At 46.0% G+C, this 60,948-nt stretch overlaps 1 protein-coding gene across 1 annotated transcript; it reads left to right on the plus strand.

The window, feature by feature from the left end:
- Positions 1 to 20,845: 20,845 nt before the first annotated feature.
- PNPLA1 (patatin like phospholipase domain containing 1) lies at positions 20,846 to 58,849 on the plus strand. The gene is made up of 8 exons (XM_068558729.1): positions 20,846 to 21,050; positions 42,632 to 42,864; positions 44,364 to 44,429; positions 45,376 to 45,585; positions 46,462 to 46,522; positions 54,195 to 54,762; positions 57,432 to 57,518; positions 58,720 to 58,849. The coding sequence occupies exons 1-8, from the start codon at positions 20,846 to 20,848 to the stop codon at positions 58,847 to 58,849; spliced, it is 1,560 nt and encodes a 519-aa protein (XP_068414830.1).
- Positions 58,850 to 60,948: the final 2,099 nt, after the last annotated feature.

A 60,948-nucleotide genomic window follows, 5' to 3' on the forward strand; every position in this document is an offset into this window, starting at 1 on the left:
TCCTGTTACAGAAACTGGATTTGGATCCGCTTGCCTGACACACAGCAAAGCCAATCTACTGAACCCAGGTTGTGGTGAAGAAAAGTACAGCGTTTATTGAAGGCACTGAGCAAGGAGAGCGGGTAGCTCATGCTCAAAAGACCCAAACTCCCCAGTGGCTTTCAGGGAAGTGTTTTTAAAGGCAATATTAGGGATGTGGGTTGCATTCTTCTGGCTGGTTGGTAGTGAAGTAACAGGGTGGGGTTTTGGGAGTCAACATCATCAACCTTCTGGTCCCAACCGGCCTGGGGGTCTATGTGCTTGTGGTCAGCAGTTTTCCTGGTTGCAAGCGGGAGAGGTCTGGTTTGTGTAAAAACAGTTTAGGAATGTGTGTCAGACCTCGTTATCTATATCTTTCAGGGAACTGGGAATTCAGTGACTCTGCTATGTGCCTGATTTATAGTCTAAATTGTTAAGTTTCCGAGCCCAACAGCTATTCTTTGTTTCTGTGTGTTCGAATTTCCTAATCATTATCTCTTGAGCCAGACTTTTGAGACGGAGGAGGGGCCTGAAGCAAAGCCTTTTACCTCAAGAGATGGGGAACATGGGAGGGGTGGCTCGTACACCCAAGAGGTCCTAAAGTGTCGCACACAGTTTCACTCCCACCTCACTGTCCTCTGTCCCACTCGTCCTGCCATCACGCTCAGTGCTTTCACCATCCATTTGCCCGATCCACTGATGATTTGTCCTCCCTGTTCCATGGCCTCCTCTCCCCCATGGCCTCCTCTCCCCCAATGATCTTATCTTCCCTGGCTCACTACTCAGCCCCACACTCAAGCCCTAGGCCCTCTGAATATCCCATGTTCAAAGCTCTTTCTAGCTCTTCTCTTCAAGCCTTTACTCCCATGGGCCCCATAGTCCACTGATCTCACTACCTTTCACTGTCCCCTTCAAATCCCTTCTCCCCTCCTTTCCCTGCCTCAACTCCATCGTTAGTGATTGCAACTCTTCTCTTATCTACAGCCTCCCCTCCCGTACCTCAAGCTTTCTAGATTGTACTCACTTGGCAAAACTCCAGTCCAGTTAAATCCAGCTCTTGGCCAGCTCCACCTGCTCCACTGTATATTTTACTTGTTTACTTTGCTTGCCTCTGTCTGCCCCTGTAGTACGTCAGCCCCACGAGGGCAGGGACCGTGCCTCAGTCCACTGCTCTGTGTCTCAGTCCATACACAGAGCAGTGGACTGAGGCACGGTCCCTGCCCTCGTGGGGCTGACAAGGTAAATGTGCATGTTTGTTGAATGCATTTCTTTCAGAGTGTGGAGAAGGATCTGAGAACTCGTTTATGGTGGTATGTGGGGGCAAAGTGGAGGATGGCAGTCACATTGTGTCCAAGGAGGAACAGAGGAGGGGGAGCAGGATGAGGAGGACAAGCAGGGGACTCCTCAAGTTCGCCCAAGGAAAATGCTGCTATTCCTTCCTAACTGACTCTTCTTGTTCTGGGAGAAGATCTTGAAAGAGTTCTTCATTCTCGAGCCCAAATTACAGAATTCTAAACCTTTACCAAATTGTTGTTTCCTGCTAGTCTTGGTCACTTAAGGCTTCCAAGAAGACATTTGAATAGCCGTGATTAGCAGAGAATTGAAGCCCAGAGAACAGAAGGGACACATGGGCACTGGTGGCAGAGCCAGGACTCGAACCCGTATCCTGCCTGCAGTCCTGAGTTCTCTCCTACTGCCTGCTGTGCTGCCCTGCTGTGCTGTCATTTGCCCAATTGTCCTTATCCTTAAAAGAAGGAGAGAAAATGTTTTGTCTAACCCACACTGAACACTCATGAAAAATGCTGTGGAAGAGATTTGTTACCAGTTCGGGTCCTTGGACTCTTTAATCCATAGAAATTGATAAGAGGCCAGACGAGGAATTCAGGCAAGGCTTTATTGGGAGCAAAAACAAATAATGGGTTCCCTTGCTCGGTCTCCTAGGAGGGTGGGCTGGTTCCTTAAAGGGGGTGATGGTAGGGGCAGATTGGTGGGTCAGGCCAGAGGGGTAGCTTAGGTGGTCTGCCCACCCCCTCGGTGGTGCTGTGTGCAGGAGTCATGCACAGGACTCACCCTGTTTTTCTCCTAGTACCTCAGAAATAGCAGTAGGTTTACGGCCTTTTTATGTCTTATTCTTCATAATTGCCCCAACTGTGCATGTATATAGTTATTTTTAGTCCCTTATAGTTTCTTTGTACTGTGTCGCTCTGGTAGAGGGTCCTAGGTCCCAGCCTATCTTAGATTGAAGGATCCAACAAGGCTCCAGCAAACCCGTATGACATGCTTACGGAGTGACACACATTCCCTCATCTAATCCCCACAGCAGCCCCCTGAGGTTGGTACTGTTATTACCCCCATTGTATGGAGAAGGAAACGGAGACACAAGGAGGTTACACAACTACGCACACAGGAAGTGGCGGAGCCTCTGTGTGATTCAAGAGCCTATGCTTATAACCTTGATGCTCTAGGGTCGTAAATGCAACACAAAAATGACTTTTCAATTTAAGCAAATTTTTTCCCCTGAAAGGTTTGAGTCCTGTCAACAAAAGGGACTCTGACCCTCTGAAACAGGAAGCAGTGTGCGAAGGCAGGCACTCCTTGTTAAATTGTGTGCAAGAGGTGTTTCAGCCCCAAGTCTGAAGGGGAAGTGCCAGAGGACAGGGGAAGGGGAAATGACACTTGGTTTGTCCCATTTTGTGCCAGATGCTGTCTGTACGTTAGCTCCACTCAATTCTCACAGTGGGTCTAGGTCATGTGTTCCCGCAGCTAGTTGGTGGTAGAAGTGGAATTCAAAACGTACACATTTTACTCTATCAAGAGGCTTCCCAAGGCAGTGTTACATAGGACATGTTTAAACACCACAAATAAGGCATTTCTGGGTCATGAGCTTGGAATTTAAAGTAATCTTGGTAAGTCCCAGCTGAGGCTCTGACCATTGCATTCTTTCCTTCCTCTTTATCACTTGAGAACTGAAAAATTTTGTACAGACTAGACTTTCCACTGAGATGGGTAGAGGAGTTTGAACCAACTAATCGCTAAGTTTTGACTCCAAAAAAGGAAACAACTTGCTCTAGTTTGCCAAAACTTAGGTCAAATACATTTTTTTAAAAAACTGAATTGTCCACAGGATCCCATTTGGTATTTTCGTCTTTTTAAAGATCAGTGAACTAACTTGAGGTTTCTAAATAGAGGCAGCCCAGAGTGATAGAACCGTGGCCTGGGGGTCAGGACTCCTGGGTCCTGGGCCTGGCTCTGACTTGGGCTTGCTGTGTGACCTTGAGCAGGTTACCTCCCATCCTGGGCTTCAGCGCTATGAAATAAAGGGCTTGTGTCTGATGAGCTCTCTGTTCACCTCAAGACCTCAAGTTCTAGGATAGGCTCATGGGCTCTGGACTCAGACACTGGAATTCAAACCCCTGTGTCATCGTTTACTGGTTGGTAAGTGAGCATGTTGAACAAGCTGCTTAACTACTCTGGGATTCAGTTTCTTCATATGTAAAACAGATTGATAATACCTCTGTCACGGGGTTGCAAAGACTGAATGAGGAAATTCCATAGTTCCCAGCACGAACAGAGGATGCACTCAACACTGGTTAGACACAGCAGTGATGAGGGTTCTTTATATGTTATTAAAAATCAATAAAGAACCAGATCATAAAAATCTAAACTTCCACCAGTAAGTACTTATTGAGCACATATTCTTCATTTGTGGTGAAACTTCCGGTTGGCTACCCAAACCACTCCCAGCCCCTTCTTGGCCGTCTCCAACCACAGAGACTGGAAATCCCGATATTCTCTTTCCCAGCCTTGCTCGAAGCTTGGGGTGGCCGTGTGATCCATGTTTTGGCCATGAGACATAAACTACCAGGTGTCTTCTAGGAAAGTTTCTGTTCCCTGCTATAAGGGACAGTTACCAGTGGACAGCCCCCTGCTGCTGCCCCTTCTGTTTTTTTCCTGCCTTAAAAATATATTATGTGGGGCTTCCCTGGTGGCGCAGTGGTTGAGAGTCTGCCTGCTAATGCGGGGGACATGGGTTCGAGCCCTGGTCTGGGAGGATCCCACATGCCGCGGAGCAACTGGGCCCGTGAGCCACAACTACTGAGCCTGCACGTCTGGAGCCTGTGCTCCACAACAAGAGAGGCCACGATAGTGAGAGGCCCACGCACCGCGATGAAGAGTGGCCCCCGCTTGCCGCAACTAGAGAAAGCCCTAGCACAGAAACGAAGACCCAACATAGCAATCAATCAATCAATCAATCAATCAATCAATAAAAAATCTTTAAAAAAAAATATTATGTGGAGCAATGGCAGCAGTCTTGTGATCATGAAGCACAATCATGGGGAGGAAAAGCCAACAAGCCAAGTGTATCAAAGTGTAAGGCTGGAAAGAGTCTGGGTCCTGGATGACATTGTTGAACAGAGAAATCAGCCCCAGCAGCTGCTGGCTGTTAGACTTCTCACTAAATGTTAAAATACAAACCCTGTTTGTTTAAGCCACTGTCATCTGGGCTTCCTGTTCTGTAGCTGAGCCCATCCTATCTCATACATCATTCAACAAACATTAAGTTTCTACTAGTACTAGGCACAATTCTAGGTATGAGGTTTACAAGAAAGGATAAGACATCTTTGAGGTTTTACAGCCTATTCAGGAAGACAGCCAAGCTTTTTTTTTTTTAATGCAATGAAAATGTAAGTGGTGGTACAACTGAAGTCTCTAAATGTTAGCCTGAGCACATAAAGGAAGGGGTAGACTATTGCTTCTAGACTGTAAAAGCTTTCATAACAGATACTTTGTTTTTCTTACCAATACATCTCTAGCACGTCTCTGCATATAGCCAACACTCAATTAATATTTGTTGGATTTGGTAACTGTTCATGTGGCTTACCCTGCGTGAAGGATGATCTCACTTCTGTGCCCTTTTGAAGCTAAGTATGGCCACAGGACTTGCTTTAGCCAATGAAATGTAAGCAGAATCGAAAAGGGAACCCTCATGCACTGTTGGTGGGAATGTAAATTAATACAACCACTAAGGAAAAGAATACGGAGATTCCTCAAAAAATTAAAAATATAACTACCATATGAACGAGCAATTCTACTTCTGAGTGTTTATCCAAAGAAAACAAAACCACTAATTTAGAAAGATACATGCACCCCTGTGTTCACTGCAGCATAATTTACAACAGCCAAGATATGGAAGCAACCTAAGTGTCCATCAATAGATGAATGGATAAAAAAGAATGAAATCTTGCCATTTGTGATAACATATATGGACCTAGAGGGTATTATGCTAAATGAAGTAAGTCAAACAGAGAAAGACAAATACCATATGATTTCACTTATATGTGGACTCTAAAAACAAAACAAACATAATGAAACAGAAACAGATTCATAGATACAGAGAACAGACTAATGGTTGTGGGGAAGGGGGTTGGGGGATGATGGGTGAAACATAGGTCCATTTCAGGCGGAAGCAGGTAAAAGCTGGTGCCAATCTCTGTGCTCTCTCTTCCCCCTTGCTGTTTGTTGCTGGAACATAAACTAGCCAAACCTGACTAATACAATGAATGAATCATTAATTAAATGAATGAGTGAATTAATAGTGGCAGTGTTGGGAATGGATTAAAGGGGTGGGGACACCCAAGGCAGGAAGTTTGGGGCTGACACTATTGGTTCCCTACCCTAATAGAAACTGCCTCTTCACGCTCTTCTCATTCCTGCTGGCAGAGCCTGCATCCCACTATTGAGATTGAAACTGATAAATGATGGCTTTCCCAGCCTCCCCTGCAGCTAAGGCATGAATGTGTGACCCAGTGCTGGCTAGTGGACCCCGAGGGAGAGTCTTCTGGGGGGCTTTCTGGAAAGGGCTTTTCTCTCAAATAGAAAGAACAGGGGCTTCCCTGGTGGCGTAGTGGTTGAAAGTCTGCCTGCCAATGCAGGGGACACGGGTTCAAGCCCTGGTCGGGGAAGATCCCACAAGCTGCGGAGCAACTAGGCCCATGAGCCACAGCTACTGAGCCTGCGCGTCTGGAGCTTGTGCTCCGCCACAAGAGAGGCCGCGACAGTGAGAGGCCCGTGCACCACGATGAAGAGTGCCCCCGCTCGCTGCAACTAGAGGAAGCCCTCACAGAGAAAACGAAGACCCAACACAGCCAAAAATAAATAAATAAATAAATAAATAAATAAATAAATAAATAAAAGTTTAAAAAAAAAAAGGGAGAACAGACTTTCCTCATTGTGTAAGCAACTCCACATGGACTTTTCTGTTACTTGCAGCCTAAAGCACCATAACTGATACAGCATTGATTGCTACAATGTGGCAGGAGCCCATGTGAGAGATGAGGCTTAGTTGAAAGGATAGAGAGGAAAAGATAGAGCTGAGGAAAGCTTGGAAGTAAAATCAATAGGACTCATGACTGATTGGGTGCAGGGGTTGAGCTGTGTGCTGTGCGGAATAAAAGAGGTTTAAAACCCAGTCACTGATGTCAAGGATCCTAGTGAGAGAGATACATACTGAATGAAAACACCAACTGCACAAGGTAGCCTATCACGGGCCAATGTGTACTGTAGGAGCTGTGAGGAGGGAGGGATGAGGAGACAGCACAGGACTTGAAGAATGGCTGGACTTCGGGTTTGGATGGATAAAGAAGATGATGATAGTCTGGGCAGACCCTTCCTAATATATCTTAGACCAAATTTTATAGCTAGTACTTTACAAATAGTCTTTGTCTCACAACTTTCATTTTTAACTTTGTTTCAACCATTTTCACGTATTAGATGAAAGGCAATAGAGGGACAATCCAGTTCAATACCAAATGTACTTTAAATGTAAGCATCATTTAAAATATGGCTACTTAATAAATCATTAGGTAGATACGCTGTAGGTCATTTACCTATTTCCTTGCTCTCAGATGCTATGGGTTTTCAATGCTTGAATATCTAAAATAATGCTCTGGTGGGACTTACCTGGTGGTCCAGTGGTTAAGATGCTGTGCTTCCATTGCAGGAGGCGCAGGTTCGATCCCTGGTCAGGGAACTAAGATCCCGCATGCCGCCACACAGTGTGGCCAAAAAATAGAAAAAAAAAAATTAAAATAATGCTGTGGTGAGCTCTTTTGGCTAGAGTTTTTTCTATGCCTTAAATTAGTTCCTGAGGGTAAATTTTCAGGAATGGAATAACTCATTCAAAGAAATATTGAAAGCAGTGAGCCTTACCCAAGACACAGCTGCTATAATTCTTGATAAATAGCCAAATTGACTTCCAAAATGCTTCTATCATTGCACATGAGATTTTTGTTTAATATGAAAAGTGCAAACCTGGATCCACCTGACTCAGGAAGAACTTAGTATGTATTATGGCTATTTTCACCTTGTGAGCTTAGCCCTCAGGATTCTCTTTTTCATCTTAGGTTCCTAATAGTCAGGGTGGGCTGCTCCTGTTCTGAGCTCATATGGTCTGAATACATGGCTTAAGTTGGAGATATAGTTAACTGAGCTAGAAAGCAATATGCTTCCTCATCTTTTCTTGAAACAGAACTCCAACCCTTCATCAAAGAGCTAAACAAAGTAACCATTAAATAGCCAAGTAAATAATTCGACGTGGTGATTTGCTTTTAAAAAGTAAACTCTTGGGCTTCCCTGGTGGTGCAGTGGTTGAGAGTCTGCCTGCCAAGGCAGGGGACACGGGTTCGAGCCCTGGTCTGGGAGGATCCCGCATGCCGCGGAGCGGCTGGGCCCGTGAGCCACAATTGCTGAGCCTGCGCGTCTGGAGCCTGTGCCTCGAAACAAGAGAGGCCACGATAGTGAGAGGCCCGTGCACCGCGATGAAGAGTGGCCCCCACTTGCCGCAACTGGAGAAAGCCCTCGCACAGAAACGAAGACCCAGCACAGCCATAAATAAATAAATTAAAAAAAAAAAGTAAACTCTTAGGTTTAAATAATAATTAAGTTTCTTGAGAAATAAATATTTCTATTCTTTTCTCACTAATCCTGAATTATTTTCAAGCACAGCTTAATCTCATCCTGGTCTTGGTCCTCTGATTAGAATGGGCCATTCTAATTGGAGTTAGAATTAAAAAGTCCTTGCAGGGCTGATGTAAGGACCTATCTGGCTTCCCAGACGAGCAACCTGTTGTTATACTGGCTGTCAAGTCTACTTAACTCTCAGCCTTGGGCTCAGACCCCCTTACCCCCTTGCCCCCCACACACAGAGGCTGAGACCACTTTGGGCCCCAGATAAGCAGACAAGAGGGGCTAGCAACGTGAACTGGACTGTCATCTGTCTCCTCCTGAGGGAGAGGACGGTCCTGGGCATTGAGAGAGAAGCACAATCCTAGCAGAGACTGGAAAATGATGCTCAAAGGGATGGCAGGGGCCTACCTCCCATTTGTAGCCTTTTTTTTTAGACTCCACATATAAGCGATATCATATATGTCTTTCTCTGTCTGACTTCACTCAGTATGACAATCTCTAGGTCCATCCATGTTGCTGCAAATGGCATTATTTCATCCTTTTTTATGGCCGAGTAATATTCCATTGTATCTATGTACCACATCTTCTTTATCCATTCTTCTGTTGATGGACATTTAGGTTGCTTCCATGTCCTGGCTATTGTAAATAGTGCTTCAATGAACATTGGGGTGTATGTATCTTTTGGAATTATGGTTTTCTCTGGATATATGTCCAAGAGTGGGATTGCTGGATCATATGGTAGCTCTATTTTTAGTTTTTTAAGGACTCTCCATACTGTTCTCCATAGTAGCTGTACCAGTTTACATTTCCACCAACAGTGTGGGAGGGTTTCCTTTTCTCCACACCCTCTCCAGCATTTATTGTTTACCTCCCAGTTTGGCTAGACATCAAATGTCTGCATCATTGAAAAATCACGAGAGTACCTGAACAATGAATTGGCAACCTTTTTCCTAACTACAGGCCTAATCAAAACTCAATATAATAAGTTTCCCTTTACTTCTCTGAATCTCATTTCCTCTTCTATAAACTGGGGTTTAAAAACTCTAAAACTCTGGGGCTTCCCTGGTTGCCCAGTGGTTAAGAATCCTCCTGCCAAGAAAGGAGACACAGGTTCGAGCCCTGGTCCGGGAAGATCCCACATTCCGCGGAGCAACTAAGCCCATGCACCACAACTACTGAGCCTGCGCTCTAGAGCCCGCGAGCCACAACTACTGAAGCCGGCACTCCTAGAACCCGTGCTCGGCAACAAGAGAAGCCACCGCAATGAGAAGCACCCGCACCGCAACGAAGAGTAGCCCCTGCTCGCTGCAACTAGAGAAAGCCCCGCGCAGCAACAAAGACCCAATGTAGCCAAAAATAAAATAATAAATAAATTAAAAAAAAAAAACCTCTAACTCATAGTATTGCTATAAAAACCAAATGAGGTGATAATGTGAAGGTCTCTGAAAACAGATTAAGAAATTATTATTCGTTTTTTGTTTTCATTAATAATAATGCAGCTAACATCTATATTGCAATTTACAGTTTACAGTAGTTCTTCTCAAACTCTAATGTGCATATGAATCACTTGGGAGTCTTGTTAAAATGTGGATCTTAGGTTCAGTAGGCCTGGGACATGAGATTCTGCTGCTGCTTGTTCACACACACTTTGAGTAACAAGGGTTTGCAGCAATTTGCAAACATGAAATTTACTAATAGTCAGTTCCTGACAGACTTCAAGTCATCAGTTTGGACCGTTGTTAGTGTATCCCACATGTTATATGATCAAAGCTCAAGGTCTGAACCGATTGCTGATATAGACACCCATGGTGGCCAAGTAAGTGTTGTCTGGGGTTTGACAAACGTTCCTGGAACGTGAGTATCTCAGGAAAAATCCAAGGACAATGGGTCTCTCCTTGTAATCATAGCTTAAGTTAGGGCCCAGAGTTTTGCTCTGATAATTACTTAAACTAAGCTGAGGAAGTGGTGATTTTCATGGGTTTACTGCTTGGCAGGTGCTCTATACCCCGGTGCTGGGGGATGCTTCCCTCTAAAAACATTTATTATCTCCTGAAAACAGTTTAAAATATGTTTTTAAAAAACTATTGAAAAGATGATGTAAAATTACCAGTAAGCACCATTTTGAGAAAGGAAGATCCCCACAATCCCACCACACAATGGTTTTTATTGTTATAGTTCCTTTCTAGATGACACATCTTTCTGTACTATATTTCCTTGGTTCTAAAATACCATCAAATTTAAGCCTCAGCATTGATTTAGTAAAAGTTTTTAGGGGGAAAAAAACCCACCACAAGAACCTATTAAGAATGCCCATTGATTGAGATATATTCTGATAACGGAAACTTTAAAATGTGGGTTAGAATTGTGACTTAGAGTTGAGGAATACAGTAGGAAAAAAGATATTAATCTATTTTACTTTGCTACGTACCAGGAAGTGTTTTAAATTATTTGATTTTTTGAATCAGAAACACGCTCACCTGCTTCAACATTTAGAGGGTAGAAAAGTTGTCAGTCACTTGTTCCCAAATGTCCACCTCTCTGTCCCCTCCCTAGAGGCCCAGGTGTTTTCAGTCACTTGTTTGCTGGTCAGAGGTATTTTGTGCTTAGAGCTGCAAGTGAAGTCTTCAATTTTTTGCCCCCTTTTTTAATGAATGGCATCATCTCATACTCTTTTTCCAGGATCTTGCTTTTTCACTTAACAAAATATCAAGATTGATCCACATCATGCCAAGACCATTTTGATTTCTTTTGTTTTGCTAAGATTACATCACAAACATTTCTCTTTTTATACAATTGCTATAATTATCCTTCTCAATGACTGTTTGGTTTTGTGGGGTGACTGGGCCACAATTTAATAACAACTCCCTGTTGTTGGGCATTTAGTTTGTTTCCAGTGTTTGGCTATGACACGGAACATGTGATGACCATTTAGTCATTCAGCAAGTATTTATTTGACAACCATGAGTTGCCATCCTCCAGTGTACCAAAGTGCCCTCCCCGACGGGGCTGACAGTCACGCAGCGAGAGTAGCCAGGGAAATGAATAAGAGCACAGAAGGGTTCCCAGTCCCCCAAGGGGCCTCTGAGTATAGTCGGGGCTCCCACATGGGGAAAAGAGAGATCAAGGTGGTGACAGATCCGCCTACAAGCACTGGCCAGTGTGAATGAATGAGTTGGTTACAGCTTATTCATCGGGCTTCTGAGCTTGGTTAACGTGCATCCACCTCAGATACAGATCCAGCCCCCAGTGCTGAATATGTCACTGCCCAGGACACCAGTTATGTGAATTTACAGAGGTGGTAAATAAAGAATTACAATGGTTAATACTTTGTAAGCACTTACCATATACTAGGACAACCCTCTAGGAGATGAGTATTCTTTTTTTTTTTTTTTTTTTTTTTTAGCTCAGAGCTTGTTTTATTTTTTTATAAGTTGGCATTTGGTTTGTTGTCTTTTATTTTTTTTTATTTTTTTTTAAACATCTTTATTGAAGTATAATTGCCTTACAATAGTATGTTAGCTTCTGCTTTATAACAAAGTGAATCAGTTATACATATACAATATGTTCCCATTTCTCTTCCCTCTTGCATCTCCCTCCCTCCGACCCTCCCCATCCCACCCCTCTAGGTGGTCACAAAGCACCGAGCTGATCTCCCTGTGCTATGCGGCTGCTTCCCACTAGTTATCTATTTTACATTTGGTAGTGTATATATGTCCATGACACTCTCTTACCCTGTCACATCTCACCCCACCCCCTCCCCATATCCTCAAGTCCATTCTCTAGTAGGTCTGTGTCTTTATTCCCGTCTTGCCACTAGGTTCTTCATGGCTTTTTTTTTTTTTTTTTCCTTAGATTCCGTATATATGTGTTAGCATACTGTATTTGTTTTTCTCTTTCTGACTTACTTCACTCTGTATGACAGACTCTAACTCCATCCACCTCATTACAAATACCTCCATTTCATTTCTTTTTATGGCTGAGTAATATTCCATTGTATATATGTGCCACATTTTCTTTATCCATTCGAGATGAGTATTCTTTTCCCATACATATGAAAACTAAGGCACTGAGATGTTAAGTAACTTGGAATCAACGTAGCTATGATTTAAACCCAGACAGCCCAGGTCCCTGACCACCTACACTGTACTGTCCTGAGGAAGGTCACTGGACTCAACCCTGGGGTACAATTTGTCTTTGTTCTGTGAATGCTGGCCCAATCCCTCTCCCTTCTTAAATCTCAACAAGGATAAAGTCAGGGTGCCTTTAATTCCCATTTATTGGATGAGCATTTTCCTAGGTTGAGCCTGGCTTTTCTTCCTCTCCAGAGAATTGCCTACCAGTACCTTTGAGGTGGGAGCTCTCCTCCTCCACTGGGGGAGGGGGTGCAGAGCCTCTTCCTACCCTACAGCCGGACAGTGCAAGGGGACTCAGAGCCTACGGTGGCCCAGACTGCAAGACTCAGACAGCTGGTCTTGGGGCTGCAGGGACCTAGGCGAATCCAACTGGCTCAGACCTGCCCCAACCTTCCATCCCTCTTCCCTCTCATTTCCTGCTTCTCCCAACCACTTCCCCTTGGTTCCCAGACAACTCCCCGCTCCCCCAGACAAAGGCAAGCCTGGGTCTCATCAACCAGCACGTTGCTGCAAGCACTGCCGCTTATGCCTTCAGACCCAGCTGCAGAACACATGTAATCAAACTGTCCCAGTGATGCCCAGTCTCCTGTCCCGTTTCTAATAATTCAATTTCTTCTCCTCTTCACCTCAGAATATTTCAAATGCCAAAACAAATAGCAACTTACAGCAATGGGGACCACCTACAGCAATTCTTCTTTGTTTACTGTAACGGAAGTAACAAGGAGAACAGAAAAAACTGGCAATGAAAAATGCATTTCCCTCGCACCCTCAAACCCTGGTCCTCCTCCTCAGAAGTAGCCACCGTGAGTAGTTTTGTTTCTGAAATTTTACGTGCATACACATAGGGAATTTTTTTTCCGTTTTTGACATAAATGGTAGCATATTTATTCTTTGGATCCTTGGGGTTTTTTTTTTTAATTTTTATTTTTCTCATTTACCAATATATCTTGGAGAACTTCCCGTGTGAACACATCCAGATCTCCCTAATTCTTTTCTATGGCTGCAGAGAATTACATTATATGGTAAATGAATATATACCAGAATTAATTTAACTAGCTTTCCACTGAGAGATACTTAGGTTGCTTCTAGATTTTTGCTATTACAATTGGTGCTGTATTTAACAACCCTGTGCATATATTGGGGTTCTGGGGGGACTCCTGTGGGTATTTCTGCAGGATAAATTCCTACAAGCATTTATTTTAAAACAGATGGTGCCAAACAGCCCACCAGACTGCAGTTTTTCAATAGAGACTGAACAAATAGCTTAGGCTTGATGGTTAAATCATTTAAAATAACCAAGACTCTCTTTTATATGAGACGGCATCTTTATGACTTAAAGACACAAGCATATAAACCATAAAGGAAAAGAATGATATATTTTACTACATTAAAATTTTAAACTTCTGTACCATAGAGACATCATAAAAAAGTTAAAAGACAAGCCACAAACTGGGAGAGGATATTTGCAACGCATTCAATGGAGCTATTATTAGTATCAATGTCTACACATTAATAACAGAAGGCAAACGCTGTCCACACCCCAATGGGGAAAGGCTAAGAATAAGCAATTCAGAGAAGAAGAAGGACAATGAACATATGAAATGACGCCTAGCCTCGTAAATAATCAGGAAAATATCAGTGAAACAACAATAAGATAGTGTCCATACCCTTCCGATTGGCAACATTTTAAAAATCTGGTAATACCAAGAGAAGGGAAGCAATTAGATCTCTTATTGTCTGGGAGTGTAAAATGGCACAGCCACTCCAGAGAGCAATTTGGCAACAACTGGTCAAATGGAAGAAGTGCCCTATTTTCCTATTGTGTGTATTCTTGATGGTCTGGCATTTGGCCTCCCTGACTGGGGAGAGACCACCCCTCCCAGGGTTAACCAATTCTTAGTGATAGCAAAGGGCTCAAAGCACACCTTTCACAGCAAAGTAACCAGTCCAGAGCCCTTACTCTGAACCACCTCCTTTATCTGGCTGTTATACTCCAGGAAGCAATATTCCTCTGCCCTAGTCACCCAGGGCTAGGTTCCAGACAACTTGAGACCACCTCTATAGTCCAGAGCCTGCTGACACTATTTAAATCAGCCAATCCTAAGCTGTTTCTCTGCCCTGCCTTGCCTTTCTTGCAGAAAACACAAACAAGTTTCTGGGCCATGCTTTCCCCTCATCCCGTCTGCCTCCTGACCAAACCTGGTGCTTCCCCATATGGCCCGGCATGGCATGGCAAGCCCCCTTGAATCAGGGTGTAAATAATAAAAATTTTCTTTCATTGGCATTAGCTTCTCCATGTCACCACTCAGTTACCTCCATAAATTAAAATCCCATGGCTACAACTGGTATACCCACATTGTGACCTTGAGCATTTCCCATATGATATAAAGGGAGATGTATAAAAGGGTTCTCACTGTAGCATTGTTGGTTATAGTAAAACAATGGAAACAACCTGAATGTCCATCAGTAAGAGAATAATGAATATGTTGCCCCATGGTCTCATAATAGGTTACCAAAGCAGTAACATGGAAAAGACCAGAGCCATGTATCCCAATGCTGAATGAAAACAGCAAATTGCAGAATAAGTCAATGTGCTTGCTTATGTGAAATTTAAAATATTTATAAACCAATACTAGGGCTTCCCTGGTGGCGCAGTGGTTGAGAATCTGCCTGCCAATGCAGGGGACACGGGTTCAAGCCCTGGTCTGGGAAGATCCCACATGCCGTGGAGCAACTAGGCCCGTGAGCCACAACTACTGAGCCTGCGCGACTGGAGCCTGTGCTCCGCAACAAGAGACGCCGCGATAGTGAGAGGCCCGTGCACCGCGATGAAGAGTGGCCCCCGCTTGCCACAACTAGAGAAAGCCCTCGCACAGAAACGAAGACCCAACGCAGCCAAAAATAAATAACTAAATAAAAACAAAAAAACCCCAATACTATATATTGTTTATAAAACATATTCATGTAATAAAAATATAAAAACAGGGAAGGGAAAGACTCTCTCCAATCTGGGACATGGTTTTCCCATGGGAGGGAGAGTGGGGGTAAAATTAGGAAAGAGTTCAAAGGAGGTTTCACCTCTACCTATGATGTTTCATTTCTTTAAAACCAAGCAAGTATTTGTCCAAGATATGATGAAATGTTAAGATTAGTTCAATCTGTCAGGTAGGTACATGGTTGTTTGCTATTCTATTTTCAGCACTTTACTGTATGATTAAGCTGTTTCATAATGAGAATAAGATGTGATTTAGGCTGCATGAATGATCTCAAGGTCATGTAAAAGGACATGACAGGGTGCTAGCAAGCTCTGTCCCCATCTCAAGAGTGTCAAATTTTCTCCTCTCGCCTTGTCTTTTTTTTTTTTAATTACTGACTTTTTAGAAAAGGTGTAAAATTGTACCCCACAGAGAATATACATATATGTTGATCAAGTATTCAAAAATTAAGTCACAGACCTCAAAAGTCAAGTGCTATATTAGAGGGCTGTTCAATTAATTAGCAGAACCTCACTTGTTTTTCAGGAGGAATAAGGAAGAGAAAAATATTCTATTCTAACAAAGGTAATAGTTGGTAAACAATTTCTAAAAGATATAATAAAATTCTTCTGAAATTTTCAGATTGAATTTTTCAGAATTTTTATGAATCAGATTTCAGCTATAATAAACTATACCTTAAAGTATTTCTTTTATTTTTCCTAAAAACAAAGAACTAGTTTTTATTTGTTCTTCTCAAGATGATATTTCTACATTTTACTAGAAATACTGAATAGTCCTTGCATTAGTCCTGAGGTTTTCAGCAGCAAATATCAAATGCACATTGGCTTCAAAAGTAAAGGCATTCAATTATCTGATATAACAGGAAGGGTACAAATGGTTTGGGGGTTGGTACAGTCACTCAACAATCTCCTCAAGGACCCAGACTCTTTCTTTCTCTCTCTTCTGCTATCCTCAGTGAAGTAGCCAGCCTCCAAATTGTCCCTTAAGAATCCCCACTTTCTGGTCACATAGACCAACCCTGGCAAAATGTAGGAGGGGTGTGAATATGGCAGAAGGGATGGTTATCACTTCTCACAGTGTTATAAAAAGACTACGGCTTCCATTGGGGGTTCACACTCTCTATCCCTCTTATTCTCTCTCACTCCCTTGCACATCTCACTCTGGGAAAAGCAAGCTGTCATCTTGCGAGCAGCCCAGTGGAGAGGACCATGTGGCGAGGCACTGAAGCTTTCTATCAATAGCCAGCTAAGAAATGATGCCTACCAGCAACCATGAAAGTGTGTTTGGAAGTGGATTGTTCCACCCCAATGACCCTTGAGATGATTGCAACCCTAGCTATCAGCTTGACTACAACCTAATGAGAGACCCCAAGCCTGGAACTAATCCATTTCTGGGTTCCTAATGCTTGGAAACGGTGTAAGATCATAAACGTTTGTTATTTGAAGGAACTGAATTTTGAGGTAATTTGTGACACGGCCATAGATAACTAATACACTCAGTGTGGCTGTGGCTGCCTGTTTCCCCTGATGGGTACAAGATGGCTGCCATAGCTCCATCCTCCTTGTTCTCACAGGATAGCATCTCAGGCAGGAAGAAAGGGGGATGGGGTGAAAGGGGCTCTCCTTATGTACCTTTCTCCTTTTATCAAGGAGGAAAACCTTTGTTGGGAGCCACCCAGCAGATTCCCCCTTACTTCTCATTGGCCAAAACTGGGTCTTATGACGGACTCTAGCTGCAAGGGAGGCTTGGAAATCAAGTATCTAACCTTTCAGCTGCTCTGTAGGGAAGTGGGCAAGGAACAGTGGGCCAGGACTGCCTGCTGTGTAGCAACAAGTTATCTACCAGCCCTTCTCCCAGTTTCACTTTGTCTTTGCTTCCTTTTCTTTTTTTTTTGGCCACGTGGCACAGCATGCAGGATCCTGGTTTCCTGACCAGGGATCGACCCTGCACCCCTTGCTTTGGGAGTGCAGCGTCTTAACCACTGGACCGCCAGGAAAGTCCTGTCTTTGTTTTCACCTGGCATCATTTAACTTGTTCCTTCATACTCTGTATTCACAGTAACCAGAAGTTAGGCCTCCCTTAGATTCAGGTTAAACACTATTGGCAAGATTACTCATGGGCGATGCTGTGACCTTCATATTCTTTCACATCCAGAAACAACCACGTTCTTCACTCAATAAACATTTTACAAGATTTAAGTAAAGGGGGGTGCACCATCAATGAAAAGCTAACCCAGAATCTCAATGCCATCTTTTTCCCCAAGAGATGTGTCCTGGGTGGTTTCACATATTTTATATTTAGGGAAACTCTAGGTTCTTCTATAAGTTCCTTTTGGGTTGTCTTGTTGGAATTGTGTGTGATAAGCAGTCTCAGTTTCTTGCATGTGATTTCCTCAGAGGCTGATGAGTCATAAGAGCAGCATTAACTTAGTGTAAAACACCTGAGAGGATTATGAGCCGACTTTAAAAATCAAATGCAGAAATGTCGGAATGTGATCCTTTCTTGATGGCATCCACTTGGAGTTCTTAGGGCTTTGAGCATAATGTCAGGAACAATAGGAAATGAGACGAACCTTCTCAATCGCTTAACACCAAGGAACTGGATGGGCGAGTCCTGCGGCCCTCCCCCAGCCCTGGTCAGATGTATAGAATACTCTGCCAGGGACAGCGCGTGGGAACATGTTAACCGTTCCAATGGGGCCTTCCTAAGTGCAATCGTGAATTTCTAGTTTGCCTGTTTGCATAGAGGCTCTGCTGTACCTGCTGTGGTCTCCTGTCCCTATGGAACTGAAGACTATCCTTCCTCAGTGAGGACCGTGGCCTAATCCAACAGCCAGGCCTGAAGAGCAAGGTGCCAGGGACCGAGTCAGGACACAGTGCTGTCTTTGAAAGGGTGGTGGGCCCCCAGCCTTCTCGAGGCCCTGCAGTCCATGTAGAACAAGTGGCCTTGCCTCCTATTTCACTGGGAATAGCAAGATGACCGGGAAGGAGCATACCTGTCCAAGGTTGTCTTCCTTCAACATGACCCTGTGCCCACCTCCAACTGCTCACCCTTCTCTGCTACTCAATGGCAGGGATCTCTGCCCTGTCTCTGGAGCCTTCCCTGCCTCTCCTCCAAAGCTCCAGTGTCCTTCTGTCATCTCAGACATGTCCTAAAGTAAACTCATACTCTATCCAGTTTCCCCAGCTCTGTCCCATTTTTCCCAAGACTGCCAAAGGCAGCCCCACCCCTCCCAGCACCCAGGCTGAAAATGAGGAATCAGCCATGACTCATCCCGCCCATCCAACCAGTCCCCAGGTCCTGAGAGTCTCTGAGGCAATGGCTTCATTAACTTATCTTTTGTGAGCCGCCGCCTTGGCTTGGCCACCAACCTCCAAAGGAGGATGCAGCACTATCCTCCTTCCTTATCCTCCAGCCTGTCTCATTGCCCTTCCAAGACTCTCCTGCCTGAGAACTCTCCTAGCTCCTCCTGCATGTTGCAAGTGCAAATGCATCTGCTGACCCCATCTTTCTACTCCACCTTTTCTCCCAGGTCCATCTGTTCCAGAAGCCTTGGCCCTTTCTGACCTTTGATAATGAGACACACCACGTGCCAGGCATTTTACAGCTATATTTTAAATTTTACAGTTCCTGTACAGCATAGGCATTATTGTCCCTTTTACAGATGAGGAAAACTGAGGCCTGGAGCGGTTACCACACGTCACACTGCCTATAAATAGCAGAGATGGGCTTCAACCCACGTCTGTCTGTTCCAAGGCCCTTCATCCTGTGTAACTGCCTGCCATCACACCCCTTCCCTCTCTGTAAGGACCTCATGCTGCTCTTGCCACAATAGCCTCCCTCCTCCTTCCAGCTTCTTCAAACACCCCAACCCAGAGCTCTACCACATAGCTTCTCTGATGGTTCCAGCCCATGCCACTCACCCTCATCTCTTAACTTTTCTGGCAGGAATCTCAGCCCTGCACAATTTGGTACTTAATTATAGACTGCCTTGTATGGGTCTCTGGCTATTTCTCATTTGTCTATCTTGTTCCCAAGAAGTGTAGGCGTCTGACTTAAGGGATGGGGCTTCTACTCCCTCCCATTTCCCAGGACCCCCAGCGCAGAGCTGGACAGGCCAACCGGATTTCCCAGGAAGGAGGCAGGGTCTCAGTGTTGCAAAAGCTGATTGGACTCCACCCAGCCCCACCCCACCCTTCACCCCAGCCAGTCGGTTGCCTCAGATCTCTGTTTAACATACGTGAGCCTGCCCCGTGTGCGCATGCGCACACGTACACGCAAGCGCAGAGACACGGGCGAGCACGCGTTTTCTCTGTTGCAGACACATTTAGTTAGGAGTTCCCTTCTCAAACAGAGGTAATATACTTGGAACTACCTACCTGAGATAGAAAACCGCCTCCTGACCGATCACCGGGCGCTGCCCCCAATGTGAAATTCCAGTACAGATCAGTAAGGCGGACAGAGTTGGTGGGAGCTCCCCAGGGCGGGTTCAGTATGGCTATCGCATCCTAACAGAGTATGGAGCTGGACTGGGGATTGGGCAGGGGACTTTGTGTGTCGATTCCAATTCTGATCCTGCCTCTAGGTGGCCTGGGGGGATGTTGAAGGGGGAGACGTGATTTGCCACTTTGCTGCTTTGCGACCTCCTCAGGCAATGAAATCTGCCGGTTGTAAGGAAGGCCCTCCTTGCCAGGGCCACGTTGCACAGCTCCAGAGGGGCATGACCAGTGCTCCCTGGAGCTAACCCTGGTCCCCCCGCCACCTCCCTTTGGGCTCCAAATCATCTCTCTGCCCTGACCCAGATGCCCCCATACCTGGCGTCCCAAGTTGTTCATCCTTGGGGTTAAATACTGGCATCTCAGACTTCTCATTTCAAAGTGAGAACAGTGCACAGTATGAAGCCCAAACAGAATGATCGAGATTCCAGATTGATTTCTTCTGGGACATTTAGGATACAGCATAAAGATTCAGGGCTTGGAGAGAGGGCACTGACTAAGAGTTAGTGTGTCAGTAAAGGGCCAAGGAGAAAAGAAGGTGGGAGATGGAGAGGCGGTGGTGGGTGGTGCCCCTGAAGCCAAAACTCTTTTCCTTTCCAACTTTGCTGGTGGCCAGTCCTAACGTGAATAAAAAAGTGAATAAGCAAAGGGGCACTTATGTAAGAAGAACAAATAAAAATAATTGTGTAACACATCACACAAAGCCTGGAGAAGGATCCCAGGGAAGGGCATCGCTGTGGAGGCATGGGTGCTGTGAGCCGTGTTTCCCTCTAACACCAGAGCCAACTTGGCAGCCCTGCCCCTGCGGGAAGGGGATACCGTCCTCCTGGCGGGAGGTCAGTTCCTTTACTGTAGTGTGTTGGGGAGGGAGGCGCCATCCCATAACCATCGTTGGAGGTTTTGCAACCAGATGAGTGAACCCTTCGGGGCTGAAGGCTGAGCAGCGCGCGCGCAGGGCCAGGGCGCTGCTCACCCATCAGGGCTTCCTGCACCTCGTCCTGGGCCTGGGCCCTTTACCAGGCTTTGGGGCTGCCTACTGACGTAGCTCAACAGGCCCAGGCAGCTGCTGCCTGAGCCACCCATGGGTGTCCCAGCCGCCTGGGGAGAGACGGCCACATTCCAGGCTCCGGGCTGGCAGGGAGGCTTGGCAGTGAGTTCCGACAGGAGGGCAGCCTGCGCTTGAGCAGGCCAGCGCTGAGGGTTTTCTCCCTACCCCGGGAGGCCCCAGGCTGGAGAGATGGAAGAACAGGTGTTCAAGGGGGACCCAGATACCCCTCATTCCATCTCCTTCTCGGGCAGTGGATTCCTCTCCTTCTACCAGGCTGGGGTGGTGGATGCCTTTCGGGACCTGGCCCCCCGGATGCTGGAAACGGCCCATCGCTTTGCTGGGACGTCGGCAGGTGCGGTGATTGCAGCCTTGGCCATCTGTGGGATTGAAATGGGTAAGGCCTTTGTTCTAGGTTCCCCGGCGAGCCTCTGGAGGGATTCCACAAAGCAGAGCCTGAGGATGGCTTGGGGATGCTTTGGGGAACAAAGCCAGGCCTTCTGGGTGGCAGGAAAGGAAGAGGTGGGTCGAGTGGGACAGCATTTGAGGTTGGGGTCTGCTGGGTCCCAGTCTCTGACCCACTGGGTGAGCTTGGAACCCTTTCTCCCTCTCCCTCAACACCCTTACCTGCCATGCCCTTTCCCCCAAGGTCTGGGAGAGGGAAAAGCGGTATCTCTCTCAAACATCCTGGGCTTGGAAGTTACACCATGACACAGTCATACATTGGGGTGAAGAGCTTCTCCTGTGTGGCCTCGTTTAAAATGCAAATATCCTTGCGAAGGACAAATTGGCACGTTCATCATCTTGGTGGGGATGGATTCGTCAGACCAGCTTCCAGGTGGCCGGAGGTGCAAGCCCTGGGGCTGGAGGGATGGCCAGAGGGGCCGGCGGAGGAGGGAAACTGGGAAGGAATATGGGAGATCTCACTTTGCCTCCTGCCCCGCTAGTCCAGAGGGCCCAGAGGGAAGGATGGGACCACACACCCAGAGGCAGAAGCACCATCCCGTGGAAGGGGAGTGGGCACATTCCGAGCAGCCCCACACAGCAGGCCCAGACCTGGTCCCAGAGCAGCCCTGGGCTGCCTTGGCTTGGGGAGGGGGTGAGCATTTATTCATTGGCTGCACTGCCATTCTGTGCCAGCCTCTGTTCCAGGCCCTGGGGACAAGGTCCCTGCCCTCATGGAACAGAAATTCTAGAGAGAGGAGACACATAATAACCAACCAAAAAGTAGTCTCATAACGTCATATCAGGAAGTGGTAAGATCTATGAATAAAATTACAGCAGAAAAGGGTCAGAGAATGAAGTGAGGACTATTTTAGAAAGGGTGTCAGGGAGGCCATTTGGGAGGAGGTGACATTCAAGCAGAGACCTGAGTGAAACGAGAGAACAAGCCATTAGAAGATCAGTAAGGAAAGACTGTTCTAGGCAGAGGACCAGCTGGAGAGCCTGTGGGGTTGGGGAGTGGTGGATGAGGAGGAGAGAGGTGGTGGATAAGGCTGGAGGGGCAGGCAGGGGCTAGATCACGTGGGGCCTTGTAGCCGGAGTATGAGCTCTGATTTCACTCCGGGAGAGTGGGGAGCACAGGCTGCTGGGAGGGAGGCAAAGTGGGGAGGCAACTAAGAGCACGCGATCCACAGGGATTGGATCCCAGTGCTGGCACTTCATGATGTGGACCTGGCACAAATTACTGGATGCTCTGTGCCTCAGCTTCTGCTTCTCTCCAGCTGAGATTCTACTAGTATCTCATTCCCGGGGTTGTTAAAGGGTTAATGGAGCAAGTGAGTGACCTGCTTATCGCAGTGCCTGGCACATGGCAAGCGCTTGGTACATGTCAACTGCCTGGTTTGGGTTGTTAAGGAACCCCGGCCGCTGGGGGGAGTGAGATGGAGGGGGCAAGGGAGAAACAAGGAGAGCAGTAGGTGAAGGTTGTACGTTGAGACGAGGGATGGGCAGGGCAGGTGCCTGGGCAGTGAGGGTGGTGAGAAGCGGTTGGATTTAGGATACACTTTGAAGGTAGAGCCAGCGAGACTTGCTGAAGGGCCAGCTGCAGTGTGTGAAGAAGGGTGCGAGCAGGGCCCCTTCCTGCCTGGGGATCTGCGCTGGGTGGGAAGTCTTTGTTTTAAAGAATAATTGTAATGCCCATTTCTTGAGTACCTCTTTTGTGCAAGATATTTTTTTTGCTAATAATTCAGAGTAAATTCTTTCTTACTGTACAGAATTCTCAAACAATGCAAAAGTATCTAGAGTTTTTTAAAAAAGCCTCTACTCACCTCCCCCTTGTCCCCAGTCCCACTTTCCCTCTTGTAGCCAGTGGAAGGGCTCTGCTTGGATCCTTCTAGATCTTTTTTTTTTTTTTTGCCAAGACATCTGTGAATGTAGCAGTTGATGTTTCAGTCACACCATGGACCCCACTCTCTGGTCCTGGAGTCACAGAATCCTACCCTTGGAGACACCCTGCCTCTGGGAGTCTCTCTCTTTCCGGGTACCTGTGTCGCTCACCTGCTCCATTGCTGCCACCCTCCTCATGTCTTTAGTTCAACTTCTTAGAATACACCATCGTCTTCATCCTCAGGCATTCGAGGACTTTCAGAATTAATTCAAGTCAATCGATTCAATAAATACTGCCAAAAACTGACTTGGCCAGGCTGTGACCGATGTGGACAGCAGGGGAGAGGAACTCAGACCCATGAGAAGGACACCTGATGGCCGTGTAACCAAGGGCTGGTCCGTGTGCTGGACCGCATGCGTGCAATTGGGAGGGAAGGGTGACATGCGTGTGGGGCTTGCTCTTTTCACTCAGCAGCATGTTTATGAGATTGATCCATGTCATGTCAGTGTACTTCATTCCTTTTAACTGCCATGCAATTTACTATTAACCAGCACTTTCTCTGTATCAGGCACTGTTCTAACTCTTTGGTGTATTAATTCATTCAGTCCTCACAACAACCCTCTGAGGTGAAAACTATTATTATCTCCATTTACAGAGGAGGAAACTGAGTCAAAGAAAGCTTAAATAACTTGCCTAAGGTGATACAAACAGTACTTGGTAAACCTGGTGTTTGAACCTAGCCTGGCCTTTAAGCCACTCTGCTTCTTGACAAAGCAGTGTCAGGGGGCGTGGATGCTAGTTGTATGGATACCAGGGTCAGGGAAGCTTCTCTGAGCAGGTGGAATTTGCACACAGACCTGAAGGAGGGGAGGGAGTGAGCCACAAGAATATCTGGGGAGAGCATTCAATGAAGAGGGACACGTGACTTGTATAACATCCTGTCATCAGTTAGAAACAGAACAAGAACCAGGACTCGGTCTCCTGACTTTCTTCAATCCTCTTTACCTCTTTTACCTCTTTCAGTGTTTATTCCATTAAGACTGTATCACGGTTCATTTAGTCATTCTGTTGATGGACACGGGCAAGTTTTTGTTGTTATAAACAACACTACAATGAGCATCCTTGTTTGTGTCTCCCAGGCCCACATGGAATGTTTCCCTAGGGTACATGTCATATGAAATTAACCAGACTTGGCTAAATTACTCTCCAAAGTGGTTGTAACAATTTAACCACTAGCAGCATATATGAGTTCTAATTTCCCCACAATGTCATCAACCCTTGGTACTATCAGACTGCAGAGTTTTTTTGTTTTTGTTTTTTTAGCTGTGCTGCGCAGCTTACAGGATCTCAGTACCCCAACAAGGGATTGAGCCCAGGCCATGGCAGTGAAAGCCCAGAATCCTAACCACTAGGCCACCGGGGAACTCCCAAGACTGCAGGGTTTTAAGTCAATCTGATCAATGTGAAATTATATCTCATTTTATTTTGCTTATTTAATCTGAACCTCCTGATAACTAGTGATGTTAAGCATCTCTATGTATTTATCGACCACTTGTGTTTCCTCTTCTGTAACTTACCTGCTCATGACCTTTTCCTGTTTTTTCTACCATTATCCTTTTCTCTTCAACTTGTAGATGTTCTTTATATAGTCTGTACATGAATCATTTGTCAGTTATGGACATTGCAGATATCTTATCCCATTCCATGACTTGCCTTTTTATTTCACCATGTCTGTTGTTATTCAGAAAATTTCAATTTTGATGCAGTCAGATGTATCAATAAATCTTTTCCGCTTACAATTTGTGTTTTTTAATATCTTTCTTTGTTGCAATGACTTCTATATTTTCTTTCAAAAGTTTTAAAGTTTTGCTCTTTCATATTTAAGTTCATCCATCTGAAATTTATTTTGTGGCTAGTTTGAGGTAGAAATAGAAGTTTTTGATTGTGATAACCAATTACCCCACACTATTTATAGGCAGCCCTTTCCACACTTGTTTGAAAGGTTGCCTCTGGCTTATTCAAGTTCCTGGAGTCCCAAGAGTCTGTCTCTGGAGTCTCTCTTCTCTTCTTTTGGTGAATTTTGTCTATTTCTGCACCAAATCACACTGTTTTCATCACTATAGGCTTGTAATAAGGGGTACATCGTATATGGCAGTCGTCTTCTCCTTTTCCAGTTTCTTCTTCAAATATTGACTCTATTATTCTTAACCCTCTTTTTCCCCCATGTGAAAAGCTCTATTAGAATTTTGATTAAGATTATATCTTCCTGTTTATAATATAGTCTATCTATCTCTCTATTTCTTCTGGCCTTTTATTTTTTTTTGCCCTTCAATAAAGATTTTGTGTGTCTTTTCTTAGATTTATTAGTTTTTGTTGCTATGGGGAATGGGATTTTTTTTTTTTTTTTTTTTGGCTGCATTGGGTCTTTGTTGCTGCGTGCGGGCTTTCTCTAGTAGCGGCGAGCGGGGGCTTCTCTTCATGGCGGTGGCTCCTCTTGTTGTGGAGCATGGGTTCTAGGTGTGCGGGCTTCAGTAGTTGTGGCACGTGGGCTCAGTAGTTGTGGCGCATGGCCTTAGTTGCTCCACGGCATGTGGGATCTTCCTAGACCAGGGATCGAACCCTTGTCCCCTGCATTGGCAGGAGGTTTCTTAACCATTGCGCCACCAGGGAAGTCCCAGGATCTTTTTTTCTATGGCGTTTTCTAATCTAATTGACTATTGTTGATATAAAGGGATGTTGGTGGTTTTTGCTAAATGATATTGTTTTGAGCAACCTCATGAACATTCTTAATAGTTCTAAAAGTTTCTTGGTAGATTATCTCATACTTTATGTGTAAAGAATCATACTATCTGCATATAACTAGAGGTTTGTCTCTTTAAAAAAAAAAAATTCTTGGGCTTCCCTCGTGGTGCCGTGGTTAAGAATCCGCCTGCCAATGCAGGGGGCACGGGTTCGAGCCCTGGTCCGGGAAGATCCCACATGCCGCAGAGCAAATAAGCCCATGCGCCACAACTACTGAGCCTTCATGCCACAGCTACTGAAGCCTGCGCGCCTAGAACCCATGCTCCACAATAAGAGAAGCCACCGCAGTGAGAAGCCCACGCACCGCAACGAAGAGTAGCCTTTGCTCACCGCAACTAGAGAAAGCCCGAGCGCAGCAACGAAGACCCAACACAGACAAAAATAAATTAATAAAATTAATAAATTAAAAAAAAATTCTTCAACATGTGGCCCCCAGGCCTCTCTCCTCCAGGCCATGCCCCCTCTTCTTGTTCCCAGTCTGGGCTTTTCTGTCCTCAGATTGTGTTTTGTTCTGTGGAAACTTAGGCAGCAGTGGGTCCATCTTCATGCCATGTGTGCCTAGTTGTGTGATAGGGCCAATTTGGGGGCATGTGAAAATGTTTATAAAACACTTAACCCAGTGCCTGGTTTTCATTAAAGATGCATTAGAGAATGAATGTTTGTTCACTCATTTATTCAGCTGAGGAGAGTTGGTCTCCCTGACAACCAGCGCGGAGATTCATGATTTCCAATTTGGCGCTAGGAACTTGCCTCAAAACTGCATTTGCATAACTTTGAAAAATAATTTTGTCTTATCAGAGAATGGGCATTCGATGGACTTAAAACCCCATCCCCACTTAAGCTACTACTTGGCACCTTCCCCCCCTATAAAAACTTCATGGCAAGCCAATTATTCATTCATTCATTCATTCAACGAGTGTTTTTTGAGCATATACTGGGTCCTGCAGAGGATACAGAGATATAATACAAGGTGAAACTCCACCCATGCCCTCAAAGAGCTTACAGTCTACTCAAACCCCAAGGTAGTAACCAAGTCGTTACAATACAAAAAGTTCCAACTGAATGTTAGAAAATTAAAAGGCAGAGGAGTGCAGGGGGAGGGAGCAGACAGCTCCCATCGTGGAAGGCCTCGTGGAAGTGACATTTGAGCTAGTGCTTGAAAGGTGAGTAGAAATTTGACAGGTAGAGACAGTTTGGACAGGAGCCTTAGCTTCTAGCCAGGACGCTGCATAACGACAGGACAAAGTCACGTGGTGGGGAAATGTGATGTCTCCAGGGAGTGGTGAAGAGTGCAGGTCCCCTGGTGTCAGGGGTTGATGCAAAAGTTTCAGAAAGGCAGCTTTTGACTCGGCAAGGGTTGTCCAAGGTGGGAAAGGGCTATTTTGGAAGCAGGGGAGCACCTGCCCTCCAAGAGGCCCACGGAGAGGCTGGGAAGCACCTGATTGCTACTGGTGAGTCTCCTTCATTTAGCTCGGTGACTGACAGGACCTGTCAACCTGAGCTCTCCAGCCTCCCAGACTGAAACCTACAGTGAGAAATATTTTTTGTATTGAGACCCAGGGTGAACATAAATCTAAAAGAGAAGTTTCGTGATAGAAACTTTACCATACTCTATGCTACAATTTTGATATTTTCTTCTAGTCATTAAAGAATTCTTCACTTAGTCAATGGTTCTCAGTCTTGCACATCTGAATCACCTGGGAGCTTTTAAAACGTCCACTGCCCAAGCTTCTCCCCCAAACTAATTAAATCAGGATCTCTGGGGATGGAACCCAGCACCAGTGTTTATTCAACTCCCAGGTGATCCTGGTGTGCAGCCACAGTTAAGCCCCAGTGCACTTTGCAAAACTAAGAGGTACTACCTCCCTGAGACGCCAGGACTGTATGACCAGGCGGTGGAAACGGGTCAGGCATTGCTTATGGAAACCTGTAAAATGCCCACCACAGTACTGGACTAATGAAAATTCCGTATCTGATTATTAGTGGGATATGTATTTTTCCAGGATAGAGAGAAACAGTTTTCCTACAGTGGCTTTAGACTGGACTAGATTCTGTGAATTCCTCTGGCTGGGTCACAAATGAGGAACACGGACCTTGGTTCAGGGGCTGGTCCATCCCTTGCCCTTAGCCCAAGCCCACATCCAGTCTGCTTTTCTGAGAAGCCTGTGGAGACCCATGGCTCAGAGCTTCTACTGGCTGTTTTTCTTTTTCTATGGCTTTTAGTATTTTCACAAAGTTGTGCACCCAACATCACAATCAGTTATACAACATTTTAATTATCCCCCCGAAGAAACCCCATACCCCTTAGCTGTTAACATTCAATACCGCCATTCAAGTGCCTGACAGCCATTAATCTACTTTCTGTCTCTATAGATTTGCCTATTCTGGACATTTAATATACATGGAATCATACAATATTTGTCCTTTTGTGTCTGGCTTCTTTCACCTAACATAATGTTTTCTAAACTCATCCATTGTAGCATGGGTCAGTACTTCACTCCTTTTTATTGTCGAATAATATTCCCTTGTGTGGATATAATACATTTTTAAAATCCATTCATCAGGGAATGTACATTTGGGTTGTTTTTACTTTGGGCTATTATAAATAATGTCATTATGAACATTCATGTACATTTTAAAAACTTTAGATAACTTTTTTTTTTTTTGGCCATACCACACAGCCTGCGAGATATTAGTTCCCCAACCAGGGATTGAATCCATGCCCCCTACAGTGGAAGCGCAGAGTCCTAACCACTGGACCACCAGGGAAGTCCTTAAATAACTTTTGAAAACAGAAAAATTTCAAACATCTTGGAGAGAACAATATAATAAATCCTCAAGAACCCATCATCTAACTTCAACTATTATCAATACTTACCAACTGGGTTTCATCTGTATACTCCTAACCCTGCTTTGTTTTGTTTTTTTATATTATTTTGAAATAATTTAAAATCTGCATAGAAGTTGCATGTAACCTCACTAGGCTTTGTTTTCTTGCGGGAACATTTCGCAACATGTATCTCTGCAGGTAAGCACTGTGAGCCTGAGGAGAAGCCCAGGGGAGTGAGGCTGGTTGGTCTCACGGCACAGAATGGTGCTGGGAAGTACCAGCCTCAGTGGCTGTTCCCCTGCTGGATGCGGGTAGGACAGGAGACTGAGCTGACTTTTAGCTGAGCTCATCAGGTGACTTTGTTTTGGCCTCTAAAATTAACTCTTTTCCAATACCTCTTACGCTGCCTGCTCAAAAAAGCCACCCCACCAAACACCCAAACTGCTAAATAAAGTATTAAAAGGGTGGGCCTGATGATTAGGGCTGGGATTGAGAGCTCTTCACGTCCACGATAGTCTCAGGGTGTGTCATATCTCTGTGCCTTTGCTCACGCTGTTCCCTCTCCCTGGGATGCCATCCCCTTTCTTCTCCCCCTGTGTTGCATCTCCCCATCCTCCAAGGCCCACCGCAGATGTCACCTCCTCTGAGAGTCTCTCGTCATTCCCGTCAGGCACTAAGTCCTTGGTGCTCCCACAGCTCGCTCTCGGAGAGCACTTGACTCAGAGACCAGAATCCCCCTGGGAAAGAGCACTTGCCTAGGAAGCAGGCTCTCTGGATTCTGAGAACAAAAGTGTCTACAGTCAGACTGTGAGCCTAGCTTGCCACACACATTATTTTCACATGGTCTTTCAGAGTAGGGTTTAGTAAGCAGGGAGGTGGTCTTCAAACCAAAGTTGGTCTGACCCCAACGTCCAAACTCTGTCCACCTTCCCTTTCCTCTTGCCCCAGGAATCCATTCAGCAGTGAGTGGCCTTGGACAGCCCACCCTGAGCCTCAGCTCAGCTACTGAGCAGTGGGTGGGAATAATGCCTGCTGAGCCCTCCCCACAGCTGGCTCTGGGATCAGCAGTGGGGTTGGCAGTGGTCCCTGGGAACAAGCTTTGCAAACTCGGATTGATACTGCAGTTGCACTGGTTGGGATAGCAGTGGCTCAACAAGACCCGAGAGCATTGCTCGCTCACGTGGCCTTTGCGCTCCAGCCCTCCAAGCCTGGTGTGGTGGCTCCACAGAATTAGGACCCAGGTTCCTTCCGTCATGTTGCTCACAGTCCAAGAGGGCTCTGCACCATGTCTGCATCCCAGCTAGTTGGGGAAGGAAAAGGGGGGCACACTTCTTCCCTCTAAGGGCAGACCTTGAAGGTGACACACATCATGTCACCTCACATCCTATGGATCAGAACTTAGTTACATGACCACACCTGACTGCAAGGGAGGCTGGGAAATGTAGACTTTATTGTGGGAGGCCATGTGTCCAGCTAAAAATTGGAGTTTCAACTGCTAAGGAAGAAGGGGAGAATAGATACTGGGGACAATTAGCAGTCGTTGTCACAATAGCTGTAATTGGATATATGATGATGATGGAAAAACTCTGTCCCTGCCTGGGACCCAGACCTTGACTCCATAACCACCAGGTAAAGTCCAGTGTGTTGGCTGGGAAGGGGCTCAGCTATGAACCATCAGCAGACTGCCTTCCTGGCGGCTGGCATGTGAGTGCTCCAGTCTTGCTAGAGGTCCTGGGCAGTGCTTCACGGCACCCGCTGTGTCCCCTACCTAGAATGACCTTCTGTTTTTCTCTCCAGAGATAACACCTCTTCCCGACATATCCTCCCATTTTACCCCACTGGATCTCTTTCCATGATCTCGAGTTTACCTATAGAATCTGTCCACCTACTCTAGCACTTGACAGTATCCTGTCTTAATTGTTTCAGACGCTGTGTCTCATCCCATCAACTAAATTGGTTGAGCAATCTGACATCTTACGGGTTCCATGGCTCCCACAAACTGCTGGTCCAACAAGAACTGCCTGATAGACTCCTGACAATTGCTGGCTGTTGGGAAGTGTGACACTGAATGTGTCTTTGCAGTTTTTACTTTGGGGTTTACCTGATATGATGTATAATACTAGAATGTCATAGAAGGAAGGTCAGCGAGTCCAACTCCTCCACTTTATGGATGACTGTATTTAGACTTTGGAAGAGGAAGTGACTGGTTGGAAGTGGACCTCACTTAGGCCAGTGGTTTCCAAACTGTGTTCTGAGGAACCCCAGGGTTCTATGGGGGCCAAGGTGGGGTTAGGAAGGGTGGAGCAGGGGAGCAGGGAGAGGACACACATTGAAGCCCTGGGCCCTTACCCCAGCTTCAATGAGTACATCCCTGCTATTGTCCACTCTTTATAAAATTTCTCTTAAAGAAAGTGTTCCAATGATTTTTTTTTCTGAGCCTCTCCTGATCTCCAATGATTTTTTTTTTCTTTTTAAGTTTGAAAGCCACTGTTTGAGTCTAATCTACTTAGTGTGAAGACAGAGAAGTTGAGGACCGGATTCCGGCTGAATTTACAATGATAAAATAGACCATTTGTCCAGTCACTCATTCTAGGTCCTAGGGATCTAGCACCGAACAAAACACTCTGCCCTCATGAAGCTGACATGCTCTTTGTGAAATCAAGCCATAAATAACTAAACATCCAGAAAAATATCAGCATGCATGCTCAAAGAAGAAAATAAAGCAGGCGAAGGGCGTGATGAATGATCAAAGGGTAAAATTTCAGGTGGGCTGGGTGGGGAGGCCCACTCTGAGGTGGAAGGAAGAGTGGGAGAGCCACGCACTCTGAGAGGGGAGTGTTCCAGGCTGAGATCAGCAGGTGCAACAGCCCTGCACACAGATGTGCTTGCATTCTCAGAAGGAAGACAAGCTGTCTTTCCGGACAGGAGGTGAGTTCCAAAAGGACCTTGCAAAGGAGCTGAGCGGGCCAGAGGACTAGTGGGAGTCCCCACCCCACAAATGTGGGCACAGCAGGACCCGGCACAACTCCTCCCATGGAGGCAGGGGATGCTACAGGTGTTTTGGTCTGCCTCCCATGCCTGGTCCAGTGCTGCCTTGGGCAGCTCCTGCCACCCCTCCTGAGGCCCTGGAGCCAAGTGTGGCTGAAGTTATTGTCATTGGCAGGTGGCTCAGGTGTGTTCTGGGTAGTGGACCCACTGGGGCCTCAGGGGCGGATGCTGGGAGGACAACACTGCCTCTGTGAGAAACTTGACTTTGGTGACTTCTTTCCTCAGTCACCCATGTGCCTGTATTTGTCACTCAGTTGAGGGACAAGACACCCCAGGATTGATGGAGAACTCATAGCCCAGGAACGAGGGGGACTGGGCTGGTGTTCCAGCTCTGCCACTAATCACTGTGGGTCCTCCGCCCACCGGTGACCTGCCTCCCCCTCAGTTTTCCCATCTGTAACTTGGGAGTGGGGACACATCCCTTGGACGTTACGGTGAGGGACAAAAGAAGTCATGGATGTACCTGGCAAAGTGCCTAGCAAATATTCATCACAAAATGTCTTTGATGAATGAATGTTGAATAAATGGATCAACAAGTGAAAAGAAAATGATCTTGAAATAGAAAAGCATAGGTAATGCAGCAGTTTTCAAACTTAACTGAAGAACATCCTAGAGAAGTCATTAAACTTATTAAAACAGACTACTGGACTCCAACCTGGTCTGGTTAATATTTTTTAATACTTTAATTGTGAGCTCATCTGCACAAGGACTTGGTTTTTCTGTGGGAATTCTGTGTGGCTTGGGCGGTGGAAGGACAGTCTGAGCTGGTTTGCTTTGGCCCTGGCCAGGCACCCAGGGTTATCAGCAACTCAGGACCAATTTTCATGGTAATCACCCTGTAGGCTGTGTCAGTTCAAGCTCTAAACCACAGGTGATACAGCCTTGGGGCTTTGCGTTTTTATGGGAGACTTTGTGTTGTTTCACCCAGAGCCCTGCTCAGAGACAAGCCATTGGCACGTTTCATTGGCCCAGCAGCTGTTGGAGGGTCCCGGCTTTAAGCAGCGTCTCAGTTCAACTGCCCCTCACACAGCCCAGAATGACAGTCCCTGTGGCTGCCAGTTTCTGGTCTAATAATCACAGCATCAGCTTTCTCTCTCATGGCACTGGCTTTCAGTTCCTTCTTCATTTCTGCTCTTTCTTTCTTGTGAAGTCAACCATGTTTCATGATTTTATTTTATATCATGCTCTTTGTTCTGGTTGTTGTTGTTGTTGATGATGATGATGATGATGATGATGATATTGTTCCTAAAGCTGGAGAGGTTCCTTTTTAGCTTAGCACTCTATTACTGGAGCTAGAAGTCTCTCCAAAGTTCTTTAAGACATGAGTAGAACCACCAGTTTTTCCTGTTGCAGGCGTGTGTGTGTGTGTGTGTGTGTGTGTGTGTGTGTGTGTGTGTGTTGCCCAGACATAACCTGAAGTTCAGCCCAGGCTGCTAGGTGCACTTTCAGAATCAAAATGTCCTCATCAAAAATCATTCCCGGAGTTCTTTATCTGCCTGAGATGACAGCGTTTTCTGTAGAATGAACTCTGCTCTGATTCACATCTTAGTGTCACACTAATAATACTATTTATCAGGTGCTTGGAATGTGCCAGGTACTTTGCCCAAAGCTTTGCATGAACCATTTACTTTTATCTTCTCACAATCCTATCAATTAGATACTTTTTTTATACCTATTTTACAAAGTGGGAAACAGGCGTTCAGAGAGATTAGCTAACACAATGAGCCAAGACTGGAATCTTTCTTCATTTCTACATTTCTATATCCTCTCTAATCATGATTTCAGAATTGCTTTGCAAGCAACACCCCAGCTTTCCTACCAGACTCCATGGGCCAAGCAATCATTTGCACATTGGTTAAGAAAGTGAGATCAAATGACATGATGTATGCAAAAAAAAAAAAAAGCTTTTGTAAAATGTACAGAAATGACATTGCTGGGTGGTCGTGGCTGTACCTCCTACTACTGTGATGGAATCAGTATCTGTCAGTTCACTGAAAGTAACTTGTGTTTTACATGTTTAACCTCTCAAACCAAATGGATAAAAATTTATTTTACCCAAACGATTCCTTGGACTCAAGTAGAAGACAACTGAATGGAAAATCGAATGATACTCTGAATGTGTTGGTTACACATTAGAAACATCTAACTATTTGGAAAGCCAGTCATGCAGGTGACCTATGTTGATTCATTCCTCTTAAATCAGCAGGTGTTAACTGAGCCCCTGCCGAGTGTCTGACAGCCTTGGTCGATCTATGGGTTTTTTTCACTTTTTTTTTTTTTGGCCACATGGCATGTGGGATCCTAGTTCCCCGACCAGGGATCGAACCTGTGCCCCGTGCAGTGGAAGCACCGAGTCCTAACCACTGGACTGCCAGGGAATTCCCTGTTTTTTCTTTCTTTCTTTCTTTCTTTCTTTCTTTCTTTCTTTCTTTCTTTCTTTCTTTCTTTCTTTCTTTCTTCTTACTTTAACAATAATTAACTTGTTATTCTGGAATAATGATAGATTTACAGAAAAGTTGCTGAGATAATACAGATAGCTCCATACATCCTTCACCCAGTTTCCCCTAATGTTACCATCTTATATAACCACAGTACATTTGCCAACCCTCAGACATTAATATTGGTACATTAGTATTAACTATAGGTTTCACCAATTTTTCTACTGATGTCCTTTTTCTGTCCCAGGATCCAATCCAGCATCCCACACTACATTTGGTGGATCCATTTTTAGTCCAGCTCACTTAGAGAGTATTAAAATAGCGATGTTTTCTTTGCTTCTCTTTGGGATCAAATTCTAATTCCATTTCTAATTCTACAGGGAAAAGAAGCAGACAAATGATAAACAAATCTCCAGGCTGGTTTGACTCTCATTTGAATTAGGAGTTGACTCATCAATCCTGAGGGTAACTCACCTCTGTCCTCCTGAGATGAACATGTAAAGAAAAAGCTCCTCTTCAGCCCCAGCTCAGGGTCTCGTGTCCATTAATGGAGGGGCAAGAGTTAGGACCAGGCTTGACAGAGCAAACTGCTCGGTCAAGCCCCAAGTCCGGCTGAGTCACTGAAGAATTCCACCTTCCTGACCACCAGTTGGGAAGAGTCCCAGCAGTCCAATAGAGAAGATACTCTTTGATCTCCTCCTTCAGTTCATTCATTCTTTACCATTCATTATTAATTTATTCAGCAAACATTTATTAAGTCCCTACAGTATGCCAGGTACTGAATTAAGTGCTGGGGGTATAACAGGAGCAAAACAGAAATATGGAACATTAAATAGTTCTTTAATTTATTCTTGAACACCTACTAAGTGTTCAACACAGAGCTAGGTTTGGCCACCCCTCGAGGCATCTTAGTTCCCCGACCAGGGATCGAACCCGTTCCCCCTGCAGTGGCAACAAGGAGTCTTAACCACTGGACTGCCAGGAAAGTCCCAGGAGAAGGGTGTTCTTGATACAGGTCCTGTCCTCAAGGAATGCGCTAGCCAGAGAGACAGGACAGACCACTGAAGGCAGCCTGAGATAAATGGTGCAGACGGTATGGGGAAAGAGAGAGCTAACAGCGAGGGTGATCAGGGAAGGCTTTAAGGAGAAAGCCCAGATCTTAAGCTGGGCTTTATGGTGAAGTCTGCATAGATAGGAAAAAATAAATAAGTAAATAGAAGTTGTGTAGCAGGAAGAAAAGCAGGATTGTGCACTTTGTGTTTACCGGTGAGAGAAGAGATTGGCCTGGCTTGAGAAGGGTCTCTGGGTGTGCGGACAGAGGAGCGTATGTTTGAAGATGTGATTTGAGTTCTGTTGCTCTAAAGAGAGTCTTCCCGTCTCCCAGGGACATCTGAGCCCTTAGGAGATGTGCCTAAACTAAATCCTAGAAAGGCAGATCCCAAGAGCCTTTGTAGGGCCATCCCGCTCCCCCTACCTCACCGTGGGAACTGGAGGCTCTGGAGTTGAAGGGCGTGTCCCTGGTGGAGGCAGTGAGCTGTGGTGGAAAGAACACTGTCTTTGGGGCCCTCAGGAGTTGGAGGCCTAGCTCTGCTGTTTTCCAGTGTGTGACCATAGCCAATCTACTGGCTGAGCTTCTGTTTCCTCATCTGTAAAGAGGAGATAGCCACAGTACCTACCTCAAAGGGGTGTCATGAAGATTACATGAAACTATGAGGCCTCAGAACCTGGCACAGCACCTGGCACCAAGGAGGTACCAAAGAGTGGTAGTCAGTAAGAGCAGTAAACAGCTGGTGGAATCGAAACCTGTGGTTCCATGAGAACTTCAAGACTCATGTAATGTAGACGGAGGTCTATGTAGGTAGGTAGGTAGGTAACAGACCCCACCAACTGAAGTCTTGGACAGCTGGGGCAGTGAATACTGCCGGTCAGCAGAAATGAACTTCAACTATCAGTGGTTCTGAAAGAGGGAGGCATGGGCATTCCTCTGTAGTGGTCCCCTAATTTGGGCAAATCTCAAATGAGGAGGTGCTCTGAGATGGTCTTTTCTCTTTATAGCAGAGGCTCACCTGGAGGTCCCCTGACCACATACACACAAACACACACACACATATACACTAAGACTGTAGAGTGACTAGTTCACAACATTTGCATTATCCCAGTGTCCCCTCAGTAGTTCAGAGAGAGTCTGTAGGGTAGGATAGGCTACAGCCTGGAGGGGCGCAGTATTGGTTTCTACCTTGGAGCAGAATCCCAAATGGACTTCTGGGTCCACCAAAGAAAACAGAGAGAGAAGAGCAGGGGCAATGGCCCTGAGAACTTTGTGAGGTTCCAGAGAACTTTCTAGATACATTCTCTCTGCCTGTTTCATCTCAAGGTAATCAGTAGATCCTTCAGTGGAAAGTTGTGGAGATTGTGTCTAGATTCTGGGGGAGAGGCACACGGGGGCTGAGTGAGGCCCCAGGCCCTGAGAAAAAGCTCCGAGGGCACCTTGACAGGAATCCAGGTGAGGAACCAGTGGCAGGCACTGCTGTTTCCATGGCAACCTGATGTAAGATGATTTGAACTTTTTACACCAATTTTTTGGTAAACTCTTATGGTTAGAAAAAGGTCTCTGTGGAATATTGTTATTATCCATAAGAAGTATTGTTTTTGTTTATTGTTTTTTGTTTTACTAAGTGCTTACGAAGTCAGAGTTGTTTTGCTTTTGGCTAAAGCCAATAATGCATTCAGAACAGAGAAGGAAAATGTGAGTTTTGTCATATATTCTAGTTCCAGTTTCTGCTAACATAGACAGCATGACCTAGGGTATATCCAGCCTTTATTCATTTCTCCATTTAGCCAGCTAGCCAGCCATCCAGCCACCCATTCAGCCATATTTATTGAGCTCAACCTTTATCCTGAGCTGGGTTTCTTACCTGTAAAATGAGAGAATTAGTCTGGTTTAGTATTTTTGACCTAGGCTCCTAGATCCTTAGGAGTTTCAGGGCTGCGCTTTCAGGGCCTGCTTTCCTAGGGTTGGCTGGGGCGATTGGGCCTGAGCCCCCACTTGCCTTCAACCCAGAACAGCCCTGTTTTTAGTTGTTTTGTAATACACATTAGGGTTTCATTTGAGATTTCTTTTGAACGGAGGCTCCTTGGCTGAAAAATCGCTGCCCCGGAGGGTCTCTATGGAACTTCCAGTGGTGCAGTGGTGACACTGCAGCTTCAAGCCAATTTTTTTTTCAATCAGTGCCCTTGCAGTGTAGGATTTAGAAATAAAATGGTGAATCAACCAGTTCCCCACCCCCCTCCCGCGCAGGGGCTCGCTGTCTCTGTGAGGATAAACTGAGATTACAAGTGTGAAAACCTGCTTGGGTAAACGACTGTTGTTAAGATAATACTAATAATAATTATCATAGTGGAGTCGGGCAGTCAAGATATACCCACAGGGAAATACAGCCTATAATTCAGCCTACAAGTAGGGATCAGGTAAAAGCAGTTGACTCCCAGGGTCTCCACACAGGGACTCGGAGAATTGCATGGCTTTCCTGGGAACGCGACTCTGCTCGCCGACGCCTCCACAGAGGCTGCTGAGCCCCCTGATTCCCCGGTGCCCACCGCTCCCGCAGGTGGGGGAGCAGGGCCGCAGCGAGAGGGGCCTCACGGTGATTGGCTGAACTGGAAGTTGTTGCTAGGCTACCAGTCCGAGGCAGACTGGGGCCTCTAGTCCCATCCTCCACTGCAGATTCATCCTGCACAGCCAATTTAATTCGGGCACCCTGTGAACGAGATCCCCAGCAGTTTAAATTGTCAGCTGCCAAGTGCCCATCTTTCTAGGATTTAACACTTAGCAAGAGGCTACGTGAGGGGCGGAAAGAGAAGCCCTGTTTTCACACTCTGGGTCACCTTGAATAGCTTCTTCTCTCTCTGGGCTGCAGTGTCCTCCCTTGATTTCTGATTTCATTCATTTATTCATTATTCATGCATGCATCTATGTTTATTAAGTACCTGCCATGTTCCATGCACTATATCAAGTGCTAGGGACAAAGGGATGAATGAGATGGAGGCCATCCTTGCCCTTATGAAGGGGGAAACATTACGCACTGAAGCATACAAGTGAGATAAACACATATCTATTTCCTTCCTTCTTCGTCAATTTTACTAAGCCCCCCTTTTCCCCTACTAAATCTGTAGGGTCCCCCAAGTTGACAGGGTAAGGAGTGCTGCTGCCAACCATGCCTAAACTACATTACACGTCACCCACACCCTTACCACTCCCTGAAACCGGGGTACATCCTCTCATCTCCACAGTGCTTTTACTTTGTTCTCTTGAACCCACAAGTGAGCCTCAGTGCACCTTGATAAAGATGTGGGGCGGAGATCATTGTCCCCTGTTCAGATGAGAAAGCTGAAAGCCAGAAACATCAAGAAGGCCTATCCATGGTCACATGGAGAATTACTGGCATAACCAGTATTGAGCACTTACTATGTGCCGGCTCTTAAAAAACTATCTTCCTCATAACAACCCAGTAAGGTAAGTATTATTATTATTCCCATTTTATAGGTGGCAAAATCGAGGCTGGAAGAAGTTATTTGACTTGCCAGTGGTAACCCAGATAGTATGTGGCAAAGCTGGGATTTGAACCAAATCTCCCTGGCTCCAAAGCCTGAGCTTTTTCCAAGAAATGGGTCTGGTCACAGAAAAGAGTCTCTGAGTGGCTGACACTGGAGTGGCTTCCACATGCCCTTCAAAACCTCCCAGTCCCAGGATCTTATTTAATTTCCTGCTGAAGTTCTTGGCACAATAGGCTCATAAAACCTGGTGAACTGGCCGCATTTATCAATATAGTTAACTCTGTTATCTATCCATCTATCTGTGATGATCTTGCTTTCAAGTTTTTATTGTGTAATTAAGTCAAGTAACTCTTCCCTGTAAGCATCTCCATCGCTTGCTTTGTTGGGTTTTTATTTTCCTATGTTCATGTACTGAACAAGCACCGAGCACCCACCAAGTGTTGTGGGAGGTTTAGTGGGTGTAGGTGAGTGGGGCCCATCCCTCCCCTTGAGGAGTTCCCAGCTTAGAGCAAAGTTTCGGAAGGGTCTTCCATGGGCAAAGTGCAGTGATAGGCCATGGAGCGAGGAGGACCACAAACACCTGCCCTCAGAGAATCTCCTGGGTTTGGGAGACAGACCCCCAATTAGATTATAGAAAGGTGTGAAAGGAGGTGGGAGGGAGCAGAAGTGGATGTGGTAAGTGTGGGCTGGGGGTGGAAGCAGCCCGCCTTGAGCTCCCACGGTGCTGCTTTGAAATCCCAACTTGCTCTGGCCACTGTGGGACACTGTGTCTCAGAGACCAGCAGCCTGCAGCTTGGAAGGAGGACTTTAAATGGGAGAAGGTGCTGGAAAGAACAGAGATGTGTAAAGAAACAAGTTAAATTTATCCTTCCTCGTAGACCCCCAGCAATTGCTATGCTTAACACCTGACTTTCTATCAACAGAGACTTGTTTAACCAGAAGGTTAGTTGTTTTTCTCTGAGAAAGAGACAGAGGGAGAGGGGAAGAGAGAGAGAGAGAAAGAGATAGAGACTCTGAAGACAGAGATGCACAGAAAGACACCTGAGGAGAAGCAAGGAGAGACAGAGATAAAGGCATCCTTTGGTACACAGCCCCAGTGAGCAGCAGGAAAGAATACTGAACTGGGCACCTGAGTGGGAGAAATCAGGCAATCTCCCGCCCCCTTCCTCCCTGGCTACCTTGCTAATTTCCAGATAGCACCATTTTTCAGATGTAAGTATATAGGAGATGTCTGTGTTATCTTGGCCACTGCTTTGTCCTTGTCACCCGCTACCACCCCTATATAGCTGAGAGTTGACTGTAAGTGGATAATATACAAAAGCAATGATTTAAATAAGTATTATAAGACTAAATATGCATGCCTTTGACCTAACATTCCCACCTCCAGGAATTTATCCTACAGAAAATAATTAAGGACACAGGCAAAGAATTTAGCAAGAGATTATTCATTGCAGCGTTGTTTAGAAAAGCAAGGAAACTAACTAAATAGCCAACCCCTGTTGGGGACCTGCTCAATAAATAATGGTATAACCTTACAATAGGTGTCCATACTGCTTGTAAATTGGGTTATAAATGGTTACTTATTGATGTGGAAAGACATGATTTATTAGGTGAAAAAAGCAAGTTACAAAATAGTGTATACAGTGTGACTCCATATAAGTATTCTTATAAGTAAGAATAAATATAAAATATATAGTCTAGGAAGACATAAACCGAATGTTAATCTCTGGGTGGATGGATTCTAAGACATTAAAATTTTTTTCTTTTTGCTTATCTGCATTAAAAAAATTTTTTTTCCCCACAATGAACATGTATTTCTTGTGCAATGAGAACAAATTTCCTTCCAGTGGTCCCAGCAAGCGCCTCCTGCTGGGAGTCCAGGAGTGTACGGGCAAGCTGAATCAGGTGCTCCTGGCTCTGAGGCATTGTGGGAAAGGCCACCAACCCTTGTGAGGCCACTTCAAGCTGCTCATTAAGAATTTCCAAAACAGCGGGTCCCCACCCTGTTTCCACTCCCCATCCTGACTGGTCTTGCGAGCAAGAACTCAGTGACCCAACACCTTGGTATCAAAATGCTCAGTTGCTTCATAACCGACTGGTGGGTTGGCTGCCGCCCTCCCTTGAGGCAAAACAGTTTGTACAAGTTGGTACTTGGTAAAGCTAACCTTGCTAAAACTGCAGGGCCTTCCCAGCTAGCCAGGAGCACCCTCCCCTGTAAGGGAGTGATGGCTAAGGCGCTGTGTTGAGCAGGTCAGCCCCTACTACACAGAGGCAGCTGTGATTCTGAATGTTGGGGAGAAAAAGCCGTCACCATGGCAACCCAGGCTCGCTCAGCCTCTGGGATCAGTCCAACACTCAGGGAAAGAAGGTGGAGTCTGGAGTCAGAACAAATACTGCCTGGCTGTCTGACCTCAGGTAGAACACTTAGCTTTTCTCTGCCTCAGCTTCTTCACCTATAAAATGATACGAAAGTTCCTTATCTTACCCGCTCCCCGGGTTAATGAGGAATAATCTGTGAATGGTAAAATGCAAGAGGAGTAGAGCATCCCTAGCTTTGGTTTGTCCCCAGATTGCTGTGTGTGACCTTGGGCAAATCACTTAAACATTCTGTGCTTCAGATGCTCTATTTGTAAACAGGAAAGTAATGTGCACTGTGATGGCTTCTCACATTTATTGTCAGGTGCCCATGAGAATCCCAGAATCTCAGGGTTGGAAGGAATCTCAGCCCTTACCACGCATGCAGGAATCCCTTTGATAAGTTCTTTGACTGAGGTACTTGTCCTGCCTCTGCTTGGTTACCTCCAGTGGCAGAGAGTTCATGACTGCACAACTTCCCAGGTAGCTCTTGCTGCATGACACTAATTGTAAGAAAGTTCTTCTGTATATGATGTTTTACAATTAAATATTTGTTTAAAAAATTAGCAGTTCTTTTCAGAGCTATTTCTACTCCTGATTTTCCCAGTGGGTTTGCACAAGGTAGAAATTAGCAGCAATTGGCCAGAGGCAGGTACAGGCCCAGCTCTGAAAGCTTTTAGCTTACTGTAGCAGAAGGAGTATGGTTCCGGGGTCACACACTCTAGGTTAAAATCCCACTTTGTACACTTACTAGATGGTTGACCTTGGGCAACTTATATTAGCTCCCCGAACCTCAGTTTCCTGATCAGTAAATGGGGACAGAAACACCTACCTCACATTATTGCTGTGATAGCACTTCTTATTAAGCTTACAACTCTAACTTCCCTGGTAGAATTCTGGGGATTGTGGGGGGCAGGTGGATTACACCTTCCTCTGCCAGCCCTTGGACAACACAGCTGCCCTCCAAGCCCCATCTGGCACGTGTAGGCCCTTATGTGCCCAGGCTGTGCTCCTCTCAGAAGGAGACAGAAGGTTTATCTCACCCTCCTGGGAACCCCTGCAGCACAGCTTTGGGTCTGTAATTTAGGTCCTTCTCCCTCTCAGGCCTGTACCGGGGGCCATAAAAGGAAGATGATGCAATGGCTTCAAGACCAAGTTCACCCCTCCCTGTAATTCCCCTGCCTCAAGGTCAGCAGCCCCACAGACTTCGCCAGCGCTAAGCAAGCGTCCCAGGGTGTCACTTGTTGAAGGCTTTCAGCCGTATTTAATGCGAATCTCATATGGGGCCAAAAGCCTCTAAGACTCGAAAGAATGCAGTCTGGTGGTGGACTTCAGGCATGGTGATAGGGAAAGCTATCTGGGGTAGAAATGTGGTCCTTTGCCTCAATAGGAAGGAGTCAGGATGCCTGACTAGCTGTGGGCTCTCTGGAGCCAGTGACTTCGTTCCTCCATGCCTTGCTTCCCTTGCGTGCAGAATGACAGGTTGATGCCTGAGACCTTCCCTGCATCAGAATTATAGGTCTCCCCATTTGTTGGATGCAGGATGAGATGGCGAAATCGCCCTTGACCTCTTTATGCCACGGGGGCCGCTGAGCTCCCGCTCCTCTCTGCTTCCTCCACAGATGAGTACCTCCGAGTCCTCAATGTGGGTGTGGCCGAGGTGAAGAAATCCTTCTTGGGGCCCTTGTCCCCGTCCTGTAAGCTGGTGCAGATGATGAGGCAGTTTCTGTACCGGGTCCTGCCTGAGGACTCCTACAAGGTCGCCACGGGGAAGCTCCACGTGAGCCTCACCCGGTTCACGGATGGAGAGAGTGTTGTGGTTTCAGAATATACATCCAAGGAAGAGCTCATCGAGGCAAGGGGGCGGGACCTGGGAATAAGGGTGGGGCCAGGGAGTGGGGCGGGGCCAGGGAGTGGGGGCGGAGCCCAGGGAGTTGGGGCAGGAAAGGAGAGGCTGGCCCTGCTTCTCTTGACGGGCCTCTGGGATGGTCCACTTGTCTGCCTCACTTCCTTCCTTCTGCCTCCCTAGTTTTTCCCTCCCTTCACCTTCCTGGCATCTATCTCTCTGTGTCAGGCACGCCGTTAGACAAGATGGACCCAGAGACGCCAAAAACTAATCAGACTTGCCCACCATCCTACACTTCAGCACTCAGAGTCTGCCTCCTTTTGCCTCTGTCTTGCCCTCTGCTCTAGTCCTGCAGCTTCTCAGAGGCCCGTTTGTATTACCAACAGAGGTCCCATGGCTCCTCTAGGGCCTGGACTTCAGTGTTTCCCCACTAAATTACTCCCAGTTTGTGGCAACAGCTTCCCTCTGCCCCCTCTCTTCCACTGGTCCTTGATAAAAAGGATTGTGTTATCACTAAATGGGTTAACACTTAGGAAAGGGGATTCTGACAGTGCACTGTTCTAAGCTCATTAATATACATTTTAGTTATGACTTACTATTGCTGGAGAGTGCTGTGGATATGTCCAGTTTTCTTTCAGGACAAGAGTTGAGCTGCATGACCCTCCACCCATATTTCCACTCCCCTCCCCTCCTCTGAATACAAGACCCTCGCCACCCATCCTCACATCCCCACACTGGCATGGCCTTGACCCTGGGGGTTGGGGATGAATAGGCAGGGACATGGATATCTCCTCCAGCTACCTTATGTCCCCTGGGTTTATTAGCACCCAGCTCTTCAAGACTTTTCTCTCCCCAGCCCTCTCCCACCACCTCCCACTCTTACCCATGCCAACCAGAGCAAATCACACAAAGCAGGCCTCTGTGTCTGCACCTGCCATGCCTCCTGCCTCGTGCCGGATGCCCTTCCCTCCTTCCCACCCCACTTCACCTGCTTGGTGAGACTCCAGTCACTCTTGCCAGGGAACTTTCCTTCATCACCTGCCTGCCTTGCAACCCCTGGGTTGGGTGCTTCTTCTTTGGGACCACGGTGCCCATGCTCACCTCCATCACAGCACATGTCACCCCATGTACTGTCACCTACTTGCTTGCTCCCCCTCTGAGCATTCCCAAGGGTAGGCATCTCACCCTCCTTTGATTCCAGGCCCAGGCCAGACACATTAATGGTTTTTGAATCCCATCGGATTCATGGAAATTTGGTGCTAGAAGGAACCCTGGAGATCATTGAGGCCACTCTCTCCCTTTAAAACTGGGACATCCGGCCCAGCCTGACCAAGTAGGTTACCAAGGATCCAGCCAGGAGCTGAACTTGGGGCTCCACTTCCCAGGGCAGTGACTCCACCTTGGGTTTAAGGAGGGCCAGGCTGATGGTGGGCCAGATGCCCGCATGTGATCCCTCCCCACCCAGCCCCCAGGCCTTGGGCATCTCAACCCTGTTCTCTCCCCCACAGGCCCTGTACTGCAGCTGCTTTGTCCCTGTGTACTGCGGCCTCATTCCTCCAACTTACCGTGGCGTGGTAAGTACCTCAGTGTGGGAGGGGGGGTGAGCTGGGATCCAGGGGTGACTCAGGGCCCCTGTGACCCACATTTGGGAGGAGTGGTCTCAGAATTCAGTGGGAAGACCAAGAATTGAAAAGGTCCTTGTGGTTTCCTACTCAGAATTCCCAGCGTAGATAGATTTCTGGGGCTTTAAGAAGACCTTCTCCCCCTAAGTTGGGCTTCTCTCTGGACCCACCAACACATTACTGAACCCAGCAAGTCAAGGCTCCACAGGTTTGCCAGATTTCCCCAGCAGGAAAATCCAGCAGGTCTGAGACTCTGTACCTCTAATCAACTTCAGCTGATGCCAGTGCTGCCGGCCCACGGACGATACTCTGAGTAGGAAGATTTAACCCATGCCCCCTCCTCATTTTATGTATAGAGAAAATGAGATCCAGAGATTAGGAATCAGCTAATAGATGGACCCCCGTATTGCATGTCATTCATTTAATTCGCAGGCACCCAGAGAGTTAGAGCCTCAGTGTCTGTGATCCTTTGTTCACATCTGAGGAAACAGAAGCCCCAAGAGGGGAAGGGACTTGAGGATAGACACAGGGTGGTCAGGGGTGCTCTGGAGGGTGTTGAGGGTGTCTGACCTCAACAGAGGGAGGCAGCTTGGACCCAGGGCAGTCTGGAGGAGGGATATTTCACAACCTGCTCAGACCCACCACTTGTGCACCTTCTCAAAAGGCCCTGTGGATGAGCTCCTTTCCCCGGCCCTGCCCTCAGACACTGAGGGACTCCACGAGGGGTAACGTGACAGGGAAGCATTCACTCCTGCTTCATCCAGAGTATGGATGCCCCCGGACCTTGGTGTCAAACCTTCTCCCAAGGGACCCATTTCTTTGCTCTCCCTGAGTGGGGGAGAGGACCTATGACCCCAGATGAGCATTTCTCACTCTGCCTCCCCCCTCCGCCCTGCAGCGGTACATCGACGGGGGCTTCTCGGGCATGCAGCCCTGCTCCTTCTGGACGGACTCCATCACCATCTCCACCTTCAGTGGTCAGCAGGACATCTGCCCGCGGGACTGCCCCGCCATCTTCTGTGACTTCCGCATGTTCAACTGCTCTTTCCAGTTCTCCCTGGAGAACATCGCCAGGATGACCCATGCCCTGTTCCCCCCAGACCTGGTGGTAAGAGACAGGAGGGACCTGGGGGGTGGGCAAGGAGAGCCGGAAAGGGTGATGGGGGCTGGAGTGGGATGGGGGAGCCAATGAGGCCCACTCAGTCCATCTCAAATGATCCCTTAAACTTCCTCCTAAAGCTGTATCCCGGCCTTGCTGCCAACTGGGTATGTGACCTCGAACAAGGGCCCTAAGTGCTCCCAGCCTCAATTTTCTCCCCTGTAAAATGAGACGATCTCAGAACCACTGATAGCAATGTTGGCTGAACTCTCCCATTTTGACATGCAATGTGGGTTCAGCAAACTATGGCCCAGGGGCCAAATCCAGCATATGACTTGTTTTTGTACAGCCTGTGAGCTAAGAATGGACTTTCTATTTTTAAAGCATCGTTTAAAAAATAAAAAAAAAAACAAGAAGAAGTGACAGAGACTATATGCGGCCTACAAAGCCCCAAATATTTACTGTTTGGCTCTTTATAGAAAAGGCATTGTGGGCAATATCTGGTGTAATCCTCCAGCATCCTCTGTGATAGATACTGTTATTATTCCCATTTTACAAGTGAAGAAACTGAGGCTGTGAGAGGTTACATTCACACAGCCACCCAGCCAATAAGTGGCAGCACTGAGATTTGAACCCAGTCTCCAAATGCTGCTCTTTATACTGTCCAAATGCACCTTCTCTGGTTCTACTATAAACATCGCACCCTCTCCGGCCCAGGGAAAGCTGATGATCAGCTGTTCTTAGCAGGTAGTGAAGGATGGGCACATTTTGAAAAGCTCATCATATAAAGCTTAAGAGCAATGAAAGCAGCTGCTTTGGGAGAGGGGACTATGGGTCTCTCTGTTGCTACAGTCTTAGTTATTTTCCTGGTGCCCCACCTTGCAGATCCTGCACAATTATTACTACCGAGGGTATGAAGATGCCGTTTCGTACTTGAGGCGGCTGAGTAAGTACCGTGTGGCACCCCAAGGAAGAGGAGGAAGATGGGGCAAAGACAGGAAGTAGAAGGGCTGGAGAGAGGAGCATTTCCCCCCAGTTTGGGAACTGGAGGTGCTCTTCACCCAGGAGAGCTGGAAATGGGCACAGGGACCTGACAGCCTTCATTGTCCAGATGTTACTGTGGCCAGAAATTAGGACCACTGTGGAAAAGGGGCTTTAGGTTAACTGATGGGACGGTGTCTAGGGCTTTTGTACAAATGTATTTCTGAATTTAAAAACTATGCTTAGGAAATACATAGCTCATATCTCCCTGGAGCATTCCATTCTCATATCATTACATTTTCTTGCATTTTATTATCTTTCCAATGAAACAGTATTGTTAATGTAGAACTAGATGTGACTAGTTTATGTTTGTGTGAGACTTTTGAGTGACATTTTTTTTAAATTTATTTATTTATCTTTTTAAATTTTGGCTGTGTTGGGTCTTCGTTTCTGTGCGAGGGCTTTCTCCAGTTGTGGCAAGCAGGAGCCACTCTTCATCGTGGTGCGCGGGCCTTTCACTGTCGCGGCTTCTCTTGTTGCGGGGCACAGGCTCCAGACACGCAGGCTCAGTAGTTGTGGCTCACGGGCTTAGTTGCTCCGCGGCATGTGGGATCTTCCCAGACCAGGGCTCGAGCCTGTGTCCCCTGCATTGGCAGGCAGATTCTCAACCACTGCGCCACCAGGGAAGCCCTTGAGTGACATATTGATCAACAAATGAGAGAGAAGAGCCCTTGCCCTAGGTTGGTTTGGAAAGCATGGTCCCACCCCTGTGTATCCTCTGTGCATTATCTGCGTGGAAGAAAGACTCCAATGGCATGCACTAAACACTCTAACTCCATGAAGACCATGCAAACATCTTTGTTAAAAGGAAAGAAAAAATGCTTTTCTATATTTAGAATTAATTCCATAGAGCATATTTCCAGAAAAAAGGGATTTCTGGATCAAAGGGTGTTTACCTAATGTTATATCATAAATTTTTTTCCATGTTGCCGTATGGTCTTTGTAACTGGCTTCTTGGCACCTGTATAATATTCCATCACAGTTGTACAGCATACTTTGATCATTCTTTGAGTTTCCAAATGTTCACTGTTATAGACAATGCTGTGGTGAACTTTTTGTGTATGTAGTTTAAAAAATATATTTAAGGAGTGAGATTAAGGGGTTGAATGAGGTTTTTCTCGTAAGATATGCGCACTTTTTTTCTTCAAAATTGCTTCCTGCTGGGACTTCCCTGGCAGTCCAGCGATTAAGACTCTGTGCTTCCACTGCAGGGGGTGCAGGTTCAATCCCTGTTGAGGAAATAAGATCCTGCATGCCGCGTGGTGCAGCCAAAAAATTGCTTCCTGCTTTCCTAAGCTCCCCTGTCCTAACTCTTTACTTTCTCCTGGGTCCATTCTCCCGACTAGGGGTGTAGGGAGCAGGAGCACAGGATGGAGAGAATGTGGGCTCTGGAGGCAAGTAGCCCTGGGCCAGGGTCCCCATCCCCCAAGCTGTGTGAGCTCCAGGAAATCACTCTCCCTCTCTGAGTCTTAGTTACAAATCTGTAAAAAGGGTTTAGATCCTGCTTTTTGACACACCAGCTATGTGACCTTGAGCAAGTAATTCATCTCCTGGGGCCTGTTTTCTCATCTGTACAAGGTGGCTGACGGTGGAACCTACCTCTGAGTTTTATTCCTAGCCACGGTCAATCCAGTCCACTGCCCCCTCTGACCTCAGGGACAGGCCCCTCCTCTCACCTCTCTGCAGACAGACCCCTCCTAACCCTGACTGTCCCCTGACAACTGCCCCATCTTCCAAATTTTCACAGGTGACAGCTGTGAAGCTGAGCCCCCAGTGTCCAACAGGAGGACGACCTGAGGGGTGTGGTGGTGGTGGAGCTGAGGTCTCACCTACAGATCTTAGGGAATAGGAAGGTCTGGCTAGGGTCTGTGGTCCTTTCTGCCCCAGGTGGGGAGCCCCTCCATTCTTTCCTCAGTGATGGTGTATATTGAGGGCTTGAGGTTTGGGGATCCCCTGATTTGTTTCTTGGATCTCGGCGCAGACACCAGTTCCCTGCCCCAGGAAATCCCGCTACACCTCAGATTGCAGCCTGGCTACCTGGCTGCCTCCATACCTGTCTCTCCCCTAGAACTTTTCCTTTCTCTTCCTCTCAGGGAAAGCCCTGGGAAGACTTACAAAGTGGGTTGTTAAGCATCTCTAGTCTCCCCCATTTCTCAGTAGCCCCTTATCCTCTCACCCTCCCCCCTTCCACCCTTAGCTGGTGTGGACATTTTCACAGGTATGAACGGCAGTCTTAAACCCGAGGATGAAACTCTAATAGTAGCATTGCAGGCAACCACTCCTGAATTGGGGCAGTATATGGAGGATGGCAGGTTTTCCCCAATGGCCCTGGAATCACTCCAAGTAGGAACAGACACAACTCATAAGGGAGAAAAAAACTCGTACTGGCTGCCAGCTGTTTTTGCTTCCTCTTCCAATTTGCAAATGTGTGCGTGGCTTTCTCAGTGCAAGTTTCAGCTCCAGCACCTAAATCTTCTTGGGTTTGGTGGGCCTGGAGTTTTCTCCCGGCACCAGATGCAAGCAGGAAATACTGACATAGCCTGAGAAATCCCCACCTACCATCTGGGAACAGAAAACGGAAGTCTGCTCCAGCCTCCTGCCTGCTTTCTGAAAGGGGGTCAGCTCAGGTAGGAAGCCACACCTGCAAGGTGTCACCCTCAACTCCTCCGCTCACAGCCTGGCATCCTCTTTCTCCTCCCTCCTAAGGGTTCACATCTACCTAATTATTCCTGCCACCAGGTGAGCCTCCCTCTCCACCCTTGGCCTCCCCGACAGCAGCCTTCTACCAAAGGGAAGGACACGGCTTGCTGGCATCCTTGAAAATCCATATTCCCCACACAGACACAGGTACATGGGCGTTGAGTGAGGTTGGAGCTCAGAGGATGCCATGTCTGAAATATCCATCCCATATCCAGCCATGCCCGGCCAGACTGACCTTCCTCCCTCCCTTTCTCCCAATCACAATTGGGTAAGTTTTGACACAGACACAGACACACACACCTGTGAAACCAGCACCACAATCAGGATAGGGAACAATCCATCATGCCTGAAGGTTCCTCATGCCCCTTTGGGATCCCTCCCACCTTCCCCAAGCAAACCCTGATGTCTTTCTGTCATTATAGATTAATTTGCATTTTTAGAGTTTTTGATAGATGAACTCTTATAGTATGAATTCTTTTTTGTCTGCATTCTTTCACTCAGCATAATTATTCTGAGATTCACCCATGTCATTGCATGGTATAAATTGTTCATTCCTTTTTGCATTCCAATCCACTGTATGAATATACCACAGTTCATTTATCCATTCACCTGTTAATGGGCATTTAAGTTGTATCCAATTTGGGGCTGTTACGAATAAAGCTGCTATGTACATTCATGCATGAATTTCTGTATGGACAAATGCTTTCATTTCTCTTGGGTAAATACCCAGGAATGGAATGACCCGATCATATGGTGGATGCATGTTTAATATGTAATATATATATGTCTACAAATATATGTATAACATATAATATTTTAATATAAAATGTAATGTATATAATCGTAGTAAAACACACATAACATAAAATTTACCGTCTTAGCCATTTTAAGTGTACAATTCAGTAGTGTTAAACATACACTGGTGTGCAACCAATCTCCTGAACTTTTCCATCTTGCAAAAATGAAACTCTACACCCATTAACCAACTCTCCTTTTCCCCCACCCCCTAGACCCTGGCAACCACCATTCTATTTCTATGAGTTTGAATACTTTAGGTACCTCATGTAAGTGGAATCATAACAGTATTTGTCTATTTGTGACTGGTTTATTTCACGTATAACGTCCTCAAGATTCACGCATGTTGTAGCATGTGACAGGATTTCCTTCCTTAAGGCTAAATAATATTCCATAGTGCATATAGAGCAGATTTTCTTAATCTATTCATTCGTCAGTGGACATTTGGGTTGCTTCCACCTCTTGGCTATTGTGAATATACTGCAATGAACATGGGTGTGCAGATATCTCTTCGAGATCCTATTTTCAGCACTTTTGGATGTGTATGGACTGAGAAACATACCCAGAATGCATGTCTAACTTTTTAAGAAGTTACCAAATTGTTTTCTAGAGTGGTTGTACCATTTTACGTTCCCAACAGTGAATGAGAATTCCAGTTTCCCCACATTCTCACCAACACTTGGTATGGTCAGTCTTTTTAATATTAGCCATTCTAATAGGTATGTGGTAGTATCTTATTGTGGTTTTAACTTGCATTTCCCTAATGACTAATGATGCTGAGCATCTTTTCCTTGGCTTATTAGTTGTTCAAATATATTCTTTGGTGAAGTGTCTGTTCAACTCTTTTGCCCATTTTCCCCTAGACCTTTAATAGGCTCTATTTTTTAGAATCATTTTAGATTTACAGAAAAAATGTGAAAATAGTACAGAGAGCTTCCATATACTCCACATCTAGGTTTCCCTATTGTTTTAGGTCTCATACTTGTTAGATGTTATAGCATGGTACACAAATCATTTGGTGCATAGTATGGTATATTGTTTACAGTTAGTGAACCAATGTTGATAATTCGTTACAAACTGAAGTCCATACTTTATTCAGATTGCCTTAGTTTTTACCTAATGTCCTTTTTCTGGCCCAGGATCCCATTCAGGATCCCTCATCACATTTAGTTGTGCTGTCTCCTTAGGCTCCTCTTGTCTGTCACAGTTGCTCAGACTCTCCTTGTTTTTAATGACCTACTGGCCAGATATTTTGTAGAATGTCTCTCAGTTGGGATTTGCTTGGTGTTTTTCTCATCATTAGACTGGGGTTGTGGGTTTGTGGGGGAAAGACCACAGAGGCAAGGTGCCATTCTCATCACGTTGTATCAAGGGTACATGCTGTGAGGTGGTGTTTGTCAGGTTTTTCCACTGTAAATCTACTCTTCCTTTCCATACTGTGCTCTTTGGAAGGAAGTCACTAAGAAGTAGGGAGTTATTCTCCACTTCCTTAAGGGCCGAGTATCTACAGAAATTATTGGGAATTCTTCATCATGAGAGATGTGTCTCTTTCTCCGCCTATTCAATCATTTGTTTACCTATTCTATCATTTGTTTATATTAGTATGGACTCGTTGATACTTATTTTATACTGTGGGTTATTACTCAGTCCTACTTTATTTATTTTGTTACTCTAATTGTTCCACCTTTGGCCATTGGGAGCCCTTTCAATTGACTCTTTTGCCCATTTATTTTTATTTTTTATTTTTATTTTTTTGGCCACACCACACACAGCTTGTGGGAGCTCGTGGGATCTTAGTTCCCCAACCAGGGATAGAACCTGGGCCCTCAGCAATGAAAGTGTAGAGTGCTAACCACTGGACTGCCAGGGAATTCCCATCTTTTGCCCATTTAAAAAATGGAATTGTTTGTTTTCTTGTTAAGAGCTTTTATGTATTCTAGATAAATGCCCTTTATCAGAAATATGACTTGCAAATATTTTCTCCCAGTCTGTGATTTCTCTTTCCAACTCCTTAACAGTGTCTTCTGAAAAGGAGAAGTTTATCATTTCGATAGGGTCCATATTAAATTTTTTCCTTTGTGGATCATGCTTTTGGTGTCTTTATCTAAGAAATCTTTGCCTCACCCAAGATCACAAAAAGCCTTTCTCCTTTGTCATATTTTCAAAGTTGATTTGGTTATTCTAGGTCTTTTGTCATTTTACATGAATTTTAGAAATGGTTTGTGAATTTCCACATAGAAAACAATCGCACTATGTTTTTCTTGTCAACCTATTCTCTCATCCTCTGCAATTACCACCTCAAAACTTCTGCTCCTGAATTCCAGCCTCCTACCCCACCTGACTTCCTACTTCACAGGAAAAACCAAAACCATGAGAGGGGAGTTCTCTCAACTTTGTACCACCAAATATACAGACTCACCTTTCCCTGACCCCCTCCTTCTTAGCATATGAAAGGGAGCGTCCCTCTTCCTGTCTAAAGCTCACCCAACCACCTGGGCTCAGACACCATTCCAATCTCAGGATTCTCTAGTTTTCCATTATTCCCTCTCTCTCCAACCTCCATCTCTCAACTGGATCCTTACCAGCAACGTTTAAATCTACCCCAGGCTTGTCTGTTTTAGAAAACTTTCCCTGGGTTCCCCTCTCCACCTCTCCTGATCAATCCTGGCTCCTTCCTCTTCTCACTCTGCTTTTCCTCCCTAGGCCAACTCCTCCACTGCCACCATTATGGCTTCAGTTACCATCCATAGGTGGGGCTCCCAAATATATATCTCTAACCCTCATCTCTTCTCTGAGATCCAAACACATATATCCAGCTACCCACTTGTCATCTCTCCTTGGACATGTCAAAGGCCCCCTACACTCAACATGTCTCCAAAACAAACTCCACTCTCCCCACTTCTCCCCAGACCCACCCCTCCATGGTTGTATTCTGAGCCAACGGCACTGACATTCATCCAGTTGTGTAAGCCCGCCCTCCCCGTCTGTGGAAAAATTGTCTTCCTCAAAACTGGTCCCTGGTGCCAAAAAGGTTGGGGACTGCTGGTGTAAGCCACATCCTTCCCCTCACCCCCCCAATCAATCCATCGTCAGTTCTCATTTATTTTACCTCCTAAGCAGAACCCTCTGTCTCCTTCCAAGGGGAAGCCCCCCACACCTCTCTCAGAACCCTGACAGGGTGCCCTGGGTCCCCTCTTGCTTTTCTCAGTGAGTCTCTGCACAGCAGCCAGAGTGATCTTGTCAAAACCAGAGACAGGTCTTCACCTCTCTGCTCATAAGTCTTCATGGTCTCTATGAAAACCAAGGGTCTTTGATGCCGCCTCTAAGCCCTTGCATGCTCTGGCCCCTGTGGCCTCCTCAGCCCCATCTCCCGTCACAAGTATCCCCACCCCTGTTCCACCTACATTGACCTTGCAGGGCCTTGGCTTCCTCCTGCTCCCTCGAAACTGTGACCTTTGTGTGTGCTGTTCGCTCTGCCTGAAATGCTCCTCCTCATCCCACCCTGACCACCCTCTGGACCTCTCCCCTGTCACGTCTCAGCTCAAATGTCACTCCCTCTGGGAAGCCCTCCCTGCTCCCGTCTCTCCTAGTACCACATTCTTCACTTCCTAGCACTTGTCTTGGTTAAAACTTGAGGTTATTGGGGTGGTTAGTGCCTGCCCCCAGGCTAGACTGTAAGCTCCAAGAGGCCTGTTTTTGTCTCCTTCAACTCCTCAGTGCCTGGTATAATGCCTGGCACATATTAGATGCTCAATAAGTATCCATTGAATAAGTGGATCAATACACAATCAAATATTCAATATAAATTCAAGTAAGTAAAGAAAGGCCATTGAAAAGCACTAATCCAGGAGTTCCCTGGTGGCCTAGTGGTTAGAATTCTAGGGTTTTGCTGCTGGGGTTCAATCCCTGATCGGGGAACTGAGATCCTGCAAGTTGTGCAGCGCAGCAAAAACAGAACAAAAACAATGAAAAGCACTAATCTTGTTTATGAGAATAATTTGGGAAACCATTTTTTGCAAATACTATGCTGATGCCAGGGGTTAGTAATGCCACCTGTGACCCCATGCTGTTGTTTTTCCTAGATGCTGCTTACCTTAATTCTCCTTCCAAGAGAGTGATTTTCCCCTGGGTAGAAGTGTACTGCCAGATAGAACGCGCCCTTAGCAATGAGTGCCCTGAAAACTGTCAACCAAGCCTCCAAACAGAGCGGGCCAGTCCAGAAGAATCCAGACAACTTCACACACAATGGGCTCCCAAAGGGGAAAGAAAAGGTGGCCGTGGTCCACCTCTGTCCCCACCTGTGCAGACACCTGAATCCACATGTGAGTGGCCTGTGGAGTCACCTGTTTCACCACCTGCATCGCCACTGGCCTCATCACCATCACAATCTCCAACTGACTTGCCACCTGTATCACGCCCAGCTGTGCACTTCCTCCCCAGCTCAACACCTGGGCTGTCACCTGTATCACCATCACAGCAGGTACAACTGACTGGATCACCACCCAGATCCCCACCCCCCCAGTCATCTATGTCATCCAGGACATCCCTGGGGCCTTCCGCTGTGGGGACATCGCCAACATTGCCCCAATGTTCCTCTTCAGCATCACCTGCACAGCCACCTGTGGAGGAACTGGGCCCAGAACAGCCCCAAGGTATGGACCCTTCTGGCTTCTCACAACTTCCTCATGTCTGGAGCCCGTTGGCAAGTGTGTAATGACATGGTTCCTGGTAACCGTTGCTTTAGAGGGGTGCCTTGGTGAAGTTAGCCTGTAACTTTAGCGGCTCTACTTGCTATGAGAACAGACCACCACGAGAGGGCAGTGTACTTGACATTTGGTTTTTTTCTTCTTTAGTCCAGTGATTCTCAAAGTGTGCTCCCCAACTAGCAGCAATAACACCACCCAAGAACTTGTTAGAAATGAAAATTCTCAGGCCCTACCACATACCTACTAAATCACAAATTCTAGGAGTGGGACCCAGCTGTCTGCATTTTTTACAAGCCCTCCACATTTGAGAGCGGCTGTTCTAGTAGATTTTTTATTGTGAAAGCTGCTGTGCCAGGGCAATGCTACTCAAAAAGGGGTCTGTGCCCAACACAGCCATACATACATACATACATACATACATACATACATACATACATAAAAAGAATGTAAGCAGACAAGAATATCATTAAAAAAAAAAAAAAAAAAAAAAGGGGTCTGTGGACCGGTGCCAGTCCCTGAATTATTTGTTACTAGTTCACAATGAAATGAGTACAGAAAGTGAGAGCAAGCATTTAGAAATGTTTATAGCAATACAGTAGAGCCATGACATCCAAGAGCTTGGTCATTTTCCTACTAATTCATTTATATTGTATTTCACAAAAGTGCTAGTCCATTATGGATTGTAAATAGTATTTTAAAAAACTGGTTCTTTACTACAGGTGAAGCACCTCTCTGGGAGCTGCAAAGATGAACAGCTCTTAATTCCTCACTCTCAGGCAATCTCCCCTCCAACAGAGGGAATGGCATGGATACCAACCTCAAAAATGCAAAAAGAATTCTTAAGTACTATATAACTAACAAAAACAGTGTTGAGGGTATTCACAGAGAATAAGATCACATCTCTCTGGGGAGATAAGGAAGGCTTCTTGGAGGTGACAGGTGATTTGAAATGGGCAAGATTTTGACAATTGTGGTTTGTGGGATCCAACAGAGTAGAAAGAACATTTCAGATTTTGTTTATTCCAGAGGCTCAGGTGCAGAGAAGGAAAGTGCAAGGTACATTCAGGATGAAAAAGATACCTGTTTGGCCACTGTGGGTGGTCTGGGTGGGGACCAAGGGAGAGGGGCCCAAATGATGGACCGAAGCCAGGTGGTAAGGTCCTCATGGTCCACCAGCCAAGCTTCCATAGTTATTACGATAAACAGTAGCACAGATTAGCAAGGTTTCCTTCTTTGTGGATCTGCCCCAAGTCAGGGGTGACCCCCCTTTCTCTGGAATAGGTTCACTTTGCCTTTTTTTTGTTTTTCTTTTCTTTCTTTCTTTTTTTTTTTTTTGAATAAGTTCACTTCGATTCTTTTAACAATGAGACAAAAATATCAGAACATTGAGAGTCAGAAAATTGTTCAAAGTCTTTCACCTGCTCTCTTCTTCCCTGTTACATGAAATGCATTTATTTTATGTTACCGCACCTGTGCTTAAAGGCAGCCATCTTCAGGGGCCTGAGAACTTCTGGGCACAGAGCTGGCGTTCCTCTCTCATATTGGGGGTGGACAGAGGGTATGGATAGCCCAGTGATTCTCGACTGCGGGCCATATTACCCCCCAGGAGACATTTGGCGACATCTGGAGACATTTTTGGTTGTCACCAAGTGGGTAACGTCCAATTGGGAGAGGCCAGGGATGCTAAACATCCTGCAATGCTCAACCCCTATAACAACGAATTGCCTGGCCCTTAGCGTCAGTAGTGCTGAGGCTGAGGAATCCTGCTGGAGCCTCCAGCTGGTCTCAGCAGTGACATCCTAGGCCACCTGTAGGAATTGGGCAGAGTGGAGCCCCAGGGGTTCATGTTAGCAGTCGTTTGGCAGTGGCCATGTTGTTGTTGTGGGTGGGAGGTGCTGCAAAAAGTCCCAGGAAAATCCATAAACAAAGGAGCCACAAATAGATTTGGGAGAGTGAGGGATATCCAGCAGGTCCCCAAATGAAAGAAGTTCAGATAGAGGAATTTATTAATTTATTCTATGTTATTTTTATTTACATGTATTACATAGTTACATATTAATATTCATGTGTTATATATCCCCCTACTCATTGGAAACATGCAAAGAACTTACTTAAGGGAATTCCCTGGTGGTCCGGTGGTTAGCAGGCAGGCTTTCACTGCCGTGGGCCCAGGTTCAATCCCTGGTTGGGGAACTAAGATCCCGCAAGCCAAAAAAAAAAAAAAAAAAAGGGAGCTTACTTAAGAACAATGATCATGAAACTATTTCCTATTCCAGCAAAAAAGACAAAAGCATTACATAAAGCAGATGCTAGAAGGTTTAGACCCCTGTGGGGGATTTTCTTGAAAACTTTCCCTAACACAACTGGCTACTTTTTATGAGGGAATTGCTGATAATATTACATCAAGGGTTAGCTTCAGACCTTCTGCAGATGCCACTGCCCTGGATCTCAGTCAAATCCAACAACATGATTCTGGTCCCAAATATGAGAATTTGAAAGTAAAAGTTCTTTACTGTTTCTGAACATTTCACTTACTTCCTATTGTTATTTCAAAAATGACTAAGTACTCCTCCCCAACCCCATCTCACTCATGTCTCCTATATTTTCGTTTTTGGCTGTAGCTCCCTTTGCTTCTTCAAATTCCAAAAGCACCGTGCCTCTGGCTAATGTGAAGGAAACCATGAGCAAGCCTTATGCAATGTAAGTGTCTCCTTGATTGAGAACATGTTCTTTCCTTTGGTCAGGGGAGAGCGCCCAGCTAAGTGATATTTTCCATCTCTAGCTGCCCAAGGAGCACTGGGTTCCTTTTCTGGATGTGATTTTGGTCCATCCCCTTACCGTTCGCAGACCACCACTCCCTCTTCTCTCTTCCCCAGTGAAGGCAACGTGTGGGACATGAGCCTATTCACGCTGACAGTGTCATTCCCCCCGTCCCTGCTGTGCACACTGGGGAATGTACCTTCTCTAAATGCAGTGGGAGAGTGTGTACCCCTCCTCGTATCTGACTCTCTGTTGATGTCTCAGTTCAAAAGAGCTGGCAGGCATGCTACGTCCTAGCCTTTGGTGGATCCTGCACAGTATAAGTTGAGAGACTCTACCAAAAACTTCCCTTAATGCAAATTATTTTCTATCAGCATAAAAAGAGGGGTAATATTCCTATGTTGTAGATTGTCCCCAGAAAATCTTTTCTCATAATGCGCACCAACTGTCTGGGTTGCTGGGTTGTTTAACATGTACTCCATTATTGTCTTTGCAGTGATTGGGAGAGGGCCTGGGAAGCTGTTTTTTGTTTGTTTGTTTTGTTTGTTTGTTTCTTCCTCTCTGGGAACCGCAATACCCAGACCCCTTTGCTGACTGAATGCCAGTGGGGTTAGCCAGTGGAATGCAACAGCAGGAGATCAGAGGGTGAATCAAGGGTATTTCTGCCCCCCAACCTCATCCCTTCCTGCCTTGGGTAGCTCTGGCAGTGGCTGAGTTTTTCTATGGCCACAGTTGCAGAGAACAGGGCCTGAGGCACTTTTATTTTTGATATTCCCACTCGATATCATATCAAGTATATTAAAACATACCTGCTTCTCACATTAAGTATAGTTTTAATTATAAAACTTTTGGAAAGAATTTGCATAAATAATTTTGTGCTTGGGCATAAATTATGTGTTTTGTTCACATGACAAACTTTATTGCATTGACATATAACTGTATAAAAGTTTAGCTGAGTTTCGTTTGACTAGTTGGCATGATGTTACTTAGATAAACATTCATTGATTACAAAATAAAAGTTCGCCAGGGAACTCTAATGTTCAGCCAGGGTTGAGAACCATGGCATTGGTGTTTCTGTCTACCTTCTGAGCTGGAGCAGGGCTCTGTCATGAACCAACCATTATTTCATCTATTTTCCCAGGGAGAGAACTGCTGAAGACTCCAATTGGGTGAGCAAGGTATTCAAGAAGAAGAAACAAAAGACAAGTGACACCAGAAAAGGCTTCCCAAGACATCCACAATCTAAAACACCAGGCAGCAAAATGCAGTGAGCATGACTCATGTTTCTAATTCCACAGGGAGGAGCAGGTTTGGGAATGGTCTGCAGGAAGGTTACAGGGGTAGTGAGGGAGTGAATAAGGATGGGGATGGGGAGCTGGGCTTTGGGGTTGGACACACCCAACGTAAAATCCCTGCTCTGCCACAGTCTCACCCGGTGAGTGCGCTTAGGACTCTTGGTCTTTCTGAGCCTCTATCTCCTGATCTGTAAAATAGGGTTAATGCCAGCTCATAAGGTTGTTGTGAGGGTTTAACAAGGTCAACTGTGTAAACTGCTTCACAGAGTGCAAGATGTGTCATAGCACTCAATAATTAGTAGATATTATGGTTATATAACTCCCAGAGGTTAACTAGCCGCCTCTCAGCTTCTGAATAGAACTGCACTTAAAGAAGATGATTCTTTGGGACACTAGTCTACCATCTTCTCCGTCTGCTAGCTTCCGGAATAAAGTTGTTATTCCTTGTCCTAGAAAAAAAAAGAAAAGAACTGTACTTAAAAACCAAACAGGGGGGCTTCCCTGGTGGTCCAGTGGTTAAGAAGTCGCCTTCCGATGCAGAGGAGACGGGTTCGATCCCTGGTCAGGGAACTAAGATCCCACATGCCGTGGGGCAACTAAGCCCGTGAGCTGCAACTACTGAGTCTGCGTGCTCTAGAGCCCGCGCCACAACTTGAGAGAAGCCCACACACAGCAACGAAAGATCCTGCATGCCTCAACGAAGATCCTGCATGCTGCCAAATAAATAAATAAATAAATATTAAACAAACAAACAAACAAACAAACAGGTGGGTGCTCATGTGACTCATCAGGTAGCGTTCCTAACTGCTGCCAACCTGCAGCTAACGGTCCTGACCAATGTAGGCCTGCTTCTTATATAGCTTTTGAGTATATTAGACTGTTGTTGATTTAATCAGTCAACCTTTACCGAGCACCTACTAAATGCCAAGCACTCTTCTGGGTTCTAGGGGTATCAAAGATGAATTCAGCTTGATCCCAAACTTTCAAGAATTTACCCCAAAGTTGAACTTTAGACCAAAGACAAGAGTAAAACCAACTAATCTGCCAAACTGTGAGCCCCATATAAACCAAGTCTTAATTTTTTTACTGAACCATAAAATTGTTTTTAAAAGCACATGCATATATACATACACACTCACAAATTCAAAATGCCAGCCTCAAACCCAAATCAAGCCAGGTATCACCTACAGTTATTTCACAGGATTATTGAAGTATTCTCTGAATGGAACAGACCCTGCTATTTAATTTGCTTCAAGCCTTAATTGGTTGGAAAAATTCCTAACTCTTTCTATGAGACATCCAGTCCTGGGTGGGAGTCCCTGGGTAGGCACAGGGATGTATCAGGTAGATGAGGGTCAGAGGCTCACCCTGGCAGCCATAGGCCCACTGCAAAATCTGGGCAAGTAGGTACTTGGTGGGTGGTAGGAAGCAGTATGGTGGGGAGGAGATTCAGAGCTGCTGCAGGAAGTAAGGCAGACCTACGTGTCACTTTCTGGATTAAAGGATGGGCAGCAAGGGTGTAGGACCCAGAGGGCAGTTGGTGGTTTCTGGGGTTTGTAGGATCACTGCTGCCTGGGATTAGTTTCACTCTCTTCCTTGGTCTCCATCCCCAAGACTTCCCTGACCTTTGAGTCTGTCTCTAGAAGCTCAGGTTCAGGTTTGGTCATGAGGATGTAGGCAGGTCTGCCATGGGTGTGGGGAAGCTTCCCTGCAGCCAGGAGTGCCCTCTGGAAGCCAGTTCCAGACTCGGGTCTTTGATTCCAGAGCCAGGCCTCTTCCCATACATCAGAGCAGTGGGAACTGTGCAGTTCAGCCAGAGCTACCTTGGTTGATAAACTTCTAGGAATTAAGGTGCTTTATAAAGAAGCAGGCTGTGATAAAAAACAAACAAGCAACATTCATAAGCTGTGGAAAACACTGTTGTCAGTGGGTCACACATCCTGTGTGCGGTGCTCCTTTATAGAACAGGTTATGAAACTGCTTGGGGGCAATTTACCAATTGATTTTAAGCAATTCCATGCTTTGAATTCAAATACAAGGTTAGTGGGCAGGGAAAAAAAGCTTAAAATTATTAG

The sequence above is a fragment of the Eschrichtius robustus genome, chromosome 12, assembly GCF_028021215.1.
Source record: "Eschrichtius robustus isolate mEscRob2 chromosome 12, mEscRob2.pri, whole genome shotgun sequence".
Classification (NCBI taxonomy): Eukaryota; Metazoa; Chordata; class Mammalia; order Artiodactyla; family Eschrichtiidae; genus Eschrichtius; species Eschrichtius robustus.

What these genes read in the sequence shown, in the direction of transcription:
- PNPLA1 (XM_068558729.1), top strand. Translation starts at nt 20,846, where the DNA reads ATGGAAGAACAGGTGTTCAAGGGGGACCCAGATACCCCTCATTCCATC. An exon ending in CCAAGGAAGAGCTCATCGAG is followed by an intron (nt 42,865 to 44,363) that starts GCAAGGGGGCGG and finishes TCTCCCCCACAG; the next exon opens with GCCCTGTACTGCAGCTGCTT. An exon ending in CTCCAACTTACCGTGGCGTG is followed by an intron (nt 44,430 to 45,375) that starts GTAAGTACCTCA and finishes TCCGCCCTGCAG; the next exon opens with CGGTACATCGACGGGGGCTT.